This window comes from Primulina eburnea, chromosome 9 (genome assembly GCF_022965805.1).
Source record: "Primulina eburnea isolate SZY01 chromosome 9, ASM2296580v1, whole genome shotgun sequence".
Taxonomy (NCBI): Eukaryota; Viridiplantae; Streptophyta; class Magnoliopsida; order Lamiales; family Gesneriaceae; genus Primulina; species Primulina eburnea.
The window spans coordinates 23,134,447-23,206,535 of record NC_133109.1 but is presented as its reverse complement, the minus strand read 5'-3'; the positions used below and the strand labels follow the sequence as shown (position 1 = coordinate 23,206,535).

General features: G+C 38.3%; 2 protein-coding genes and 1 long non-coding RNA gene across 3 annotated transcripts in view; all 3 read right to left on the bottom strand.

Moving 5' to 3' along the window:
• Positions 1 to 12,896: 12,896 nt before the first annotated feature.
• On the bottom strand, positions 12,897 to 17,493 carry LOC140840810 (uncharacterized). Its single transcript, XM_073207975.1, has 6 exons — positions 17,207 to 17,493; positions 15,740 to 17,094; positions 15,044 to 15,294; positions 14,676 to 14,791; positions 14,018 to 14,474; positions 12,897 to 13,625 (listed from the first exon to the last, which is right to left on the bottom strand). The coding sequence occupies exons 1-6, from the start codon at positions 17,491 to 17,493 to the stop codon at positions 12,897 to 12,899; spliced, it is 3,195 nt and encodes a 1,064-aa protein (XP_073064076.1).
• A 52,642-nt stretch (positions 17,494 to 70,135) lies between these two features.
• Positions 70,136 to 70,889, bottom strand: LOC140840809 (uncharacterized). The gene is made up of 2 exons (XM_073207974.1): positions 70,563 to 70,889; positions 70,136 to 70,504 (listed from the first exon to the last, which is right to left on the bottom strand). Exons 1-2 carry the CDS (start codon positions 70,887 to 70,889, stop codon positions 70,136 to 70,138), a joined length of 696 nt encoding a protein of 231 aa, XP_073064075.1.
• Positions 70,890 to 71,556: 667 nt separating this feature from the next.
• LOC140840453 (uncharacterized) overlaps positions 71,557 to 72,089 on the bottom strand; it is a 2,941-nt gene continuing 2,408 nt past the window's right edge. The window contains exon 3 of the long non-coding RNA XR_012119993.1: positions 71,557 to 71,758. This is a non-coding gene — a long non-coding RNA (uncharacterized lncRNA). The remainder of the gene's footprint in view (positions 71,759 to 72,089) is intronic.

Genomic DNA, 72,089 nt, shown 5'->3' with positions numbered 1-72,089 from the left:
TCCCCACAACAGGTGGTATCAGAGCGATAGATCCTTGAGATTGAGATAGGAGCTAGTGAGCGGGGTAGAATGAGATTTCTTTCCTTGCTTTTCATTGCTAGCATGTTTACTGCCTTAATACATGTTACCTGACTTATCTGCTATTGATATGGTATTGTGTATTATTGGAATGGATCAGCTGTAAGATGATCCAGGGAGGCTTGAAACATGATTATTGTTGGAACTGCTAACCCTTTTAGTTATCAGATATGCCTCCGAGGAGAATGCCAGAACAGGGGAGTACCTCGAATCCTCCCATGGATGTGACACCTACAGCAATGGAGAAATTGCTGAAAAGGTTTCAGTCATTTCATCCACCGACTTTGAAAGGAACGGAGAACTCCGTGGAATGTGAAAGTTGGTTGGACGACATTGAATCACTGTTTGAATCTTTGGAGTATACTGAGGAAAAGAGGGTGAAACTGATAATACACCAGTTGCATGACGTTGCTAAACACTGGTGGATCACGACTAGAAGGGCATTGGAACAACGAGGTACGGCCATTACCTGGAATGTGTTTAAGACTGAATTTTATCTACGGTTCTTTCCAGTATCTTATAGGAAGGACAAGGGAGCCAAATTTGCAAACTTGAAACAAGGCCAGTTAAACATTGAGGACTATGTGGCTAAGTTTTCGACATTGCTCCGATTTGCTCCTCATGTGGCGGGGAGTGATGAGGCCGTTGCAGACCAGTTTATAAATGGCCTAAATCCTGAAATTTTCACTTTGGTGAACACCGGGAGGCCCAATAATTTCACCGATGCCCTGAACAGAGCCAAGGGAGCCGAGGCAGGCCTGATGAGGCAGAGAGAGGCTTCGTTTGTGATTCCAGTACCGGGACCACAACCACCTCCTAGATTTGAAGGTGGCAGCAGCAGCACCGGGAAGAAGGATTTCTTGAAGGCTAGAGGGAAGCAATTCAAGAAATCAGGGACTACCTCGTCCAGTTCGAGTGGCTCTAGACAGACCGGTCAGAGCCAGAGCTATGCAGGACCGTACTGTGGTACTTGTGGAGGGAGGCATTCCACAGATCCGTGCCGAGGAGTGAGTGGCAGCTGTCGTATTTGTGGACAGCAAGGACACTTTGCTCGAGTGTGTCCCCAGAGGAGTGCCCAGGGATCACAGGCAGCTGAGTCATCGGGATCAATAGCTCAGGTAGGTAGACGACCGTCTGCCGTGCATACTTTTCAGCCAGTACCGTCTACTCTGTCACAGCAGAGGCCAGGAGGGGTCCAGACCGCGAGCCAGCCTCCTAGACAGCAGGCCCGATTGTTTGCTTTGACTGAGGAGCAGGCACAGGATGCACCTGACGATGTAGTTGCAGATAACTGTTTTATTTCTGGTTATCCTGCATATGTATTGATTGATACTGGTGCATCGCATACTTTTATTTCTGAGAGGTTTGCATTGAGTCGTGCATTACCAATTGAGTCATTGTCTGCGGTAGTGTCTGTTTCTTCTCCGTTAGGAACAGGTTTGATATCAGTAAAATCTGTTAAATCGTGTATACTGCAGTACAATGGGCATACGATTGAATTAGACTGTATTGTGCTTGGTTTATCCGATTTTGATTGTATTGTCGGTATCGATATGTTGAACAAGTACCGAGTTACAGTTGATTGTTTCCACAAGATAGTTCGATTCAGACCTGAGTTGGCTGAGGTGTGGAAATTTTATGGTAGGGGTTCTCGTGCTAGAATTCCTTTGATATCTGCAATGAATATGACACGATTATTGCAGAAAGGAGCAGATGGATTCCTGGTATATTCAGTTGATTTACTGAAATCGAGCCCATCATTGGCGGATTTGCCAGTGGTGTGTGAATTTGCTGATGTCTTTCCAGATGAGATTCCTGGATTGCCTCCGATTCGAGAGATAGACTTCAGCATTGAGTTAATGCCAGGAACAGTTCCGATTTCGAGAGCTCCTTACAGGATGGCACCGATCGAGTTGAAAGAATTGAAAGAACAGTTGGAGGATTTACTGGCCAAGGGATATATCAGACCGAGTGTATCTCCTTGGGGTGCTCCAGTACTGTTCGTGAGAAAGAAGGATGGGTCGATGAGACTTTGTATCGACTATCGGCAACTGAACAAGGCAACGGTAAAGAATAAATATCCATTACCTCGTATTGATGATTTATTTGATCAGTTGCAGGGTTCATCGGTGTATTCCAAGATCGATTTGAGATCTGGATACCATCAATTGAGAGTCGGGGACTCTGATATCTCAAAGACAGCATTCAGAACCAGGTATGGACACTATGAATTTATTGTCATGCCATTTGGTTTGACGAATGCACCAGCGGTATTTATGAGATTGTGTGCTGTTCGAGCTGAACCAGAGCTGCTTTTGAAAATTAAAACAGCTCAGAAAGTTGATCAGAATGTACAGAATTCGATTGCGATGGTCAGAACTGGACATCAATCGGAATATCAGGTTCGTGACAATGTCTTGTATGTGAATAATCGTATTGTTGTGCCAAATGTTTCAGAATTGAGACAGCGAATACTGACAGAAGCGCACAACAGTCGTTTTAGCATTCATCCTGGTGGTAGGAAAATGTATAATGATTTAAAGACACAGTATTGGTGGAAACAAATGAAATTTGATGTGACTAAATTTGTAGCCAAGTGTCTGAATTGCCAACAGGTGAAAGCTGAGAGGAAGAAACCAGGAGGATTGTTACAGAGTTTGTCCATTCCTGAATGGAAATGAGATCACATTTCCATGGATTTCGTGACACGGCTACCGAGATCCTCCAGAGGTTGTGATGCGATTTGGGTTGTGATTGATCGATTGACCAAATCGGCATGTTTTATTCCATACAAAATGACCTATAGATATGACCAGATGGCTGATATCTATGTCCGAGAAGTGATTAGATTGCATGGAGTGCCGAAGTCGATTGTTTCAGACCGTGATCCTCGGTTCACTTCGCACTTCTGGCAAAGTCTGCAGCAAGCTCTTGGTACGAAATTACATTTGAGTACCGCATATCATCCACAGACTGACGGACAGTCAGAACGTACGATCCAGACATTGGAAGATATGCTGAGAGCAATAGTGCTGGATTTTAGCACTAATTGGCAAGATGCACTGCCACTTTGTGAATTTTCATACAACAACAGCTATCAGACGAGTATTGAGATGGCTCCATTCGAAGCGTTGTACGGAAAGAAATGTCGATCCCCTCTGTATTGGGATGATATCTCTGAAGTTCCTGAGATAGGACCTGATATGATCAGAGATATGACTGAGAAAGTGAAGCTAATTCAAAAGAAAATGAAGGCAGCTCAAGACAGACAAGCCAAATATGCCAACCTCAGACGAAGACCGTTGGTATTTGAGGCTGGAGACCGAGTATTCTTGAAAATTTCATCTTTCAGAGGAACTGTCAGATTTGGCAAGAAAGGGAAATTGTCTCCACGATATGTTGGTCCTTATGAGATTCTCGAAAAGATAGGAGATCGTGCCTATCGACTAGCATTACCGCCTTCATTATCTGGGATACATGATGTCTTTCATGTGTCGATGCTGCGGAAATATCTCCCTGATGATTCTCACGTGATTCAGCCAGACGAGACCGAGCTGGATGAGACATTGAGTTATGTCGAGAAACCGATCCGGATTATCGATCGTAAAGAAAAACAGCTCAGAACGAAAATGATTCCGTTGGTAAAAGTACAATGGACTCGTCATGGTGTTGAAGAAGCTACGTGGGAGACTGAGTCTGATATGAGACAAGAATTCCCAGCATTATTTCACTGATATAAATTTCGAATACATTTCTGTATATACTCCTTGTTGATATGATAGATTGCTTGTGATTTCGAGGACGAAATCGTATCTTAGGGGGGAGAAATGTAATGCCCGGAAATTTAATCCTAGTAATCGGTAATTATTGATTTATAATGTGATATGATTACGAAAGGATTAATCGGGACACGAAATAAAATTATATTTGAAGGGTGCAATTGTTGGACAGAAACATTGGCGCCCGAGCGGTAAGAAATGACCGCCCGAGCGCCAAAGTCCAATAGGAATACATCTTGGACAGAAGAAGTGGCGCCCGGGCGGTAGTTTTTGACCGCCCGAGCGCCAATGTATAAATCCGAAAGGAATCGGACAGAAACTGCCGCGCTCGAGCGGTAGTTTATTACCGCTCGAGCGCCAGCCGAGATTCAAGAAATGTGACACGTTGCTGAAACATGCAACGTAAGTATATATATACATATATACGTTTGTTCTTTGATAAGAAAACAAAGAAGGAATCGAGAAAAGGGTCAGGGGAAAAGAGTGAAAAATCCTTACGTCTTTTATGAGAAATCCGTCCATCTGAATTGTAATCCGACTTCGGTACCGAGTTCCTAGCGACGTAGGCTACAACTTGACGTAAGTTTTGCTACGTTTTGACATGCTTTGAAATTATGCTATTGTCAGAATTGAATGGAACTCATATATGTCGTTCTTGACATAGTAGACATCATAGAATCGAAGTCAGATTAAGAAACGGACTGATTATGGAATTGTTATGAATTTTCTGGGGTATATTGATTTATACCAGACAGATTTGAATCGTGAGTAGATTACGGACTGTATTGGATATGGGTTATGGATTGTAACTATTATCTGGTGTTATAGTATGAACGGGAATACTGAGATTGTACCGTTATACTGTTGATTTTGAATTAAATCCAGATTGATCAGATTGTTATTAATTGGAATGGTATATTGACATGAGATTATTGATATTGTCATTGCCAGACAGGCTGTGAGTTCAGGACTTCGACTGAGCCAGAAACCGACGAAAGAAAGGTATAAGTCAATGTGGTATTGGGAGATGGACTTGAGTCGGTTTAGACTTGGGTTTCCCTAAATCACATACTTTATTTTATTGCATGGATAATTGCATTACATTGATTAATGTACTTGTTCTCTTGAATTTAGATGACAGGTATTAGACGAGTTATCTTGTGACAGAAGTGCCGGATAGTGGTGGTATCGCTACGGCACATTGCACGATGTCTCAAGATAGGATATTAGCGATAGAGCTACAGTCCTTGACGGTTAGGTCAGGACACTGGATGTTTGGTTATATCGAGTAATGGAATCTATTACGGAATTCGATATAGGAACACCATATTTGGTTATATCGAGTAAAGGGTATTGGAATTCTTCTATTACGGAATTCGATATAGGAATACCAGGGCACTGGTTATATCGAGTAATAGAAATTATGGTTCCATCCTTTACGGAATTCGATATAGGAATACCACATCTGGAAACCGGGATCCCTAGACTAGGATTGAGTCTAGTCTGAATTATGAGTTATGTCGACAGATTGATATTGATTATGTTTCAGATTTTGATACATATATCTGTTACCTGATTACATGCTTTATATTGTTTTATATGATTGCATGTGTCATTGATTTATACTGGGATTATATTCTCACCGGTATATCCGGCTGTTGTCTTGTCTGTATGTGTACCTGACAACAGGTGGGACAGGATCAGGGTCCAGGAGATGAGGAGAGATCGTGATTAGAGTGGAGGCTCCGGACTTGGATTAGAGATAGGGTTGAACACTTGACATTAGTTGTTAAACCTTAGTTTATTTTGAATGCATGCAGTACAGGACTCGTATTGTATTTTATACGGATACGTATATGAGTTTGATTTCACTACGTTCCGCATTCTTAAAAAAAAAAATTTAGACCCTGTTTTTAATTGATTAATTAGTCCCAATTATGATTAAGAACTTGATTAGCGTCCGGGTCCCCACAACAGGTGGTATCAGAGCGATAGATCCTTGAGATTGAGATAGGAGCTAGTGAGCGGGGTAGAATGAGATTTTCTTTCCTTGCTTTTCATTGCTAGCATGTTTACTGCCTTAATACATGTTACCTGACTTATCTGCTATTGATATGGTATTGTGTATTATTGGAATGGATCAGCTGTAAGATGATCCAGGGAGGCTTGAAACATGATTATTGTTGGAACTGCTAACCCTTTTAGTTATAGATATGCCTCCGAGGAGAATGCCAGAACAGGGGAGTACCTCGAATCCTCCCATGGATGTGACACCTACAGCAATGGAGAAATTGCTGAAAAGGTTTCAGTCATTTCATCCACCGACTTTGAAAGGAACGGAGAACTCCGTGGAATGTGAAAGTTGGTTGGACGACATTGAATCACTGTTTGAATCTTTGGAGTATACTGAGGAAAAGAGGGTGAAACTGATAATACACCAGTTGCATGACGTTGCTAAACACTGGTGGATCACGACTAGAAGGGCATTGGAACAACGAGGTACGGCCATTACCTGGAATGTGTTTAAGACTGAATTTTATCTACGGTTCTTTCCAGTATCTTATAGGAAGGACAAGGGAGCCAAATTTGCAAACTTGAAACAAGGCCAGTTAAACATTGAGGACTATGTGGCTAAGTTTTCGACATTGCTCCGATTTGCTCCTCATGTGGCGGGGAGTGATGAGGCCGTTGCAGACCAGTTTATAAATGGCCTAAATCCTGAAATTTTCACTTTGGTGAACACCGGGAGGCCCAATAATTTCACCGATGCCCTGAACAGAGCCAAGGGAGCCGAGGCAGGCCTGATGAGGCAGAGAGAGGCTTCGTTTGTGATTCCAGTACCGGGACCACAACCACCTCCTAGATTTGAAGGTGGCAGCAGCAGCACCGGGAAGAAGGATTTCTTGAAGGCTAGAGGGAAGCAATTCAAGAAATCAGGGACTACCTCGTCCAGTTCGAGTGGCTCTAGACAGACCGGTCAGAGCCAGAGCTATGCAGGACCGTACTGTGGTACTTGTGGAGGGAGGCATTCCACAGATCCGTGCCGAGGAGTGAGTGGCAGCTGTCGTATTTGTGGACAGCAAGGACACTTTGCTCGAGTGTGTCCCCAGAGGAGTGCCCATGGATCACAGGCAGCTGAGTCATCGGGATCAATAGCTCAGGTAGGTAGACGACCGTCTGCCGTTTATACTTTTCAGCCAGTACCGTCTACTCTGTCACAGCAGAGGCCAGGAGGGGTCCAGACCGCGAGCCAGCCTCCTAGACAGCAGGCCCGATTGTTTGCTTTGACTGAGGAGCAGGCACAGGATGCACCTGACGATGTAGTTGCAGGTAACTGTTTTATTTCTGGTTATCCTTCATATGTATTGATTGATACTGGTGCATCGCATACTTTTATTTCTGAGAGGTTTGCATTGAGTCGTGCATTACCAATTGAGTCATTGTCTGCGGTAGTGTCTGTTTCTTCTCCGTTAGGAACAGGTTTGATATCAGTAAAATCTGTTAAATCGTGTATACTGCAGTACAATGGGCATACGATTGAATTAGACTGTATTGTGCTTGGTTTATCCGATTTTGATTGTATTGTCGGTATCGATATGTTGAACAAGTACCGAGTTACAGTTGATTGTTTCCACAAGATAGTTCGATTCAGACCTGAGTTGGCTGAGGTGTGGAAATTTTATGGTAGGGGTTCTCGTGCTAGAATTCCTTTGATATCTGCAATGAATATGACACGATTATTGCAGAAAGGAGCAGATGGATTCCTGGTATATTCAGTTGATTTACTGAAATCGAGCCCATCATTGGCGGATTTGCCAGTGGTGTGTGAATTTGCTGATGTCTTTCCAGATGAGATTCCTGGATTGCCTCCGATTCGAGAGATAGACTTCAGCATTGAGTTAATGCCAGGAACAGTTCCGATTTCGAGAGCTCCTTACAGGATGGCACCGATCGAGTTGAAAGAATTGAAAGAACAGTTGGAGGATTTACTGGCCAAGGGATATATCAGACCGAGTGTATCTCCTTGGGGTGCTCCAGTACTGTTCGTGAGAAAGAAGGATGGGTCGATGAGACTTTGTATCGACTATCGGCAACTGAACAAGGCAACGGTAAAGAATAAATATCCATTACCTCGTATTGATGATTTATTTGATCAGTTGCAGGGTTCATCGGTGTATTCCAAGATCGATTTGAGATCTGGATACCATCAATTGAGAGTCGGGGACTCTGATATCTCAAAGACAGCATTCAGAACCAGGTATGGACACTATGAATTTATTGTCATGCCATTTGGTTTGACGAATGCACCAGCGGTATTTATGAGATTGTGTGCTGTTCGAGCTGAACCAGAGCTGCTTTTGAAAATTAAAACAGCTCAGAAAGTTGATCAGAATGTACAGAATTCGATTGCGATGGTCAGAACTGGACATCAATCGGAATATCAGGTTCGTGACAATGTCTTGTATGTGAATAATCGTATTGTTGTGCCAAATGTTTCAGAATTGAGACAGCGAATACTGACAGAAGCGCACAACAGTCGTTTTAGCATTCATCCTGGTGGTAGGAAAATGTATAATGATTTAAAGACACAGTATTGGTGGAAACAAATGAAATCTGATGTGACTAAATTTGTAGCCAAGTGTCTGAATTGCCAACAGGTGAAAGCTGAGAGGAAGAAACCAGGAGGATTGTTACAGAGTTTGTCCATTCCTGAATGGAAATGAGATCACATTTCCATGGATTTCGTGACACGGCTACCGAGATCCTCCAGAGGTTGTGATGCGATTTGGGTTGTGATTGATCGATTGACCAAATCGGCATGTTTTATTCCATACAAAATGACCTATAGATATGACCAGATGGCTGATATCTATGTCCGAGAAGTGATTAGATTGCATGGAGTGCCGAAGTCGATTGTTTCAGACCGTGATCCTCGGTTCACTTCGCACTTCTGGCAAAGTCTGCAGCAAGCTCTTGGTACGAAATTACATTTGAGTACCGCATATCATCCACAGACTGACGGACAGTCAGAACGTACGATCCAGACATTGGAAGATATGCTGAGAGCAATAGTGCTGGATTTTAGCACTAATTGGCAAGATGCACTGCCACTTTGTGAATTTTCATACAACAACAGCTATCAGACGAGTATTGAGATGGCTCCATTCGAAGCGTTGTACGGAAAGAAATGTCGATCCCCTCTGTATTGGGATGATATCTCTGAAGTTCCTGAGATAGGACCTGATATGATCAGAGATATGACTGAGAAAGTGAAGCTAATTCAAAAGAAAATGAAGGCAGCTCAAGACAGACAAGCCAAATATGCCAACCTCAGACGAAGACCGTTGGTATTTGAGGCTGGAGACCGAGTATTCTTGAAAATTTCATCTTTCAGAGGAACTGTCAGATTTGGCAAGAAAGGGAAATTGTCTCCACGATATGTTGGTCCTTATGAGATTCTCGAAAAGATAGGAGATCGTGCCTATCGACTAGCATTACCGCCTTCATTATCTGGGATACATGATGTCTTTCATGTGTCGATGCTGCGGAAATATCTCCCTGATGATTCTCACGTGATTCAGCCAGACGAGACCGAGCTGGATGAGACATTGAGTTATGTCGAGAAACCGATCCGGATTATCGATCGTAAAGAAAAACAGCTCAGAACGAAAATGATTCCGTTGGTAAAAGTACAATGGACTCGTCATGGTGTTGAAGAAGCTACGTGGGAGACTGAGTCTGATATGAGACAAGAATTCCCAGCATTATTTCACTGATATAAATTTCGAATACATTTCTGTATATACTCCTTGTTGATATGATAGATTGCTTGTGATTTCGAGGACGAAATCGTATCTTAGGGGGGAGAAATGTAATGCCCGGAAATTTAATCCTAGTAATCGGTAATTATTGATTTATAATGTGATATGATTACGAAAGGATTAATCGGGACACGAAATAAAATTATATTTGAAGGGTGCAATTGTTGGACAGAAACATTGGCGCCCGAGCGGTAAGAAATGACCGCCCGAGCGCCAAAGTCCAATAGGAATACATCTTGGACAGAAGAAGTGGCGCCCGGGCGGTAGTTTTTGACCGCCCGAGCGCCAATGTATAAATCCGAAAGGAATCGGACAGAAACTGCCGCGCTCGAGCGGTAGTTTATTACCGCTCGAGCGCCAGCCGAGATTCAAGAAATGTGACACGTTGCTGAAACATGCAACGTAAGTATATATATACATATATACGTTTGTTCTTTGATAAGAAAACAAAGAAGGAATCGAGAAAAGGGTCAGGGGAAAAGAGTGAAAAATCCTTACGCCTTTTATGAGAAATCCGTCCATCTGAATTGTAATCCGACTTCGGTACCGAGTTCCTAGCGACGTAGGCTACAACTTGACGTAAGTTTTGCTACGTTTTGACATGCTTTGAAATTATGCTATTGTCAGAATTGAATGGAACTCATATATGTCGTTCTTGACATAGTAGACATCATAGAATCGAAGTCAGATTAAGAAACGGACTGATTATGGAATTGTTATGAATTTTCTGGGGTATATTGATTTATACCAGACAGATTTGAATCGTGAGTAGATTACGGACTGTATTGGATATGGGTTATGGATTGTAACTATTATCTGGTGTTATAGTATGAACGGGAATACTGAGATTGTACCGTTATACTGTTGATTTTGAATTAAATCCAGATTGATCAGATTGTTATTAATTGGAATGGTATATTGACATGAGATTATTGATATTGTCATTGCCAGACAGGCTGTGAGTTCAGGACTTCGACTGAGCCAGAAACCGACGAAAGAAAGGTATAAGTCAATGTGGTATTGGGAGATGGACTTGAGTCGGTTTAGACTTGGGTTTCCCTAAATCACATACTTTATTTTATTGCATGGATAATTGCATTACATTGATTAATGTACTTGTTCTCTTGAATTTAGATGACAGGTATTAGACGAGTTATCTTGTGACAGAAGTGCCGGATAGTGGTGGTATCGCTACGGCACATTGCACGATGTCTCAAGATAGGATATTAGCGATAGAGCTACAGTCCTTGACGGTTAGGTCAGGACACTGGATGTTTGGTTATATCGAGTAATGGAATCTATTACGGAATTCGATATAGGAACACCATATTTGGTTATATCGAGTAAAGGGTATTGGAATTCTTCTATTACGGAATTCGATATAGGAATACCAGGGCACTGGTTATATCGAGTAATAGAAATTATGGTTCCATCCTTTACGGAATTCGATATAGGAATACCACATCTGGAAACCGGGATCCCTAGACTAGGATTGAGTCTAGTCTGAATTATGAGTTATGTCGACAGATTGAAATTGATTATGTTTCAGATTTTGATACATATATCTGTTACCTGATTACATGCTTTATATTGTTTTATATGATTGCATGTTTCATTGATTTATACTGGGATTATATTCTCACCGGTATATCCGGCTGTTGTCTTGTCTGTATGTGTACCTGACAACAGGTGGGACAGGATCAGGGTCCAGGAGATGAGGAGAGATCGTGATTAGAGTGGAGGCTCCGGACTTGGATTAGAGATAGGGTTGAACACTTGACATTAGTTGTTAAACCTTAGTTTATTTTGAATGCATGCAGTACAGGACTCGTATTGTATTTTATACGGATATGTATATGAGTTTGATTTCACTACGTTCCGCATTTTAAAAAAAAAAATTTAGACCCTGTTTTTAATTGATTAATTAGTCCCAATTATAATTAAGAACTTGATTAGCGTCCGGGTCCCCACACATATAATTTTCAATTTAAAATAAAAATGATACTTGTACCTCGTATGTTACCGACCGTAACATACCTTTCGAATATTACCAAAAAGAGATCGAAATATGTAGTTGAGAAGCCTTGAACCTCTGAAGTATATTATCTCAAGAACTCGGATTACTTAAGAAAACATAGCAGTTTCTGTTCAAAATTCATAATTAATTCAATACTACTTCAAATCAAGATCCGCGAATTGGATATGCAAGAAACCTCAAAGCCCAACAGGTCTTCTTCACAAACTTTTGTCAAATAAAGTAATTTACTCAGTCGTTCATAATCTGAAACATACTCGAAATTCAGCATCAGTACAAATCTGGCATAGTTTAGTATTTCGAGCATAACTCCCTCAATGGAATCAAGCCCATTTGATATCATTTCGAAGACAAGAAAATGTTCTATAACTTTCATTTGAACACCAAATTCAGAATCCCAACCGATTAATACCAGAATTCGAATAAACAGAAGACATGGACACACATCTGCACTAACTCGTATTTCCAAACCATTTTTAGTAAAAATCACATATCTCTCTCATTTATTCATGGAATTGAGTGATTCAAGAACCAGATTGAAGCTAAATAGATTGTCTACAAGTTTGATGAAGACCATAACTCCAAAATCCAACTAGAACCATCCCATATACCCGAAATACAGTAGACATAAAAACTGATCATGCACAGAAACAAGAAACCATGCTCATATCCATTTTAAATTCAAATTAACTCAAATACAACATCTTCAACATCTTAATATCTCAAATATCAACTCAAATATCAATTCTAAACTTCAACCCATTTCTAAACTTTAACAAAAATCGGAAAAACTTACATCCTTGTGAAGCCCGTGATGAGAGGATCACAAATCTACCTTCATTTCATAATTTTCTTGAACAAAACTCCCATAGATTGAAGAAAGAAATGTAAAATGGAAGGAAAGAGGGTTTCGGTGGGGAGAAGGACGAGAAATGATTGGAAGAGGTGAAAGTTGACTTAAATATTGATTTTTCGCGTCTGTAGCGCCGCAGCACCATTTTTTAGTGCCTCAGCGCCAAATTTGCGCAACTCTAGCGCCTAGGCACCACTATTCTAGCGCCGCAACGATTGAATATTGCTGATGAACAGTAACTTTTTTTACAAAAAAAATAAATTCGGGAATTATAATTTCTCCCCTCTAAAATAGATTTCGTCATCGAAATCAAATCATCAATTTCAAGTCTACGATATAATGATCAATACTGAAAGTAAGATCGAAAATAGAAACATACTACATTTGAATAACTCTGGATATTTCTGTCTCATTTTGTCTTTTAATTCCCAAGTTGCCTCCTCGACACCATGTCTGTTCCATTGTACTTTAATCAACGGTATCAATTTATTTCTGAGTTGCTTATCTTTTCTGTCTAGAATCTGAATCGGTCTCTCAATATAGCTCAAAGTTTGATCTAACTCAACCTCGTCAGGTGGAAGTACATGAGAAGGATCTGGATGATATTTCCTCAACATAGACACATGAAAAACATCATGAACACCTGATAATGCAGGAGGAAGAGCTAATCTATAAGCCAAATCACCAACACTTTCCAAAATCTCATACGGACCTATGAATCTTGATGATAATTTACTCTTCTTTCCAAATCTAACTGTACCACGGAAAGGAGATATTTTCAGAAAAACTCTGTCACCTTTATCAAAAATCAATGGTCGTCTCCTGATGTTTGCATACTTAGCCTGCCTATCCTGAGCAGCTCGCATACGACTCTGAATCAATTTCACCTTCTCTTTCATATCTCTTATCATATCAGGTCCTACAATTGATGCTTCAGATAAAACGTCCCAATATAGAGGAGATCGACACTTCCTGCCGTATAGTGCTTCAAATGGTGACATTCCAATGCTCACTTGATAACTGTTGTTATAAGAAAACTCGACAAGTGGTAACGAATCCTACCAACCAATACCAAAATCCATCACTACAGCTCTCAACATATCCTCTAATGTCTGAATAGTGCGTTCTGACTGTCCGTCTGTCTGAGGATGATATGCTGTACTCAAATGCAAACGAGTACCAAGGGCCTCTTGTAAACTCTGCCAAACATGAGAAGAAAATCTAGGGTCACGATATGATACAATGGATTTAGGCATACCATGCAATCTCAAAACTTCTCTAATGTACAATCTGGCCATCTGATTATGCCTATATGTCATCTGATAAGGAATGAGACACGAAGACTTGGTTAATCTATCAACGATAACCCAAATTGCATCAAAACCCCTCGACGACCTCGGAAATTTCGTGACAAAATCCATGGTGAATGGTTCCACTTCCATTCTGAAACCTTAAGGCTATGCAAAAGACCCCCTGGTCGCTTCCTTTCTGCTTTCACTGGTTGAAAATTCAAACAACGAGATACAAATTCTGCTGTGTTAGATTTCATTCTTTTCCACCAAAATTGTTTCTTCAAATCATTGTACATCTTTTTACTTCCAGGGTGTACACTGAATTTACTACAATGAGCATCCCGCAAAATCTGTACCCTCAACTTTGAAATATTAGGAACTACAATACGATCATTCACAAACAAAATACCCTCATTATTGACATGATATTGTGATTGATGTTTTGATTTGACGAGTTCAACTGATTTCTGAATGCTTTGATCTAACCTTTGGGCCTCTTTAATTTTTACAAGAAAATATGGCTCTGCTTGAATCATAAATACTTTTACAGGTGGAGTATCTACCACAAAATCCAAACCAGAGAAACAACATTCTTCTACTAAATCAGATACACTTCTAGTAATCAAGGACATATTGCATACTTTTCTGCTCAATGCATCGGTTGCTGCATTAGACTTGTCTGGATAATATTTTATTTCGCAATCATAGTCTTTCAACAAGTCTAACCAACGTGTTTGTCTCATGTTCAGCTCTGCATGTGAAAAGAGATATTTCAAACTCCTATGATCAGTGAATATTTCAAATGTCTCCCCATACAAGTAGTGACGCCAAATCTTTAAGGCAAAAACCACTGCTAGTTCCATTTCATGCACTGGGTATTTAGACTCATGAGGCTTCAACTGTCTTGAAGCATAGGCAACCACACGGCCATTCTGCATTAATACACAACCCAGTTCTTGATGTGAAGCATCAGTGTGCAGTGTAAATCATCCTACACCTGATGGAATAGTAAGAACTGGAGAACTAGTCAATCTCCGCTTAAGTTCAACAAAACTAACATTACATGCTTGCGACCAAATAAATGGTGCATTCTTTTTTGTCATCTGGGTAATTGGCCTCGCAATCTGTGAGAATCCTTCAATAAATCTGCGATAATATCCTGCCAAACCCATAAAACTACGTACCTCAGGAGCTGATGTCGGTCTAGAACAATTGATGACTGCCTCAAATTTACTCGGATCAACTGATATACCAGCACTTGAAATCACATGTCTAAGGAAAACCACTCTATCCAACCAAAATTCGCATTTGGATAATTTAGCATACAACTTTTTAGTTCTCAAAATTTGCAAAACAGCTCTTAAGTGCTCGGCATGCTCAAATTCAGATTTTGAATAAATAAGAATATCATCAATGAAGATCACAACAAATTTATCTATATACCGTTGAAACACACGGTTCATCAAATCCATAAACATCGCAGGTGCATTGGTCAACCCAAAAGGCATAACCAAAAATTCAAAATGCCCATACCTGGTATGAAAAGCAGTCTTAGGCACATCTGCCTCTCTAACTCTTAACTGATGATATCCGGATCTTAAATCAATCATAGAATATACTGAAGAACCCTGCAACTGGTCAAAGAGATCATCAATCCTTGGCAAAGGATACTTATTCTTTACTGTGGCTTTATTCAACTGTCTATAATCGACACAAAGTCTCATAAACCCGTTTTTCTTCTTCACAAATAAAACCAGAGCACCGAAAGGTGAAACACTTGGTCTTATATCCTTTAGCCAATAGATCCTCAAGTTGTTCCTTTAGTTCCTTCAGCTCAATTGGTGCCATCCTATAAGGAGCTCTAGAAATAGGCTGTGTACCTGGCATCAACTCAATGTTGAAATCAATCTCTCGAACTGGAGGAAATCCTGGAATTTCATCTGGAAATACATCTAAAAATTCACTAAAAATTGGAATATCTGCCAATTTAGGTACTGACCTTGAAATATTAATTGCATAAACCAAGAAACATTCTGCTCCTTTCTGCAACAAACGAGTCATCGACAAAACATATATCAAAGGAATCTTAGCTCGAGAACCCTTACCATAGAACGTCAAGTGATCTGTCATATCAGGCCTAAATTTAACAATCTTCTGAAAACAGTCTACATCAACCTTGTATCTTGTCAACATGTCAATACCAACTATGCAGTCAAAATCAGACATCTCCAACACAATGCAATCAAGCTCAATGACATTATCTTCATAACGAAATTCATAACCACTTATCATTTCAGATGACCTCATCACTTTTCCCAGTGGAGTAGAAATAGATATTGTAGTTGATAACAGCATAGAATGCAATGAATGCAATGTGACAAAGTGCTCAGCTATGAAACTATGTGATGCACCAGTATCCATCAAAACATAATCAGGATAACCTGAGAGAAAACAATTACCTGCAATTACATTATCTGGAGCATTATGTGCCTCATCCTCATTGACTGAAAAAACCCGGGCCTGCTGTCTACGTGGTTGTCCTCCCCTGTGGATACCACTCTGCTTGTTCTGATCTGATCGGTTTGACTGTTGATAGGAATGAACTGTAGGGGTCTGGTGGTTCTGGTGAGGTGTCTGTCTCGATGATCCCCCACTCTGAGATATATCACTGCCACGATGAGGACACACTCGAGCATAGTGTCCCACCTGGTTACACAAATGGCAAGCTCCAAAAACTCCTCTACACTGATCGGTATAATGTCTACCACCGCACTGACCACAAGTCGGGCATAAATAACCAGTGCTCTGAACTGAACCAGACTGTCTTGATCCACTAGAACTCAAAAAATTACTGCCATGCCTCTTAAATTGTTTGCCTCTAGCCTTGAGCTGCTCTCTTATGTTGCCACTGTTACCGCCAGTATTACCCTGTCTGAACTGCTGTTGGAACTGTGGCTGTTGGGGTCTTTGCGAATATTGAGAACCTCTCTGCCTAATGATTCCAGTTTCAGCTCTCTTGGCTCGATCAAGAGCCTCAGCAAAAGTGTTAGGCCTTCCAGTATTAACCACGGTAAATATATCAGGATTAAGACCATTTATGAAATGATCGGCCTTAGCTTCTTCATCGGATGCTACATGAGGAGAAAATATCAGTAAATTCAAGAACTTAACAACATAGTCCTCAATATTCAGATTTCCCTGCTTTAAATTTGCAAACTCGGCTCCCCTATCTTTCCTGTAAGAGGTAGGAAAGAAACGCTAATAAAATTCAGATTTAAAAATATCTCAGTTAACAATCGTACCTCGACCCTCTAAAGCTTTCTTAGTCATGATCCACCATGATCCACCAACTCTTAGCAACATCCAATAACTGGTGAACAACTAATTTGATTCTACGATCATCTAGATACTCAAGAGATTCAAATAATTGATCCATATTCTCCAACCAGTTTTCACACTCTAACGCATTCTCAGTACCCTTCAACATCGGTGGGTGCAAAGACTGAAATCTGGCTAACAGTATCTCCATCGGAGTCGGAGTTATATCCATCTGAGTATGAGTAGCACTGCCCTGATCTTGTGCCACTGGTACGTTCTGTCTATGTCTACCACGACCTTTACCACGAGTAGCCATGTATGATATACAATAGATCAAACATAGATAAAATAACAATATCATAATAATCTCAATCTTGTATCAATCATCTCTGGCTCTCGAGACTCAATAATCTCAAAATCTCGAATAAATCTCAAAAATCTTGAATAAATCTCAATAATATAATATCTCAATATAATCATGTATTTCACATTATGGCATAGTGAAAATGCTAGCACATATATCACATGATCAAGCAATTCGAACTGACTCGATCTACTCGGTTCCCAAATATCTTATGCTCTGATACCACCTAATGTGAGGCCCCGGGTCCGACATCTAATATTAATAATGATAAATGTAACAAAAATGATTGAGTAAAATACATAATATGTGGTTCACAAATCCACATAAATATCGTCAAAATAATTTAAATGTCACAAATGTTTGAAATATAAATTTTAACATGCCAAAATAAAGTAGTGAACTAAAGTAATCCCAACATAATAAAATAGCTCTTAAGACCCGAGAATCCCACTCTAACTCGTATCTCCTTGCCTGGAGCTAGACTCTGGCATCCCAAGCCTGGCCTCACCTACCGTCAAGCACATGAAAACAATAGGTAGCCGACGTGCCGGTGAGTATAAACCTAGTATGATACAATCAATAACCTATGAGAATTTAAAATGACAAATAATTCATATGAAATTCATAAAGATGCAATATAATGCAATGCATGATCAGAAGCTGTGGGCTATCAATAAATCTCAAGATCAAGTGAATCATCTGGTCTTGGGGTACCCAAGGGAAGAGAATCCCCCAACAACATCAACCGACTCATCCGCTCGGGGTGGGTTGCTGTGTTCTACAATCCCAAGACTATGGTGCACCTATAGAGAGTGTTCAGGCCATAGCAGCGACCTCCGCATATACTATGCCAACTCAACTATAGCCCCATACGTCCAACAAATCAATAAATCAAGGCGACCTCCGCCATATCAAATCTGAATCGACAAGTGGCTCAATATGCAATGTAATGATGCAAATCAGTATCATCATCTCAAGACAACAATCATCACCAAATCACAAGTTATTAATCGAGCCATAGAATTTTCAATTTAAAATAAAAATGATACTTTTACCTCGTATGTTAACGACCGTAACATACCTTTAGAATATTACCAAAAAGAGATCGAAATGTGTAGTTGAGAAGCCTTGAACCTCTGAAGTATATTATCTATAGAATTCGGATTATTTATCAAAACAAAGCAGTTTCTGTTCAAAATTCATAATTAGTACAATACTACTTCAAATCAAAATCCGCGAATTGGATATGCAAGAAAACGCAAAGCCCAACATGTCTTCTTCACAAACTTTTGTAAAATAAAGTAATTTACTCAGTCGTTCATAATCTGAAACATACAATAAAATTTTCGAAATTATTCATCTGTACAAATCTGACATAGTTTAGTATTTCGAGCATAACTCCTCAATAATCAATGGAATCAAGCCCATTTGGTATCAGTTCGAAGACAAGACAATGTTCTATTACTTTCATTTGAACAACAAATTCAGAATCCCAACCGATTAATACCAGAATTTGAATAGACAAAAGACATGGACACAAATCTGCACTAACTCGGATTTCCAGACCATTTTTAGTAAGAATCACATATCTCTCTCATTTCTTCATGGAATTTAGTGATTCAAGAACAAAATCGAAGATAACTAAATTGTCTACAAGTTTGATGAAGACCATAACTCCAAAATCCAACTAGAGCCGTCCCATATACCCAAAATACAGTAGGCATAAAAATTGATCATGCACAGAAACAAGAAACCATGCTCATATCCATTTTAAATTCAAACCAACTCAAATACAACATATTCAACATCTTAATATCTCAAATATCAACTCAAATATCAATTCTAAACTCAACCCATTTCCAAACTTAAACAAAAATCGGAAAAACTTACATCCTTGTGAAGCTCGTGATGAGAGGATCACAAATCTACCTTCATTTCATAATTTTCTTCAACAAATCTCCCATAGATTGAAGAAAGAAATTTAGAAAATGGAAGGAAAGAGGGTTTCGGTGGAAGAGAAGGACGAGAAATGATTGGAAGAGGTGAAAGTTGATTTAAAAATTGATTTTTCACTTCTGTAGCGCCGCAGCACCATTTTTTAGCGCCTCAGCGCCAAATTTGCGCCTAGGCGCCACTATTCTAGGGCCGCAACGCTTGAATAGTGCCGATGAACAGTAATTTTTTTTTCAAAATTCGGGCATTACATCTGGAACTTCTTCGGGATTTGTACAAGCTTTTAGCACCGAAATGTGAAAAATAGGGTGGATTTTCACTGTAGGTGGTAGCTCCAATTTGTATGCAACCACACCCACTCGTTTAATTATTTTGAATGGACCGTAATACCTCTTGCTCAACTTGGTGTAACAATGGCCGGCCAAGGAAGTTTGTTTGTGTGGCTGTAACCGAATATAGCAGTACTAACCCACCTCGAACACTTTTTTTGAACGCTTCTTATCAGCCTGAAATTTCAACCGTTGTTGTGCTTGCAGCATATGGGCACGTAAAGAATACAACAACTCACCCCGATCTCATAACAAGGTATCCACCGCATCAACAGATGAGGAGTTTGTAATATAAGAAGGACTAGATGGAGGAGGCTTCCCAAACACCGCCTCAAAAGGTGTCATTTTTATAGAAGAATGAGACATGGTGTTGTAATACAACTCTCCCCAAGACAGAAAACAAACCCAGCGAGATGGTTGATCCATCACCAAGTCATGCAAATACTGCTCTAAGCATTTGTTTAGTGCCTCCGTTTGTCCATCGGTTTGCGGATGGTAGGCACTAGACATTGCCAATGATGTGTCCACAGAATTTAAACAACTCTGACCAGAATTTTCTCAAGAAAATAGGGTCGCGGTCCGACACAATAGATTTGGGAAAGGATTGGAGCTTAACCACCATAACCACAAATAAATTTGCTACCATGGTTGCAGTAAACCTCGACTTTAGCGCCCCAAAATGGGAGAATTTTGACAGCCTATCAACCACCACCAAAATCACTGAAAATCATTTCGAAGGAGAACGACCAGTGATGAAATCTATTGATATATCCTCCCACACCCCAGCTGGAACTTATAAGGGCTGCAACAACCGTTGTAATTTCTATGTACTATATTTTGTTTGTTGGCAAATAGCACAGTTAGCCACATAAACCTGAATATCCTTCTTCATATTTTCCTAATAAAAACATGGAATGATTTAAGCTAAGGTCTTGTGCATCCCTCCGTGCCCTGCAACGGGAGTGTTATGAAACTCGAATAGGATTTGGGGAATAATTTGGGAGTTAGGGTCAACACAAATGCAATGGTGTCGATAAGCGAAACCATCCTTAAGATGGAAGATCGGTCTCAGTGCAGCAGACTGCTTGTTGATAAGATTTTTGTAGAAAGGGCTGAACTCCACATAATCTTTATGTTGTGTCAGGAATTGGAATGAAGGAATCGAGATGGCCAGTAGCTGACTTGAGATGCCACAACCATAATCTAAAAGCTCAAATTGGCAGGATAAAGAATCTGCTACAGTGTGGGGACCCGAACCTAATTCATCTTCTTAAATTGTTTTTGGGATTAAATGGATCAATTATATAATATGGGTCTAATTTTTTTTTAAAAATACATAAGTGCACAACATATGATAAATAATCTTATTTCATTTACAAGATTAAAAGCAATATCTACATCAAGATCCAGTACAAATCTTGTACAAAATACCATCATATCAAACTAGGGTTCAACAACTATACATCAAGCGTTGAAAGCTAAATCTACTTCTAAGTCCGGATCTCCACTCTAATCTTGATCTCTCATCATCTTTTTGACCATGTTCCTGTCCCACCTGTTGTCATACACACATACAAACACAACAACAACCGGATAACTCCGGTGAGAATATAATTCGCAGTATAAACAACGTATACATGTATTTCATATCAACATATAAAAAAAACATATAACAGTTATCAATAACATGCATCAAATATGAAAACATGAAACGATATAAAACTGTAAATCAAACTCTTTGATTCTTAAATATCTGACTCGAATCTTCTATAGTCTAGGGATCTCGGTTCACGGACGCTGGCACATTATATCGAATATCTGCAATAGGAGTCGATCTACTCCTAAGCACATAAATATAAATCAAACATTCAGTGTCTTGGCACCTCTGCCAAAGACTCGTTCTCGATATCTATCTCCTATTCTCTGCTTTTCTATAAATCAATAAAATAAGCATACACATTCAATCAATGCAAAGGTATTAAAACAAGACAAATAAGTATGTGGTTTCGGGAAACTTTTTTCTCGATCTGACGAAGTCGAAGTCTTGAATTCGAAGCTGTCAATACACAATATGGCAATGACATGCGAAATATAAAATATCACCATTCCATTCAAACAAGACATCTCAATCTTATCATCCCTCATCTGTTCTTCAATAAATCCATGAAAAGTTTCAGTTGTTCCAAAGTTTTCAAAATGCTCCCGATACATATTCATTAGGCATTTCAAATCCGAGTTTTCTTTGCTTAATTTTTTTATTTCTTCCTCCATTGTTTTGATGATTATAGTTTGTTTATTTCTTGATGTCCCACTAGACTCCGTCATCCTGAAAGGAAAACATTTCAATTACGTATGACATTATAATAAACCTTAGGCTCCTGTCTCTAGGCTCTAAGAAACCTGCTCTGATACCACCTCTGTGGTGCCCGGTTTAGGAATTCATAATTATTCCCTTACTAGGTGCCACATTTACCTTCAAGCTTTCTTGATTGAACTGCTATCTTTATTTATTTTTTTTATTTTTTACTATTATTGTAGTGCCCAAATTCAGTACACGTATAACCCATGCATTTATTTAATTATTAAAGCATTTATTTTATTTTAAAACGAGTCTTAGTAGTGCATGATTTATTTAAATGTATTATTTTAAATTAATTATGTTTATACGATGCACGTTAAAATGTTTTTCTAGTTTCATGTTTCAGGCGATTATTCGAGGCGGGATCGAAGAAAAGACCGGGATGATTCTTGGCAATTTAAAATGCGATATTTTTATTTTAAAAGTTAGGAAGGGGCATTTTAAATAATTTATTTAGTTTAGCATTTTAAAGCCTTATTTAGGTGTTTAGTTATTTAAGAATTCAAAACTTTTAAAATTAGCAATTTTGTGTGCATTATTTTAATTGAGGGATTTTATTAAAGTTTAAAGAGTGTTAGTATTTTAAATAGTTTTATTTATTATTTAATTAAGCAATTTTTCCTAATTTACTAATCACACACACACACACACACTTTTACACATTAATAAACGCCTAAACACACACACATTAAGATTTCCACTTCTTTTATTTTTTTAAAAAGAGCAAAACCTAGGGTCTTCTTCCCAAGTGTGCAGCCGCCCCTCCCTTTCGGTTCCAGCAAGATTTTGTTGGATTTTCTTCAAATAAAATCGTGCCACACTCGTCTCGGATCGACCCTCACTCCGTCTCCACTTCGGTAATCGCCGTTACGGTATTTCAAATTATCCAAGGACACGTATATTATGTTATTTCTGCATGGATCTTCGTCATATTATGTGTCGTGTTATTTTTATACGTAAAATTTTATGTATGATGTTCGTCGCTTGAGCAGAAAACGATTTGGATCAGTTTTGAAGTAAGTGTTAGATCTCAAATCCCCTTTTTTCTGTTCTTTGGAAAACTGCGATTTTTCTGTCGGGATTCTGGGAAAACTTTTAATACAAAAATTGTAGAACTTTTTGATACCCTCGATTTGATATAAAATTCGAAATATTTGGATAACAATTGGGTGAGTTATGATGTTTTTCGTGGGACTGCTCAAACTTCATTTTTCAGAAAATTATGTGTTGATGCGTTTTTGAGATTTTATTGTTGCAGGCTTCGTTGGGAATCGACGGGTGATCGTTGCTACGTCTAGATATGTTATGGGAGGTATATAGGTGTTAATTGGTGGTTCGTTTGGGTCGGGATTGTCTTGGTATGTAGTAGAAGTCGTAGGAAGCGAAACGATGCCGAATTACGGGTTATTGTTGAATTGAAGTTACTTGTCGATGTTTGGTAACATTCGAGGTGTTTGTATGAGTTTGAATCAATGTAATAATATCCTAGGATGAGTCTTGAGGTGTTGGTTCATGGTCCTTAGGCTTGGATTGAAAGGGTGAATGAATAAGTTAGTGAATTTTCGTGAGTTTGCAAGTCCAGTGCCTACCCGGACCCCTACACGGAGTCCGTGTCCGTTTTCCTTCAAAATACGAAATTCCAGAGCCTACCCGGACCCGTACACGGGGTCCGTGTACCCCTTTTAAAAAAAAAAATTTTTTTTTAGGATTTGCTTCGTGGTTTTATATCATGGTTTAGCACCATGGTTAAAATTTATTTATGTAAAAATATAGGATTTGTTTTGTGGTTTTATGTCATGGTTTAGTACGATGATTAAACGAAGTCAAGTCCGGAGCGAACTAGAATGTCATAAGCTACTTATTCACTTTGGTTGTGAGCTCGAGTACCTACATCTAAGACACTGCAAGTTAAGTATTTAAATTCATGTTAGTATGTGCAGCAACGGCCCCAATCGAAGTCCAACGAATCCCTCAACGCCAAGTAAGTATGTTGACGTGCAAGAAAATATTTTAAGTTTTTGAGGTATGCTATATGTCTTGTGACCAAATTATGTTTAGGATTGGAAAGCGTTAAATTATGAACGGGGACCAATCCGCCCGTTAAATTATGAACGGGTTTAGATCGTGATTGGAAAGCGTTAAATTATGAACGTAGACCAATCATCCCGTTAAATTATGAACTGGGATCTCATGTATGTGGCAGTGGATACGTCCCTGTCATCCCAGTACTGTGGTTTAGTCTGATCAGGCGAATTATGTTATGAGTCACTTGCTTTGAAACATCCTCTACGCAAAATGATGAAGTTATGTATGTTCATGTATACAAGCACGTTTAAGAAAACTATATGTTGATGGCACGTCTAAGTATGTATGTACGTATGTTCAGTTTTATTATGCAAGTTCAAGTTTTCTGTATGTATGTCCTATTTTAAAGTTGCATGTGATTTTATTATGTACTACTCGTTACTTCCAGTTTATACGTGTTGAGTCTTTAGACTCACTAGACTTGATCGATGCAGGTGAGGATGTCTATGAGGAGACAGGAGGTAGAGACCAAGGAGCAGGCTTGGACTGACCGAGAGGCTAGACCCGAGGACCGCCCACGTTATTTTAATATTTTTATGCAAGTTTAAAATACTCTGATTTTATGTTTTGGTAAGGGATGTTTGGAACAAGCATTTTGTTAGCAAAATTTTATTGGTGATGGATGATTTCAAAGATATTTTTATGAACGATGAGTTGACGAACTTATAGATGTTTTTATTTAAGAAAATTTTAAATTTTTCTACAAATTTTAAATAGCAAAAGTACGGTTCGTTACAATTATTATTATTAAAAAGATATTGTAGATAAAATGTAAATATTTTCTACTGTTATTAAAAGATTATATACAAATATTTACATTCTTATTTCAAATATGTACAATTATTTTATAGCAGAAGTTTAACATTTATTTATAAACAGATTATCCCAACTTTCAAATGCTCTTATTTCAACTTCAGTTATTTTCCTTCTGTTCCAATTCTGGGGTTCCTGTGTCTGGAAATTACAATAGACGAAAAGAAACAGATGGTTAATGTAGAACCCATAAATCAGTCTACGTATAAGCCATGCATAATTCTAGATTTTTAAATTTAATTGACTTCATTGCATGATTATTTTAAATGCATTTCTTTGAAGTTAATTATTTTATTATTTCAGTTCAGTAGTTGATTTTTAGCATTTCAGTTATTTCAGTGAGGCCGGACCGGAGTTGGAGTTTGAGATAGAATTTAAGATTCGAGAAATATATCCAGGATTTTATTTAGCTAGCAAGTAAGTTCATTTAAGTTAGTAAGAAGGTGTGAGGATTTAATTTAATTGCTTGAGGTGATTAAGAAATGAGCCCATTTAAGTTGCATAATTAAGGGGTTTGCTCACTAAATTAATTAAAGGATTAGTGAGGCTTTTAGGAGTTATTAATTATCAACTATATAACAATATTTCCCCTCATTTTATTAGCATAATTTCGCCCCCCCCCCCTCCCCCCCCCAAAGTTGATAGCCTATCATTGCCAACTCACCTTTGACCATTTCTTTGTATGTAAATTATAGGATAATTCAAGGATTTTTGAGAGCACAATTTAATTAATTAATGGGCATATCCTAGACTAGAAACCAAGCTAATAATCGGCCACCATCACCTAGCAAGCACCAACAAATCATTTGATATCAAACAACCATTCAAAATTCAAATTAGAAAAGACTTGGTCTTGATATCCTTCCTTATATCTTGCACCTACCCTCCTCACTCCCATAACCATTTCTCCCCCTCTCCTTTTTCGAAATTCAGACTCATATTCAGTAGAAAATCGTGAATTATAGCTAGGGAGAAAGGCAAGAAAAAAATCGAGAGCAAGAAACAAGAGAAACGCTCCACTCCTCCGCGCCGTCTCGTCTCTTCTTTTCGTTTCTATTTCAAACAAATCCAAGGCATGTATATACTTTTTCTAAACCTCAATCAAGTCATATTAGCAAGTATTTTTCAGTACATGATCAAATTTCATCATGCTAAAAACCGAATTTTTAGTAGACACGAAACAAAAATTCTGCACAGATTTTTCTATCGACTTCCATGCTTCACGATTGGTATGTTTTGTTTCGATTTCAGGGATGGATCGTTCCAGGGGCTCAAAGCTGATTATGGACATGTACTAAGACATGTTAGGACCATGTTAGAACGTTTGTTTCAGTCCCATGCTTGCTGGAAAAACCGAATTGACAGCAAGTCCCATAGGTGCAGAAAATGGTGTTCGAAATTTCAGTTTCCTGTCATGAGGGTTTGATCTGATCTTGGCTGCCCTAAGGGCTCTTAGCCATGGTTGGATCACTCCCCTAGCAAGTCTAAGACGTGACTAAGTCGCCCTTTTGGTGGCTTGGTCCATGGATCATCGGTTTTTATACAAAACGTTAGAACAGCCCCCTCTCCCCCTTCGGATTTCTCATTGTACAGCACATGCATTTCGAATTGTGTGGTTTGATGTGGATCTTGGTTGGCCTATGGCCCTTAGCCATGGTTCATATCATGCCCCTAGATGTCTAGATCGTGCCATGGTCAATCAAATGGCCACTGGAACGACACGAGACATCCATCGAAGTAACACACTACACACGCATACAAAAGCATTCTCGGTTGGAGTTTCGGTTTTGTTTCTGGTATGGTTCGAATTGTGGCTGGCCAAAAGCCCTTAGCCATGGTGCAAATCATTCCTTAGGACGTTGGTACGGGTCTTTGGTCGGTGGTTCACGCCCCAATGGCCGATAGACTCGAAACCAACACAAGACGAACAAGTGCGCAGCTGCTGTATTTTTGACAGAAAGTATGCTGCTGTTCAAAGGCGTCGTTTGAGTTCTTGGTTGGCTTTTAGCCCATGGCCTTGGACTGGACAGTGCCTCATTGAGTTAGGAAGGTCATGTTTTTGACCGTTTGTCATTCGGATCAGTTTTGAGGTCGTACGAGAATTTACGGTGCGATGTGCCAAATTGACTCTCGAAAGAGCGTTTCATGTTTTGGCCTCCATTCACCTAGATTTCGACCCTCATCATTTTTGGAGCATAAATTCATAATTTTAAGTGTATTTTAATCATGACGTCACGTTGGTTCAGTTTTGGTTCGGGTTGGTTCAAAGTCATGATTAAAATACGAGGTCGTTAGACGTAATTGTCGCATTTTCAGAATTTAATTGCATAAGTTTGCCCAAGAAAATCCATTGCATATTTTCATGGCACAGTTAGGTTGCAGCGAGCCTAAGGGACGATCCAATCCAATCCAGTTGGTAAAATTACAGGATTTTTCATTATGCCAGTTAAATTATATTACGTGCATGAAAACAGAAAATGATTATTTTTGAGATTTATGTGATATGGCTTGTGGTTCATTCACTATGTGGGAGTGTTATTTTATACGGTCGCCAGTGACCGATCAGTTCAGTATCGTACCACCCGATCGCCAGTGACCGGCCAGCTCAGTTCAGTTTCAGCCTCCCCGGTAGCCAGTTACCGATCAGTTTCAGCTTAGTGCAGTGGCCACAGGCGTAGACCATAATCTCAACAAAAATTTTACCAGTTATTTCAGTACAGGGCTCCAAGGAGCAAATATTTTTACTGTGATTTTTAGTTCAGTTATGCACGTATTATAATTGCTCAGTACAGATTACTTTCAGCATGCCTCATGACATGATATTTTATCCCATGCATATTTTACTTCAAGATTTTACTCGTTACCTGCGATATATGCATGCTGAGTCTTTAGGCTCACTAGACTTGATTGTTGTAGGTACCGATGAGGTCAGGGCCGAGGGCGGGGATCAGTGAGCCAGCTCGGGTCGGCAGTAGTGGCACCCGAGGACCTCAGTTCAGCATTTATTATTTTCTTCCGCTGCCATCTTGGATATCAAACTTTGTTTTATCGGTTTAATTATGAATGAGGCATTTTAATTATTTAAAAAGAAAATTTTTAATTTTCCCCAAATTTTCAAGCAAGGAGTTTTAGGGTCTTTACAGTTAAGTCTTTGAGAACTTAGTGAGTTTAAATCAGTATATAGCTTTTAAATAAATTAAAATAGCGCTTCATTATAATTATGCGTGAAGTAATAGGCATAAGAATTTAGATGTTATGAATGCTATGCAATGGAATAATAGATAAATGAAAATTTCATAAATTAACTGTAGAACCCGTTAAATCAGACTACGTATAAGCCATGCATAATTACTATTTCTTAAATTAAAATGATCTGTTTATGCACGAGGATTTAAATTCTTTTCTTTAAGTTTGTTGAGTTATTTTACGCAGTAGTTTAGCTTTATCTTTTCAGTTAAATAAGTGAGGCCGGACTGGAGTTGGAATATTGAGATAAAATTTAATAATAAGAAAATATTCATAGAATTTATTTAAGATAAATAATATATTATTATGAAAAAGAATGTTTAAGGATTTATTAGAGATAAGTAGTAAATAAATTCTTTTATGTCCAATAATTAATTAAAAGCCTAAATTAAAATGTATGACCAATTGAGATAAGTTAATCTAGGCTTATTTTATTTAAAAAATTGTAACTTAACATGCTAGTAATTTAATTTAAAGAATTAGCCATGCATGCAAGATAATTACCATCCTAAATTAAATTTACTATTTCACTAAAATACATAATTAGTGTTTAAAACTTTAAAGAATTAAAATTAATAATTTAAGCAATATTTTACCCCATTTTATCTAGCAAATTTCGGCCACCACACTTTGAGGATTTGATTAATTTTAGTAACTCTCTATTGATATCTTTCCTTAATCCTTTCATGGCATAGTTAATTCCCTCATTTTAAATCCTCAATAATTATTAATTAAGCAATATTCCTACCCATATTTCATAGAAAAAATCGGCCATGCACCTCCTAAATATCCCTCAAATCCCTTGATATCATATCATTTCCTATCTAACAAACTCAAAGGATAGAAAGATTTTATCTTGCCTTTCAAATCTCCCATCTATTTTGCAACTTCATCATTCATCTCCTAGCCATTTCCCTCTCATCATTCTCGAAATATCAGAGCATATTTAGTAGAAAAATCGTGAGAAGCTCAAGCAAGATAATAAGAGGGAAACTAGTAGAAAAGAAAAGGAACTCCGTCTCCGCCGCGCCGTGTTCGTCGTAATCCTTTGTTTTTTTTCGAAACAAATTCAAGGAATGTTTATGTTATCTTTTGCTCTTCAATCAAGTCATATACGTATTTTAAACCCTGATATGTTCATGAATCTTGAAGCAAAAACCAAAATTATGTCACACAATTTTCAAAAAACCATGCACAGAATTTTCAGCTCTCCCTTGTGCCTTCACGGTTTGGCTTGTTTTGTTGATTTGAATGTTGGCTCGGTTCCTAGGCTCCCAAGGCTGCTTATGTTCATTTCCTAGGGTATCTTAGGGTCAAGTTTGATCAAGGGTTCAAGCCCCAAAACCGTAAGTTAGGTGCTCGACTCGGTAAGTGAGAAACAAGTGTCTTATTCGAGGTTCATTTGCTGTCATTGGCTTGCGTAGGATAGTGTTCGAGTCATGCTGGCCTATGGCCGGTAGCCATGGCTAGGAACCTCTCCTAGAAAGCATAGGACGTGGTAAAGTCGGCCTTAAGTGGCTTGAGCCATGTCCCAAGTCGTTCGGACAGAAACAAGGCAAGCGCCCCCTTCGAACCCTTTTCTTTTCCTGCATGTGTAGTTTCGGTTTTGAGGTTGGTGTGGATCTTGGTTGGCTTTTTAGCCCTTAGCCATGGTTCACGCAATATCCCATGATGTCTAGATCATGTCATGGTCAGTCACATGGCCACTGGAATGATACATGACAGCAAAACAATCGCAACACCACACGCGTGCAGTATGCGTTCTCGGGTGAAGCGTTGGATTGTCGTAGGTGGTTGCTTAGATAGTAGTTGGCCTAGGGCCCTTAGCCATGGTTCACACCACACCTTAGGATGTTGGGGAGAGGCTCTGGTTGGTGGTTCAAGCCCCAATGGCCATTAGCCTTGTAATCAAAGCGAAGCAAGCACAGTTGTTGCCGCTGGAGAAACTTTGTCTTCGGTTCAGAGGTCATGTTTGAGTTATTGGTTGGCTTTTAGCCTATGGCCTTAGAATGGACAGTACCTATTGAGTTATGAAGGTCATGGTTTTGGCCGTTTGTGATTTGGTTAAGTTTGGAGGTCGTACGAGAATTTACGGTGCAATGTGCCAAAGTGATAATCGAAAGAGCGTTTCATGTTTTTGGCCTCCATTCACCAAATTTTGAGTATTACAATTCTTAGGAGCATTATTTCATCGTGTTAGGTGTATTTTGACCATGACTAAACGATGGTTTGATGTCGGTTTGAGTTGGTACGGAGGCATGGTTAGAATTTAAGTTGTTGGTCAAGTCGGCCCCGTTTTTGGGTTCAATTACGAAGCTATTCTCAAGTTCAACATTATTTGCATGTCCCTCATGTTAGAATTAGGTCCAAGTGAGCCCGGGAACGATCCAACCCAATTTGTAAAATAAAACAGGATTTTTAATTATATTACATGCATAATATAAAATGTTTATTTTTGATATGTATGTAATATGTCATGTGGCCACCTCATGCTTATGGGATTCAGCTTATGGATTATTGCTTCACCTGGTGACCTACGACCGGTTATGTTTTTGTATGGGTACGGATATCCAGTCCAAGGGCTGTGATGATCTCTACCACCCAGTATACTGTGGTTTAGTCTTATCAGACGATTCATGTTATGTTATGGGCCACTTGCGTAGAACATTATCTCAACAAAAAATTATGATATGCTATTTTATGACAGGGCTATATCGAGCAAACATTTTATGTACGATTATCATTTATGCACGTATTTATAATTATCCATGACACGATTTTCACGTTACGCTTTACGATACGATATTTTTACGTTACGCCGAATTTATGATATATTTACTTGTTATCCATGATATATGCATGCTGAGTCTTTAGACTCACTAGACTTGATTGTTGTAGGTATTGATGGGGTCGAGGCCGAGGGCAGGGACCAGTGAGCTAGCTTGGGTCGGCAGTAGTAGGAACCCGAGGACCTCATGTTTATCATTTACTATTTTTGTTCAAAATCAGTTTTTACTTTGAAGAATTATTTTAAGTGGTGGTTTTGAAAACATTATTTACTTCCGCTGCTACTTTATACATTAAAGCTTTTATTAGTTTATTTATAAATGAGGCATGTTATTTATTTAAAGAGAAAAATTTTAAATTATTCTGTAAATTTTCAAATACGAAATACGGGCCTCTACATTAACATTGGTGGCTCTAATTGAGCACTTTTGACGAGCCGGGTGAACATTCTCCGGACCGAAGTATACGGTGCGTGTTGTTCAGATGAACCATATACCCGGGACTTTTGACCCGTTGTTCATCGGACTAATTTTCCGGCCCGAAGCCACGTTGTCCAGTGGACTCAATTTTCGGACCGAAATCCGTTGTCCATGACTCCATTCATTAATGGTATATCAATCCATTCATAAATATGCAATAAAATATATCAGTAATTGAAATGAATTGTAGATGATATTTGAACATTAAATAACAGCTATTGAAATTTCTAGGCCAAATGGCAAAGGCTTTAATAGAAGAATAAATAGTAATTTTCTCACCTGATAACTTACAATTTAGGCTTGATTAGTAATCCGAGTTGCTGGAGCAAATCCTAAAATATATTATGAATGATATTTATATGTTAGAGTTTTAAGTAAATAGCTGATCATTTCCAGATTATTTTTTGTTCAAAATTTAACCCGGTTGATTTTACTTAAGTTCGAAAAATTCATATTAATTAGAAGATATCTCTAAACATTACGAAAGTTGGCCAAAAAGTCGGAAACATCACCAGGAAAGTTCAGCCACCGGAAATTTGACGATACGGCGGCGCGTGTGGTTCATGCGCCCACGGTTCCGACACGTGGCTAGCCTTCCGGTGGCCACGCACGGCCGGGTTTTTTTCCAGCATATGTAACTTTGTAAGATCTTTAATTCTTATGTTGAAAGTTTTTTTCCAATTCCTAACCGATCAATACCAGATTTAAATATCGTCGTATGGATAACTAAGGTACTCCGGTATTCCGAAAATGTTAGTTCCGGCAATATTTTGGGACGACGGACGGCATGTACCTTATCTACGCAACAAGAGGTACAACTTTTGTGTTCAAGGCAACCTCTAGTTTGATGTGTAGCTATAAGAAAGATGAGCATATATTATCTTGCTTGAAACGGGATTCCTTTGCCGTTTCTCGGAATATCTTTGTTTGATTTTCTTGTTTTTGATCGATCCTCTTACGACACCTCCAGCGCTATATTTTTTTACGATATGAGGTGAATAATTAGTGATTTATTGGAATTTTTTCGGAAAGATATGGATTTTCTTCTATTTTCTCTTTTCTTTTCCTTTCACTTTCCTTCTTCTTCTTCTTCTTTCGTTACCTTTTATCTCTCGGATTTCTTCTGTTGGTTTGGAGTGAAAATGAAAATGAAAAGATATGGAATTTTTTCGGAAAGATATGGATTTTCTTCTATTTTCTCTTCTCTTTTCCTTTCACTTTCCTTCTTCTTCTTCTTTCGTTACCTTTTATCTCTCGGATTTCTTCTTTCGATACGAGAATCCAATCTTATCCTTAAATTTTACTATTATTATTTTTTTATTCATTATTTATTTATTTATTCATTATATGCAAAAATATTATGTTTATCAAAACTTATTATTATTATATTCTTGTATCTATGTATTGAACCTAATTATAATTTATCTTATATTGAATTTAATAATTATTGCACTTAATTACTTAACATATATGTTTAGCTTAATTATAATATTTTATTATATTTTGGGTATTTGGTTTTGGAATGAGAATCTCATAGTGTTTGATGAATTTTTAAGTGTATTGTGATGTATTTTAATGTATTTTTAGATACTTTGGATAAATAAAATTTGTACCGAAAAATAATGTGAAAAATTCAAAAATGAAAATAAAAAAAATTTATACTAACAAAAATGCATTTATTCATTTTTGTTTTTAGGGTGTCACATTAGTAATCAAATCTGACAAATCTGTCTCAGTCCTCCTTTGATCATCTTACCTCTGATCAAGAATCGGTTCTGATTCATCTCAATAGTACACGTTTCTAATCAAATCAGAAATCAGGTAAACATCTATTGTATAAAGCATTACAACATGCTGTGATGCTAGCATGATAAAAGCAAGGAAGAAAACTCAATCTACCCCGCTCACGCACTTCTATCTCAATCTAAGGAACCTACTGCTCTGATATCACCTGCTGTGGGACCCGAACCTAATTCATCTTCTTAAATCATTTTTGGGATTAAATGGATCAATTGCATAATATGGGTCTAATTTTTTTTTTTTAAATACATAAGTGTGCAACATATGATAATTAATCTTATTTCAATTACAAGATTAAAAGCAATATCTACATCAAGATCCATAGTACAAGTCTTGTACAAAATACCATCATATCAAACTAGGGTTCAACAACTATACATCAAGTATTGAAAGCCAAATCTACTTCTATGTCCAGATCTCCACTCTAATCTTGATCTCTCATCCACTTTTTGACCCTGATCTTGTCCCACATGCTGTCATGCACACATACAAACACAACAATAGCCAGATAACTCCGGTGAGAATATAATTCTCAGTATAAACAACGTATACATGCATTTTATATCAACATATACAAAAGCATATAATAGATATCAATAACATGAATCAAATCTGAAAACATGAAACAATATAAAACTGTAAATCAAACTATTTGATTCTTAAATCTCTGACTCGAATCTTCTCTGGTCTAGGGATCCTGGTTCCTAGACGTTGGCACATTATATCAAATCTATGCAATAGGAGTCAATCTACTCCTAAGCACATCAATATAAACCAAACATCCAGTGTCTTGGCACCTCTGCCAAGGACTCGTTCTCGATATCTATCTTCTATTATCTGCTTTTCTATAAATCAATAGAATAAGCATACACATTCAATAAATTCAAAGGTATTAAAACAATACAAATAAGTATGTGGTTTTGAGAAACTCAAGTCGGTTTAACCTTGATTTATACATTTATTTTCTCGATCTGACGAAGTCGAAGTTTTGAATTCGAAGTTTTCAATACGCAATCTGGCAGCGACATTCGAAATATACAATATCACCATTCCATTGAAACAAGATATCTCAATCTTATCAAATTATGACGGCATAACGGTATAACCTCGAAATACCAAAAATACAATATCAATAAACATCAATCTCAATAACTCATAATCAATCAACAACACAATCTGATACCAAATCTGTATATATTTTCAATCAAATCAAATCTGAAAAATCATAACAATTTCGTAGGATATTTGTTCTTCGATCTGGTTTCGATTATACGATTATCACAATCTCAGGAACACATAATAACAATCATATCATGATTCTTTCAATATCATATTTTCGGATAATATCAAAAAGTAGTAAAACTTATTCCCTTTTGGAGTTCTTGTCGATAGAAGCACGGTACTAAATTCGGATTGAAATTCTGACGGGCGGATCTTGCGCAAATCAAATTCTACTATCAAGAACTTGAGAATTTCTCATGGAGGTTTCGATATTCTCCTGCTGCAACTCTAAAGAAATGAAGGATTGTTGTACATGTTATAATGCATGGCTAGACAAGTGTCACAATTCCATACAGCAGTGCTCGCGCATATGCGCTCCCTGTTTTCGCGCATATGCACGAGACCTACTATCTCGACATAATTCGAATCCATCTGCTCGCGCATATGCACGCCCTGTCTCGCGCATATGTGCGAGGTCTTCTGCCATATTCGCGCATATGCGCGCCTATTGTAAAATAACGGCCCCAATTCCTACCCCTGAGGCATCGGTTCGGGTTAGAAATGGTAACGAAAAATAGGGCAAGGCCGGAACAGGTGTATGGCTAAGAAAATGTTTAAGGTTATCAAAGGAAGATTGGGCTGTAGATGACCAAAAAAACTATCTTTTTTTATTAGTTCTGTGAAGGCATGCGCAATGGAGGTTTAACCCCGCACAAACTTTCGATAGAACCAGGATAAGCCCAAAAAACCCCGTAAGGCTTTCAAATTTTTAGGGATGGGCCATGAACGAATGGCTTCGATTTTGACAGGATCGGGTTGAATTCCTTGCGCAGAGCCCAGGTAATCAATGGAAGATTGTGCAAAAGAACACTTGGAATTTTTTGCAAAAAAAGAGTTTTCTCGAAGGCACTGTAGATTGCAAATGTGAAACATGCTCTTCCTGTGAGCGGCTATAAACCAAGATGTCATCAAAGAACACGATGACAAACTCAAACGGAAATGGTTTAAAGATAAGGTTCATGGAAGCTTGGAACGTGGCAGGTGCATTGGTAAGACCAAAAGGCATGACTAGAAATTCATAGTGACCCTCGTGAGTACGGAATGCAGTTTTAGGAATATCCTTAGAATTCACACGAATTTGATGGTACCCCGCTCTCAACTTTATTTTAGAAAAGATGGTGGCACCATGCAATTCATCCAGAAGTTCATCAATAGTGGGTATAGGAAACTTATCTTTAAGAGTAACATGGTTGAGAGCCCGGTAATCAACACAAAAATGCCAAGTACCATCTTTTTTCTTGACGAGCAAAACATGGGACGAAAAAGGACTTTGGCTATGGCGAATGATTCCACTGTTAAGAATTTCAGTTACCAGCCTTTCAATTTCAGATTTCTAGAAATGAGCATAACGGTAAGGCTTAACATTTATTGGTTTGGTGTTGGGCAGAAAGTGGATGGAATGGTTTATGGAGCGATGAGGTGGGAGGACTTTTGGTTCCATGAACACATCCTGATACAAGTCAAGGAGTGCTGCCAAAGACCCTGAATTTGGATGCACTTTGTATTTATTTGGAAAATAACCAATCAATGACAACAGCTAGAAACATCCAGTGAGGCCCTCTGTATGCGACAGCCGCCGCATTTGGTGTGAATTGAGCTCTTCCACTTGTACCCACGGTTGCCCATGTAGTTTCACTGACTTCCCATTTTATATAAATTCCATATAAAGTTGGGAATAATCCATAGCGAATTTTCCCAATCCTTGGAGCCATTGCACTCCCAAAACAATTTTAGCTCCTTGCACTTGGATAATGTAGAAATCAATCACAAAAGATTCGGTGTCCAATTCTATTGTCACCTTCGAACAATACCCTTGGCACATCATAGATTGACCATTGCCTATCATAACCGAGAAATGCGGAGAAAGAACTATTGCAAGCTTCAAAATCTAGCAAGGCGCTCTTGGATAAAATTATGAGTGCTTCCCCCATCAATCAGAGTTTGCACATGCACCTTTATTATTAGAGCCTTCGATCGTAATGTGCGAGGACAAGGGTGTCCTACCAATGCATGCAAACTAATTTCTGGACAGTCTTGTATGCCGCAACTCTCTGGAGGTACCAATGAACATTCATATCCCACTAACTTCCTCCGCTACTTCAACCTCTGGGACAATGGATAAGAAAAATTGTCCCTTACATTTATGACACGAAATTTTTTTTTTGTCACATTTATAGCATAAGCCTTTCTCTCATCGTACAAACATTTCTGCTGGAGTGAGGCGCTTCATAGGATAAGATTTCTTGGGCCTCGGTGGAGTAGGAAGTAAAAGGGGTCGACTCGGAGTGACCGGTGCAAATGATTGTTTAGAAGCTGCTGAGTTGTCGCTCCAGTGAACTGGCAAGCCACCACTATCTGAAATTTATCCTCATACAACTTTTACAAACTCATGGCATGAATTAGTGATCATGGCCGATAAAATTGTGTTCAAATTGATGTTAATACACAGCCAAGGACCCGGATTGCGTGAGCTTGCTCAATTTTCCAAAATGATCTTCATAATCCGATGGGCCAAACCCTTTTATAATAGCATTCAAAAACTCAGTCCAACCAGCAATCAGTTCATTACAATTCATCCAATCGAACCAATCCAAAGCATCCCCATCTAAATGAAAGGATGCAACAATTAAACGTTATTGAACTACCACTGGATGCGAGCTACCCACGCCGAAGGATGATCCCACGAAAATCTCGAAAAATCAATTCGCATTTTATTCGCCCCTGCTGGAAGCTCGGAACTCTGGAACCTACTCATATTTTTCTCCGATTGTGGCGGTGGTGGCGAACTCGGTCCAACTGAGGGGTTGTTGCACCTCAACTGCTGCTCCACCTTCAATCGAGGGTTTTTAGGCCAACCGCAAGCTCACTGAGTGAAGTATTGATGGTATCAATGCTCGTGTGCTGCATTTAAATTAAAACTGACTGAGATTACTAGAGATTAATGAGTTTGGAAAGAATTTCCTCTAATCGAGCAAATCTTGTTCCTTCCGCCATCGCTTTACTGATGTACCACTTCAATTGCTACGTCAACTCCTCAATTGAGTGACAACGAGAGCACCAATGTTAAAGCACCGCTTCGGAGATCAGATCCACCTGCAAGTTAGCATCAAAGAAGGGAAATCCGAGAGAGAAGTTAAGAACGACAGGGAAGAGAGAATTAAATTTAGGGGCCTACCCCTTTCTTTTATTTTCCTTTCTTTATATGTAAACAAGTCCCTTTCATTTTGACTTACAATAGTCAAGCTTTTAACCAGTTTTGCCTCCTAAACTTTATTTCACGCTTCGTACACTACTCTCACAATTGATATACACTTCTCCCACAATTGATATACAATTACTCTGATATAAAGTGTACTAATCTCCTCGGTGCACTTCTCATGCATTGCTGCCTCTGCTCTCATTCCTCAAGCATCCCTGGACTCGTAACAGCCAGAAATTTCTAGATTTAGCCGTTCATCAAATCACCCGAATTTCAATCATCAAGTGCTGTATATGGTCATTCTCGTATGACAACATAATCCACATGCATATTCAGGGAGTATTTGTTGGTATATCGTTTTCTCATACCAAAGACTCAGCAAAAGTTTAATTTTTTTATTTTGATGTTATAAACGTCTTTGGTGTCATATGATGCAATTAGAATACATAGAATGTTCAGATGCTTACCTTTGCATTTTAAACACTTGAACCAAACTAGTTGGAGATTAACAAATATAGTACTTTTTGTATATCCTTTTGAACGATCAACTGTATTTACACCGTTCTTCATTCTTCGAATTAGGTTCACGATTGGAAGACTATGTTCTTTGTATAGATCGCATTAAAAATCTATACAAACTTTGCGTTGAGATTGTGCAACCGGAAGAAGACGATATCCAGCAGCAGCGGTGGGTGGCGATGTTGTGGAGATGTGGTGATCGGCCGTGGCTATTCTGTTAATTACCTGTGTGTAGGAGAGAGTACAAGAGAATCCTGGTAGTTTTCTTGTGTATCAAGTTATGTCTGTATCAATTATTAATATTACACATTTATTATTCTTAATAATAAAATCATCATGATATCAAGACTTTTCATCATGTATTTTTCCCATTTCAAATTCTCGTGTATATTTTCATCTTTTGAAAATAAATAATATAATTAAATATTTATCAACTTCTGATAAAACATAATTAAATATAATTAAATAACTAGTAATTAATTAATTAATTTTAGATCCCTCTAGAATAGTTCTTGTGAATATTACATATAGTCAAAACTACTCCAATTTTATTTAATCAGCTTATTCTAAATTTAATAATTAAATAATTTTGAACCTATTAACCTTTGATCGATGATCAGATAGCGTCAATGTGACGATGATACAAATTTCGTTCATAAAATGAAAATGAAAATTTCGAAGATGAAAATTTTCGACTGTTCATTTTTAGCAGACACCTATTTTGCGAACCCCTTTACTAAATTAGACAGTTGTACCCTCCTCACATAATTATCAGTAAAGCTAAATTTTACAACTTCTAAATATAAAATCCACTTATAAACTTCTTTATAAGTAACGTATTTGATCTCCATCAAACTTAAACTTTAAAATCAACTCCTTGAATTCAAATATCTCAACGGGAACACATATAATTTAATACTTGTATAACCCTCAATGGTTCAAAAATACAGCTAGCAGTGGATTCACAACTCATGTGATTCGAAAAAACATTTGTTTACCATATGTGCTTACCTTATGTTTACCCAAGTATGTGAATCAATCCACTGATCACAAGAATGTCAGAACTCAAGTCTTATCACTCCTATCGGATTATGATAAAAGGGTCTAAAAACACCACACTATGATCCTCTATGTATCACTGGTAGTGCCTACAATAACCAATATGTTATGATTACATATATTACGTTTGTTTCATCTTATATATCTCGATCGAACATGCAATAATTGGTATATTGAGGGTTGCATATGAATTCAATAACAATATGATGTATCTTTGTGTAATAATAGTAGCATCAGATGTGCAACTAGAGAACCACCTTCTCTAAAGTACATTTTAAGTCCCCAAAACCCAGTACACATAAATCACATGTATAATTTAATTAGTTAATTAATTTAAATGATTTAAATGGATTGAATGATGAATTCAACAAGTTCAATTTAGTTTAAATATTTATTTTTTTATTTTCTTAGGATTTAATTGTATTTCTCGAGTTTAAAATTTTCAGGCGAATATTTGATGCTTGGCTGGGTATAAGAAACTTGTAAGGTCTAGAAAATTCGAAAGACGTAACCCGACTGCATGTAATCTAGTGTTTTATTTAAAATATGTGTTTATATATTTTTATGTATTTTATTTCATGAGCATTGCATGGATACGTGTTATTTCATGATTATTTTTAAGTTTCATGCATTTGGGTTTTAAGTTGCATTTCGCGCTCGAACGAGTAACAGAGACCGGTGATAATTTGGAAAAATATTTTTATTGAATAATTAATTTTATTAATTAATATGAAGTTTTTTAAGGGATAATTTCTAAAATTGAGCCTTGGTGGATATTTTTACTCACCGAGTAGTATTTTTAACTGGTACGCAAATTTTATCGAATTTGGGGACTTATTGAGGGTTCAGACAATATTTTCCAAATCATACCAAAAAAAGATATTTTTCGGGATTCTTTTTTGGCTCGATGGGTTTATTTTTAAGTTTAATGGGCTCAAAACTCTTTATATCACTTAATTTTCATATTAGGGCCCATTAGTGCTTCATTAAGCTATTTAAAAAAAACCCCATTAAGCAACCCTAAACCTAATTCCCTCATAGCAGCCACCCACTCCACCTTTCAGCAGCCTCTCCACGTGAATTTCAGCAGCAAGCTTCGGCCATTGATAGCTTCTTCAAGAAGGCCTCTCCGCCTCTTTGTTTCACGCCTCACGCGCATATTTTCAAGCTTTTGATCATTTAATTGATAAGGCACGCCATGTATCTTATTTCCTCATAATTAATGCCATTTTTATGCTAGTGTGTGCGTTTTGTATGAACATTTAATTGATTTATCATGTACTATCGTTTGTGCAAAGTTTATCATGAAATACTCATTCTTTTGAATCTTAACTCATGTTTTCCATGTATATGTGCAAGGACTGCTGGTTTTTGTTGCTAGGGGGCCGATCATGTCAAGGATTAAAGGAATTAAAGGCTGGTATCATGGCTTAGTCGAGTTGAAGCGTTACTTGGTGAGAATGCTTTCGATTAAAGCTGGATTCGAGTGGATTGAGAGTTATAGCGAGTGCAGCCGTGCATGGCTCGATTCCAGCCAAGAGGCCGACCCTCTTGGGTTCGTGACAAGGCTGGGAGAGGTCCTTAAGTGGTTCGACGGGCGTGGGGCTAGCTTTTTCTCGGATGAGTTGGAGGCAGAGTGTTGTGGGTTGTTGCTCACGTCCGAAATCTTGGGGGGCTAAGGGCGTGATTTGGCTTGTCCTGGAGTGAATCCTTGGGCTGGTCATGGTCCTAGGTTGGTCTAGTTCAATATTGGTCCAAGCCGGTAGAGCCTAGGGTCGAGAATAGGTAAGTTTAGGGTATTAGGGGTTTGAAGGTTTGTTGGTGCAATAAAATTTCAGCAGCCTTTTGCAATGAATTTGTGGGTCATATGCGGCCTGAAAAGAGAGGTTTAGGGGTGGTAGTGTAGGTTAAGGTCACGGTTTAAGTTGAGAAAAATTTGGTTAAGTTTCGGATTAGTTCGGGTTAAAACCGAGACCCTGATCCAAGTTTTAAAATGAATCATGTAAGTTTTGAATCGGGCTTGAGTTTACGTTTAAGAAATACTTTTAAATATCTTTTGAGGTGTTTGGTAAGCTTTGGATCGAAATTTTGAGGTCCAGGGGTAAAATTGTCATTTTGGGTTTCTTGGGCAAAATGGTCATTCTGCATCCAGATCGAGTTTTTTTGTTCTGGAATCGCCCTAAGCACAAATTTATCATGTTTTTAAATGTTTATGTATCACGTATATGACCTTTATACGAAAATACGAAAAATACGTTGCGTGCTTTATTTTAAAGAAAATCTATGTATATGCATGATTTTTATAAGTGATGAATCTCATAACATATTTTGAAGGATGTGAGTTGGTTGTGACTAATACGATGACATGTTAATACGATGATATGTAAGGCCAATGCTCAGTGGATGGGTAATACAGTCGCTGATGTCCCTGCCGCCAGGTACCGCGGTTACACATAGATGGATCCATCACCTAATATAATGATACAAATTAAAATTAAGAAAACGAACATGTATATGTTGATATATGTGATGAATATGATAATTCTTTGGCAGGTTACGATTATGCATATGACTTTTTACGATCATGAATTGTATTTTGCTTACAATATTTTTACTGTTGCATGATATGTGTATGTATTTGCTATCACGATATAGGTGTGTTGAGTCTTTAGACTCACTAGGTGTGAATGATGCAGGTGAGCATATCGATGAGGAGGCTGGAGGTGCCGAATTCTAAGTGGACATGGCTGTATGTACGCACACGACCCGAGGACCATATTTTTCCGCACATCACGGTTTATGAGTTTTGAGTAGACATGAGCAGTTTATATGTTTGTTACAATATGTTGGTGTTTTCCCGGATTTTTACTTGGTTTTATTCTACGCACATTATTGATGGCCGAGTTGACAATGTTTTTGAATTGCGGTATCTTATTTGTCATTGAATTAAGATTATTTTTTTAAAGGTTGTATTTTTCAGTAGTCTTGCATGCATGCCTAGAAGGTGTGTTACGATCGGTTAGGGGGTAAATTGTTGAGATACAACAGCTCGATTTTTGAAATATCAAACACTGATTAATTAAATAGAGTTTGATTTTCAAACCAAGCGGAAGACACACGAAATAATCCATCGTGGAAATGGATTAAAATTTTTATAAAGCATTTAAAATATATGCAAGTTGAATGAGTAAAAAATATTTTGTTTGAAGCATTTTATAAAACACTTGGTATGCAATAATTTTGTATTTGAAGAACACATAAAATGCTTCAACAATGCATCCTTAAAACAATGGAAATGATAAGTCAATGTAATAAACAAATAAATACAAATTTGTTTATAAATGTTCGGAGACTTCAAATGCTCCTACGTCACCCCTTCTTCCACCTCGAGAATGATTCACTAGAAGACTTTGATTTATACAACTCTTTGTACAAATCCACTCCGGAAGGGCAACACCCAAATAGAACTCCTAGCACTCAAGATTGCACACAATACCTCACAATCAGCGTATTATTTAATGTCTCATATGCAAAGACTAAAAAAACATTGTTTTACGTTTTTGTGTGAAGGCTTACTCAGCTAATATTTGAAGTTCAACTATCTTATATATGTGCGAGTGATTATGTGTGAGGAATTTATCCTTTACAGTGTACATCTCAAATGTATCCTCTCACAAGGGCTTGTGCTCTCAACTAGATGATTTCTTCATGCTAACACTACCCATGCTTTGATTCCTCTTCAAAAGCTCTTGTCTGATCTTCAAGATGTTGTATTTATAATCCCCAACAATGATATATACGTTAGACACAAGAATATGACCGTTGGGAAAAGTTTTTGTACAGTTTCTGAAATTGCAACAGTCAAATTCGCCTTGCTGGACATTTTCCCGAGTGGTCAGCTCTGGTCAACTGGTTCAGTTCAGCTGGTCTGGTTTAGTTCAACTAGTTTGGTTCAATTCAGCTGGTTCGGTTCAGTTTCAGCTGGTCTGGTTCAGTTCAACTGGTTTGGTTCAGTTCAGCTGGTTCAGTTCATTTTCAGTTTTTCAGCTACTGGTTCAGTTCAGTTTTAGCTGGTCAGCAGCTGGTTCAGTTCACTTCAGTTGGTCAGCTGCTGGTTCAGTTCAGTTTCAGCTAGTGTGCTGAAATCGACGTAGCGGATTTCGGTTTGTGCAGAACCAACATTTTTATTGTCATTTATCAACATCTTAAACTTCGGTTCAGACTTTGAATTCTGAAGATAATTTTTAGATCATCGTCCTATATTTCCAATGTATAATGAATCGCTTCATTCCAATAACCGAGCTGAGAGATATGACCAACAAATATTGCAACTGCCCTATACCCAACTGATTGTTGTTTTCGTGCAATCATCTCGGTAATTCAGTGATCCATTAGACCTTGATAACATCCGATTTTGCCCAACGAACATGCAATACGACTTGTTCCAAATTGAGTTTTCTGATCATTGTAATTGGCGGATTGTCAATTGAATTATTCAATTGAGAGATAGAATCGAAATACCAAAGCTTGCCAGAAATTAAATTTGTGCAGAAGTCAGTTTTAGTTTGCTTCTTATTTTAATAACTTCACACTTGAGTAAATATGTTAGAAACATAATAACAAGTTTTGTTAACATCAAAATCAAAATTGCGAACATAAAATGATCCAACAATCTCCTCCTTTTTTATGATCACAAACCTTTGATAAACAATCGATTCAACTAATATATTTCTCCCCCTTTTTGTGTGAAATAAAAAAAAATCATATTTTCAAAACATTTTAAGCACAAAATTTTCTCTCCCTCAATATTAAAATATAATCTCTCCATCAAAAGTATAATGAGTTCTCCTCCTACATTTTTGAAATTTTGAAATTTATAAAAAAGAGGGATAATTAACCAATTTTCCCATCCTACATGTTAATATTTTATTAAATTATTTTATGACTTAATTATTTTTTTTAGTTATTAGATTAATTAATTTGCAAAGTTTTTTTTTTAAAAAAATAATAAAACCACACAACTTACACACACCTCCAGTAACATCGACATCACTCTCACCTGCATCAATCACACCTAGTGAAGTCTATTGACTCAGAAAACTATAACCATGATAACAAGTAATACATATACATCCACATGCATAATTGAAAATACTTTTACTTAAAATAACTTTTCATGGACATGCATAAATGTAAAAATTTTTCCTTTCATCATATCACATTTTCTATCATATATATGTATACATTTTTCTTTTATTGAATTCGGATCGTTAATTGTGACTTTCGTATAAGTTGAGGGTCGATGGATCCATCTACGTATAACCACAGTACTGGGCGACGGGAACATCAGCGACACTCTCACCCGTCAACTGAGCCTTGGCCTTACATATTATCGTAAAATCATAATCATCGTATCATCATTTTAGTCACAATCACTTCACCTCCTTCAACTTTTCATATTTTCATCACTTATAAAAATGCATGCATATATAAATCATTGTTATCTTAAATCAAGAATGCAACATGTCTTTTAATATTAGTGTGTCATCATATAATTTCATAAAAATTTAAATAAACATAGTAACATTATTTATAGCATTCAGGGCACAACCAGGACGTCTAACATTTTCAGGTGTAAAATGACCGTTTTACCCTTGGACTTAGAATTTCTCGATTTTGATTTTTTCTTACTTTTATTGACTCTAGACCATTCCAAATAATTATTAAGCTTAAATTTAATTTCTAATATTTTTATTTAGCTTAAATTTGAGGCTTTCGATTTAATTTTCTATTTACTAATTCATAAAGCGTTTAATTCCCGGATTAGTTCAAACTTTAAAATTTCTTCTTCCCAAACTTTAAACATAGGCTTTTTTCTGCCTAAACCACCCTCGTGAACCATGAATCAACCATTGTTCGACCATTTTCTTTTCCACAGCCCTAGTTCGAACCTAAGCTAGTTTCCTTCGAGCCATTCTCATTTTTCTCGAACCAAACCCGAGCCACCTCGAACCATCCCCTGACCAGACAACCTACGGATCCTACTGACCAGCCCTGACCAATTTAACCAGACCCTAGCCCAGGCCACATGTTCTAGCATGAGCCGCGGTCGAGACTTGTAACTAGGATCCCAACCCGACGAGGACTCCACCGGAGCCTGAGCTCGAAACCCTCATAACCCTCACTCGACCATCCTTAGACCTAGCTTGGACCCCCTGGCAGAGCTGTGACCTCCTCCGCACATCATCTTGAAAAGGTATCGGTTACGGTGGTCGGATGTGCAATGAAATTTCAAAAATAGTTTTACCATAAGAAAACCGATCACGTCACTATATTGTGTATCAAATAACAAAACTAACAAATTTAATACATAGTATGTTTAGAAATTGTACCTATCAATCACAAGGATTAATGTTTTTGTCTCCAACTAAGTTGTAAACAAATTAGCTCTTGAGGGTAGACAATCTACAAGCTTCCAAGAGCACTCCTTGCTCAAATGTATCCTTTCATTCAAATTAGGTCCGCCACCAACAAGGAAGATCCACTCTATACTTGCACTAGAAAGGTAGAGTATTTTTCATTGATAAGTGTATGCTTTTTGAATCAAAATGAAGAAGCAAAATGTGTAAATTTTTTAGGAAAAATTTCGGCCATGGGGTGCTAGGAAGAGAGAAGGAAGACCTTTCTTGGTGCTTGAAAAAGTTAAAAAGTTCATGTAAATGCCATGCCTTGTTTATTGAAAAAGTTGCCTCCCAACTCTTCACCTCCCTTGCATGCATTTTATTTGGGCTTGTAACAATTACAAAGTCCAAGGACTTTTATTTAAATATCTCAAACACATTTGAGACCAATTAAAATTTGCTTGAATTTACAAGCCCACTAATTGAATAATTATTTTCAATTGGGCTCTACAAGACCCATGTTATTTAGTTAATTCAACACTTGAATTAATTTAATTATTTGAACTTTACTAAGTCCACTAGTGTTTAATTAATTCAACACTTGAATTAATTTAATTTAGTCCATATTAATGTTTATGAAAATCACAATTTTCAAATACATTATTTATTTGAGCCAACTTTTAATTTAGGAACACTTCCACAAATTAAAAGTAACATTACCCATATAGAAGTCATATTTCTAACTTTCCTTTTGCTTAAAACTCTATTATAAGCCGTTCAACACATTGAACTAATTTCCTTCTCACTAGGATGTAGAAAGTTAGCACTTGTGTGACCCTCAATGGTTCAATGATACATCTAGCAGTGAGTTCACATCTCTATGTGATTAAGGACTAAACATGTCCTTATATGAGCATACCCCAATTGCACCATTCTTATTTATCAACTCTTTGATAATAAGAACGTCAGAACTCAAGTCTGCAAGTACCCAACCAATCATGTTAAACACCTAACAACATCGCTTACATGATTCCCTAGGTATATGGTTAGCTTACAGTACGGTCCCTTCATCTCATATATCACGAACGATTCGAAAACTATTAGTATATCAAGAGCTGTCAAAGAATCGATACTATGTGTCATGTTTTAGTTGCATCGATGGTGTAGTCTAAGAAACCCTTTTCTTAATTACCATCAACACTCTGATCAGAGATTTCATTAAACGTCCACTACTAGTTTTGCTTTAAAAGTACTAGAATTTTTTACCCCCCAATTAATTCGGCCGAAATACTCATATTTATTTATAAAATAATTTGTACCATTTTAAAAAATAAAACCACCAACCGTATTTAAAATCCAAAGGAAACAGTTTAAATTATAAAGTACCAATCATTTTCATATCCTAACTTAGAAAAATTGCTAAAACTAACAACCTCTCAAAAACCACTCAAAATCATAATCAAAGTCATAAAAATATCTTTAACATAATCCCAAAAGTCATAATTCATAATCATGAGTCTAGTGCAGAAAACTAGCGCTGGTCCTCGGGTTATGTGCACTTTCAGTCCTGTCAGATCAACCATCAATACCTCCATTATCATGTTCACCTACATCAATCACACCTAGTGAGTCTAAAGACTCGGCAAACCGTATTCTTGATAACAAGTAATACATATACAGATCACATGCAACAGTGCAAATACTTGTACGTAAAATAACAATTTCATAATGATCCATAAACATAAACATAACCATTTTCATATCTACATATTCACATATTCATCATATTCATATACGTATTCCATTTTCCTTTCGTTGAATTCAGATCATTAATTGTGACTTTCGTATTCGTATTGGGGCGATGAATCCATCTACATGTAACCATAGTACTGGGCAGTGAGGACATCAGCGACATCCTCACCCGTCTACTGAGCCTTGGCCTATGTACTAAAATATCTTCGTATGATTGTATCATCATATTAGTCATAATTACTTCACTTCCTTCAACATTTTTTATTTTCACCACTTATAAAATTAAACATGCATATAACGTTTTTCTTTTAAACCAAGCATGCAACATGTCTTTTAACGTTATTGTTCATCATAAAATTCCATAAACATGCAAAATAATAATATTAACATGTAAAACAACATTCATGACACTGCCGTGAAGTTTACTAATTTTTGGGTGTGAAATTACCGTTTTACCTCTAGACATAAAATTTCACGTTTTTGACATTTTCTTAATTTCGTTGATCTAGATCATCCCAAATAATTATTTAAGCTTATATTAGTTTTCTCATATTTTTATTTAGCATAAATCTCTGGTTTTTATTTATTATTTAATTATAACTTATTAATGTGTTAATCCCGAATTAAATCAAACTTTTTAATATCAAAATCTCAAACTTAACACTTAGCTATTTTATATTTAATTAGCCCTCGTGAACCATGACTCGACCCACGTCGAGTCATGTTTCAAACTTTAAACCATTAAGAATGTTAGAGTAGGTGTCCGTCGAGCCAAGTATTGGCCGAGGGTTCATGTTGAAACTCTATGTATAAAAAATCTTTATTTTAATAATATTTGAAATTATTGTTTTGACACATCTTTATTTGTATGCCATGTTAGTTGCATAGATAAATTTCTTGAATATACAAATAATAGAAAGAATATGAGATGCTCATATGATGAGTATCATGAAACTCATATTTGGAATACTGTATATTCTAAACAGTTCCTAGTCGATTCAGCCGCCGCTAAGAAGGATATAGGCCGCTCGGGTTTGAGACTAGTATCTGCGATGTGAGTATCATGTTTCATTGGTAGGAGACATTGTGATGTCCGAGCATGCAGATAGGTGCTCCTTGTAGAGTGTACTGAACAACCCTCCATAAAGAACTTTCCAAGTGGTTCTCACTTATCGAGTGGAAACGTCATGGTTTATGGTTGTACACCATTACTCCTTATGACCCGGGACAACATTGGTACTCTATATGCTAGTGTACTTTGACTTGTTTACCGACTCTCATGGGGTCATCGGGTGGCAAAGTTGAGTGTTTTGTCGAAACATATAGGAGTCGATGTATTGTAGTCGAGGATTCACCGCTTATCGTCGGGTATTGATATCCTATGTGTATGTTGTTTGAAATCTCATATCAGAGTCTTGGTGGTAATTATGGAAGGGGTTTGATAGATTACACCATCGATACAATTACAACATGACACATAATATCGATTCTTTGACAGCTCTCGATATACCAATAGTTGTCGAATCGGTCGGGATATATGAGATGAAGGGACCGTACTGTACGCTATCCATAATAGTATAGTTCTTGCAGGCACTATCATTTTATACCTAGGGAATCATGTAAGCGATGCTGCTAGGCGTTTAACATGATTGGTTGGGTACTATCAGACTTGAGTTCTGACGTTCTTATTATCAAGTAGTTGATAAGTAAGAATGGAGCAATTGAGGTATGCTCATTTAAGGACATGTTTAGTCCGAATCACATGGAGATGTGAACCCATGTTTAGTTGTATCATTGAACCATTGAGTGTCACACAAGTGCTAACTTTTTAGATCCCGTTGAGAATTAAAATTAGTTCAATGTGTTGAACGGCTTATAAAGGAGTTTATAAGCATAAGAAAAATTAGAAGTATGACTTCTATAAGGGGAATGTGACTTTTAATTTGTGTAAGTGTTCCTAAATTAAAAGTTGACCAAATAAATAATGTATGTGAAAATTGTGATTTTCATAAAAATTATTATGGACTAAATTAATTCCAGTGTTGAATTAATTAAACACTAGTGGGCCTAGTAGAGTCCAAATAATTAAATTAATTTAAGTGTTAAATTAATTAAATAATATTGGGTCTTGTAGAACCCAATAAGAAATAATTATTCAACTAGTGGGCTTGATTAAATTCAAGTAAAGTTTGAATGGTCTCAAATGTGAATGAGATATTTAAATAAAAGTCCATAATCTTTGTAAATGTTACGAGTTCAAATAAGATTCACGGGGAGGTGAAGAGTTGGGAGACAACTTTTTCAATAAACAAGGCATGGCATGCACATGCTCAATTTAACTTTTTCAAGGACCAAGAAAAGTACTCTTTCCAACCACGTGTGATGGCCGAAATTTTACACATTATTCTCCTTCACTTTGCTTCTTCAGTTGTTGAGGAATGCCTGCACTTCTCAAAAGAAAAATCCTCAAATTTTTCTATTGCAAAGTTAGAGGGAATCTTCCTAGTTGGTGGTAGACCTAATTTGAAGAAAGGAGTCCAAGAGCAAGGGAAGCTTGTAGAAGGTCAACCATTCAAGAGCTAAGTTGTTTACAACTTAGTTGGAGACATCATCAATCCTTGTGATTGATAGGTACATTTCTTAAACATACTATGAATGTCATTTTGTATTTTATGTTATCTGCTACACATCATAGTGAGGTGCTCGATTTTTGCTTGTAAAATTTAATTTTTGAAACTTCCGTTGCACATCCGGGCACGTAACCGATCCCCTTTCAAAGAAACCCTAAGTCTCGAACCAATCCCTAAAACCCTTGAGCCAACTTACGTTTTCACCAAACCACCCTGAGCCATATACAAACCAGACCCCTATGGATCCTACTAGACCCTTAGAACCCCTAGGACTGGAAACCAAGCTCAAGCCACATCCACGCAACCAGGAGACAACAACGACCGAGAACTCCACAAGCAATATGACTCTACGTTTTGATGCTAGGACCCTAACCAACCGAGCCAGCCCCTGACCCAGACCCTTGTGCACCCTATTAGGACCCTAAGAACCTAAGCTAGACAAGCCCTAATCCCCCTGGCCGAGCCACACTCCACTTGCACGGTAGCTGCACCTGGGCGACTCTCCTCGGGTTGTAGGACTCCTTCCCGGCCACTTGTCTCAAGTCCTAGCATGGCTAGGACTCCTTCCCTGACTCAGACCATGACCCAACCCGAGCCATGCAAGGCCTATCCCCTTAAACCAGAACCTTGCCAACAAAAACATGCGGTTGGTTCCAGCTTCTATAAATTCTCGTGTGCAGCTTGTCTCATGTAATCTAAGACCTTTAAACTCGTGTAAAAACAAGCCTTAAACCTTCCCTAATCATGGCAGCTCCTTCTTTCACATATACATCAAGTTTTTGGATCAAAACATGCTTCAAAAATTCATGTGTTGTGCAAAAACAAAAACAAATAAAAAGTGTCACTTGTTTTTCATACAATTCATAATAAATACATATTATGGTGTGATGATGAGTAAAGGAAAGAATATGACGTGTCTTTGCGAGTATAACGCACGAATTATCTTTGACGAATCGAAGAACGACCTTGGCTTGAAATTACTTGAAAAAAACCGAAGCTTTCTCCTTGAAATATTGTGTGTGTGCCGTGTCTTGATGAGGGGAAAGAGTTTGAGAGGATTTTGGGAGTGAGGCGTGTGTTTTGTGTTTCATTGTAGGGTGATTTGCACTTTAAATACTAATAAAAATGCTAATGGTAGCTTAGGCCTATTAACAAGATTAGTTAGACCCAATAAGACCATTAGTGCTTTTTAAAAATTATTTAGTTTAATAAATTTTGTGAAATTATTAGTCGGGTTGTCAAAACAGTCGTATTTTTGTTGAAAATCGAATAACGATAAAAAATTACGTCCCGATGTATAAAAACACTCTAAAACTCCTCATTTTCAAAAATGAGAAAAAAGCATCCACCTTATTTTAAATAATTAAAAACTATTATTTAATAAAAACATTTTATATTTTTCAACCTTCGGTCTCCGTTTCTCGATCACAACTCGAATAATCTTTAAAATACAGTTTTTTGCATTCATGTAGAAAAGTAAATTTTAAATGTGTAAATATGAACACTATATTTAATTCATGCAATTAAAATCATTTAATTAAAATACATAAGAAATTTAATAACTTGGATACATGTGATTCACGTGGACCTTAAAATTTTCGAGACGTTACAATCTACCCCCTTAAATTGAATTTTTTCCTAGAAATTTGCTTTATCCTCGATAATCCAAAGTTTAGACTCTTAATTCTAGTACCCCAATAATCCACGCTTCCGCTGCGGCACTCTGATAAAAATAAATTTTAGAATTTCCTTATGTCTTCTCAATTCTAATTAAAGTCGCCTTCTAAATCCTTGTTTGTGAATCGCAACTTAAAACGACCCATGATGACTTAGTTCTATGTTACTATAACCTCGAATTTCGACCTTTCTTACAATTCATAGTATTATAAATGGAGGTCCATGTTGGTTACATCGTATTCTCGCACCCAAAACGCAGCGGAAGTTTAAAAATTTTGTTCTTGGGCGTCGTGTGTTTAAAACATTCATAGGGCGTTTAGAATTATACCTTTGCGTTCTAAACGCTGGACTCCAAACTATTCCGGTTTGAGGCGGATATAGCCCTTCTTGTAAATCCCTACGAACGGATCTTCAACTTTAATCGCCTAATTAGGTCCACGATCGAAGACTGTTTTCCTCGCTTGGATTGCACTAGAAATCACAAACGATTTGTGCGTTGAGACTGCAACCTCCGAATTTCCAAAATCCGGAGACGAAGCGGCGCGGCGATGGAACAAGGGAAGTGGCCGAAAATTTCTTCACCCAATTTCAAGAGATGGCCGAGAGTTCCCTTGATTCAAATCATGGGTTTTTGGCTACTAAATTCTTAATCAATCATTAAGAAATAATATTGATTCTTAATCAAATATCAAGCAAATCAAATTTGCTTTTCTTGCCAAAATCTCTTTCTTTTTCCTTATGGGGTGGCCGTAGGTTTCAAGGGAGAAAGGAAGGAGTTTTCTTGTGTTTTTTGGTAAAATTATCATTCTTCAACAATGAACCCTAATGTTGCATTTATAGAGTGAGATTCCTAATCTAATTAGGAGTATCTCTCTCACAAGGACTCTAATGATTTCATCATATTTAAACTCCCATATATTTAATATATAATGTATTTATTAACCTTTAATAATACATTATATAATAATATCATATACACATATTTTATACCACCATATAAAATATATACATGTATATGTATATTAAATCAAATAACTATTATTTAATTTATAAACTAACTCATTAGTTTATTTATTTCTAGACTCTTCTAGAATATTTATGGGAATTTGTGCAAGTTAGTAGTCACAACTACTAGCACAATCATTTAATTAGTAAATTCCAAATTCACTAAAAAATTGATTCCGAACTCATTATAATCCCGATCGACGATCCAGTAGCGCCGATGTACCAAGGATACAAATCTTGTTCATATAATGAAAATCGAAAATTTCGAAGATCAAAATTTTCATTTCCAAATTTAGAACTTATCATGTATGGCAGTTGCCAGTTTTAGTAAACTCCTTCACAAAACAGGCAGTTCCACTCTCCTTTCTTATTTAGCAATAATGCTAACTGCCACTTCTTCCATCCTATGGAATCAGCTCATAAACTCCTTTATAAGCTTCTTGTTTGATCTCCATCAAACTATAGTCGCCAAATTCCAACTCCTTGAAATTTGACTATCTCAACGGGAACAGAGAATCCGATACTTGTGTGACCCTCAATGGTTCAGGGATACAGCTAGCTGTGGGTTCACATCTCCATGTGATTCAGAATAACATTTATTTTTATTCGGGTTTACCCTAGTTAACCCCATTCTTTTCATCAACTCCTTGATCAAGAATGTCAGAACTCATTTCTGATTGCACCCATCGGATCATGGTAAGAGCGTCTAGTAGCATCGCCCCATGATCCCCTAGGTGTCACTGATAGTGCCTGCAAGAACATTTAGTCATGGTTAACGTACAGTACGGTCCCTTCAACACATATATCCCGATCGAATCTGCAACCATTGGTATATCGAGAGTTGCATATGAATTCGATAATGATGTGATTTATCTTTGAGTATTAATAGTGGCATGGTATGTGCAACTAGGAAAACACCTTTCCCTAAAGCACATTTCTCGCTCTGGCCAGAGACTCCTTGAACTATTAACTCATCAGATCATATAGGATATCTTCTCCCGTAGGCGAACGGTGCATCCCCGACTACAATGTATTTGCTCCTACGTATTTCGAAACTACACCCAACCTCGCCACCTGATGACCCTCAATGGAGTCGGTAAACGGATCAAAGTGCATGCTAGTACGTATAGCCCCTACATTGTCCCGGGTCAAAGGACTAATGGTGTACAACCATAACTGCGGACCATTCCACTCGATAAGTGGGAACCTCTTGGATAGTCCGAGGGAGGGTTGTTCAGTGCATCATCATATGATCACCCATCTGTATGAATGGACATCTCCATGCCCTTGCCAATGAAACACGGTGTTTACATCACAAATGCTAGTCTCGAGCTCGAGCGACCTTTATCCTTGTTTTAGGCGGCTGAATCGACTAGGAACATATTTAGAATATACGGTACGCTTCCTAATGAGTTTCATGATCTTACGTGGAGTCGCAGACCTCATGGTACCTATTGTATATTCAAGGACTTTATCTATGCAGCTTGCATGGGTATACAGATAAAGAATAATGTCATAATCGAATAAAATCGTAAAATATTATTAAAATAAAGATTGTTTTTCCATTAGAGTCAATAAAGTCCGAGCCACAAGTTGGCTTGCCGGGCACCTACTCTAACAATCTCCCACTTGCCCTATAGCCAACTACCATAGATCTTAGACTCATTGCTTCGCGATGCTACTCAAACAATGGTCCTGGCAGGGGCTTCGTTAGTGGATCAGGAACGTTATCTGCGGAGGATACTCTCTCTACCGATATGTCTCCTCTTCCCACAATCTCCCGAATTATGTGGAACTTCCTCAGTATATGTTTGGATCACTGATGAGACCTCGGTTCCTTCGCTTGCGCTACGGCACCGGTGTTGTCACAGTAGACCGGGACTGGATCAACTGTTTGAGGAATGACACCCAACTCTTGGATGAAATTCCTCATCCAAACACCCTCATTTGCTACATCCGATGCAGCTATGTATTCGTCCTCAGTGGTTGAATCCGCTGTGGTGTCTCGCTTGGAACTCTTCCGAGAGACAGCATCACCATTGAGCTTGAACACAAATCCAGAGGTCAATTTCGAATCATCCACATCTGATTGGAAGCTAGAATCAATGTAGCCTTCCAATTTTAGTTCTCCACTCCCGTATACAAAGAACAAATTCTTAGTTCTTCTCAAGTACTTAAGAATGTCCTTTACTACTTTCCAATGCAGTAGATCGGGATTCGACTTATATCGGCTTGCAACACTCAGTGAATATGCAATATTAGGTCGAGCAGATATCATACCAATACTTAATACTGCCTATGGCAGACGCATATGGAATGCGGCTCATGGTTTCTATCTCTTCATCAGTCTTAGAGCACATAGACTTGGATAGATTCACACCATGAGACATTGGGAGATATCCTCTCATAGACTCCTCCATAGAGAATCTCCCCAGTATGGTATCGATATATGTGGATTGGGTGAGCCCTAGCATCCTTTTGATCTATCCCTATAGATCTGTATTCCTAATACATATGATGCTTCACCCATATTCTTCATGGAGAACTTACCAACTAACCATACTTCAGTTGAATGCAACATCCCTACATCATTCCCAATGATTAGTATGTTATCAACATAAAGCACTAGGAATGTCACTGCACTCCCACTAACCTTCTTTTATACACAAGGTTCCTCAGGATTTTTGGAAAAATCAAACTCTTTGATAGTGTTGTCAAATCTGAGGTTCCAGCTCTTTGATGCCTGTTTGAGTCCATAAATGGATCTCTGAAGTTTGCATACATTATGTTCACTTCCTTCTGATGTGAATTCTTCAGGTTGAGAAATGTAAATCTCTTCCTTAATATCCCCATTAAGGAACGCTGTTTTCACATTCATCTGTAATATTTCATAGTCATACTATGCTGTTATGGCTAGCAGTATCCTAAAGGACTTGAACATCGCGATTGGAGAAAAGGTTTCCTCATAGTCAACACATTGTCTTTGAGTATATCCTTTTGCTACCAATCTAGCTTTGAAGGTCACCACCTTCTCATCCGTTCCAAGTTTCCTGTTGTAAATCCATTTGCATCCTATGGAAACAATTCCCTCAGGTGGATCTACTAAGGACCATACTTGGTTCGAATACATGGAGTCCATCTCGGACTGCATGGCTTCAAGCCATCTAGATGAATAGGCATCAAACAATGCTTCCTTGAAATTTCTTGGATCACATCCAAGAATGGGCTCACCTTGGCCCTCTTCAAGAAGCAGGCTCAACCTTTTAGGCGGCCTTGAGATCCTTTCCGATCTTCTAAGAGCTTTATGTTTCTTTTATTGGCTGTTGGGGTGTGGGTTATGCTATTTGTGTCACGGGTGGTTCTCGAATCTGATCGAGTTCTATCATCATGCCTTTTCTATCTAATAGAAACTCCTTCTCTAAGAAGGTGGCATTCCTTGAAACAAACCACTTTGTTTCACTTGGATAAATAGAAGTAATATCCAACAGAGTTCTTTGGATATTCCACAAAGTAGCACAGATTGGCTCTACTATCCAATTTGTCTCTCACTTCCTGCTTCACGTAAGCCGGGCATCCCCATATTATTAAGAAAGAATGTTTCCCATCCATATCTCATATGGAGTTTTATTCACTGCCTTTGTATGGACTTGATTCAACAACCTTGACGCTGTTTCAAGCGCATATCCCTTAAGGGATGGCGGCAACTCAGTGAATCACATCATAGATCAGACCATGTCCATCAATGTCCGATTACGACGTTTTGACACACCACTCAACTGGGGTGTGGCAGGCGGAGTTCACTGTGAGATAATCCTATTCTCGTTAAGGTAGTCTTGAAACTCAGTACTCAAGTATTCTCCACCTCGATCTAATCGTAGTGTTTTAAAACTCTTTCCTAATTGTTTCTCTACTTTTGATATGTATTCTTTGAACTTTTCAAAGGCTTCAGACTTGTATTTCATCAAATACACATACCCAAACCTCGAATGGTCATCGGTAAAGGTAACGAAGTAAGAATGGCCAAATCTTGTGCTAACTTAGCGGGCCACACACATCTGTATGGATCAAATCCAATAGATCATGTGCACGTTCCACTTTCCCTAGGAAATGGGCCTTGGTCATTTTTCCTTTCAGACAGGACTCACGTGTCTCTTAGAGAGTTTATGTCTGACGAGTCAAACATGTCCTCTCCCACTAGCTTGTGGATCCTTCTTTGGGAAATATGTCCTAGCCTAACGTGTCACAAATGTGCTTGGTTTAGACTATCTTGTTTTCTTTTGTTTATCGTTGTTGAAAATCGTGTTTACTTGGACTTTCACTTATCATTGCCAAAACATTTCTGGCCTAGATAATTTCTTATGTCTTTGCTTCAAGCAGTGAAATATACATGTTCTAAATTATCAGGCCATGTCAAATTCCAGGCCCACCACCTTCTCAATAGGCACAATCATACTTACACCATGCTCATGGGCAAGAGCCCCATCTTGCATACGTGTGGTCATGAGCTCCTTGAAAGTAGTGTGCATCATTATGCGAGTTTCATGCATCATGCAACTCTTGCATGTGTTATTCGAATGTCAGCAGCATTCAATATTTCCTCAAACTGTCTCTACAGTTCATTTGACATAGAAACGAGCATATTACACTTTAGCTTGCATACTATGGTCCTACCATCTTGCATGCTTTGTCAGTTCAGCAGGACTTACACTAGTGTGTATGCTATTCTCTCCGAATTTAGAACAATTTTCCCAGCCAATCTTGAAAATTAGTGTTCGGTTAGCTTGATTTAATAACAGACTTGAATTACGTGACGAAATCATTAATATACTGATATGGAAACAGAATAAACGTTGTCGACTATTTTAAAATATTTTGTAAGACGTAAAATATGGAATTTTGTTTTTACGAATTGCCTCTCACTATTTTGACATTTTCACCACCCTCTGATAAAAAACCGGGAAATCCAATTTCCTTAGTGAGTACGCAAGGCCCAATTGCAAAATTATGATCCCGAATAATATCAGCCAATCATAACTTCCAAAAGGTAGAGCCCAATTGCAACTCCTTGCAACCCTTACGTAATTTTGCCTCACGTTTGAGGAGGGTCCAATAATATGATCCCCTTTCTCTTCACGTGTCAAGCCCGGCCCATCAATGTTGAACCTTAATGGACGGTCGCCATGAGATCCCCCAATAATATGAGCCGAAGTCACGGGAGTTCCACGTAGTTCACATCAAATATGTCAGTGGAAGTCACAGCTTTCCGGCGTGCAGGCCTCCCCAATAATATGAGCCAGACACTGACCGCGGGTAGCGTTCATCATCCAACCACCGTTGATGGAAGGCAAGGAATTATTAAACTTTCCTTTAATTATCCTTTTAATGGGCTTGATTTAAATTTTGGATCTCATCCAAAATGAGGGATTTTAATTTTAAAAATTTGTCTCATCATTAATTCTAAAACTCTGCCATGATTGTTTGTATGATTGCCGGATTCATGCAACTCTTGTCATTATATTAATAATAACTCACATACTGATTATTTATAATATATCACATACATCACAAATAATAATAATAAAGGATGATCGATAACCGAGAGCTAATTGATCCGTACGAGCCACATACGGATCCATGTCCATAGCCTAGGGAAATGCAGGATGCAAATGCAACTATTACATAAGCCTCCAAAATTTACATGTCTTCGATCTTCAAAACTCTTTTCGAGGATCTCGGGCCCACCGTCTTCAAATCTTGATCTCCCACTAATTCTAATATTTACATTAAATATCCATGGCACATTGGGATACAATTTAGGGGGTGGGAACGGACCATAAACCAGGTCCACTTTTAATTATCAAATAATAAAAAATTACAACATGTAAAAACCTAACATACACCTAGCAAATTGGTCATGGCTCTCGATCATCCTTTTAACATATAATATCATATATTATATAAATCCGATAATATCACATATTATCAATAAATCGTGTATCTCGTAAATTATCACTAACCGTCATAATTATCAAATTAAATAAACAATTTTATTTAATTTCAAATAATTAAATTTCTTGTAAAATCATATTTCAATTATTTATTTCGTAAGAAATCGATTTTATAAAAATGATTGTAGAGGTAAAATCGCCCGTATTTTCATAAAATATCAAATTAACCCAAAATTTTAAAAATCAGAAAATCGCCCCGGACCCGAAACTGGGCTTCCCGTGGTACTGTTCACGCTGCCCGTGAACAGTAATTTTCGGGCACTGTTCACGCTGCCCGCGTGCACTGTTCACGCTGCCCGCGGGCACTGTTCACCGTGAACAGTAATTTTTCAATTTTTTTTTTTCAAAAATAATTTTTAGGGGCGTTTTTCAAAAAAATTTCTTGCGCGGTTAGAAATAAAAAACTCAACAAAATTTAATTAAAACACACGATAGAGAATAACCTGGCTCTGATACCACTGTTGGTTACATCGTATTCTCGCACCCAAGACGCAGCGGAAGTTTAAAAATTTTGTTCTTGGGCGTCGTGTGTTTAAAACATTCATAGGGCGTTTAGAATTATACCTTTGCGTTCTAAACGCTGGACTCCAAACTATTCCGGTTTGAGGCGGATATAGCCCTTCTTGTAAATCCCTACGAACGGATCTTCAACTTTAATCGCCTAATTAGGTCCACGATCGAAGACTGTTTTCCTCGCTTGGATTGCACTAGAAATCACAAACGATTTGTGCGTTGAGACTGCAACCTCCGAATTTCCAAAATCCGGAGACGAAGCGGCGCGGCGATGGAACAAGGGAAGTGGCCGAAAATTTCTTCACCCAATTTCAAGAGATGGCCGAGAGTTCCCTTGATTCAAATCATGGGTTTTTGGCTACTAAATTCTTAATCAATCATTAAGAAATAATATTGATTCTTAATCAAATATCAAGCAAATCAAATTTGCTTTTCTTGCCAAAATCTCTTTCTTTTTCCTTATGGGGTGGCCGTAGGTTTCAAGGGAGAAAGGAAGGAGTTTTCTTGTGTTTTTTGGTAAAATTATCATTCTTCAACAATGAACCCTAATGTTGCATTTATAGAGTGAGATTCCTAATCTAATTAGGAGTATCTCTCTCACAAGGACTCTAATGATTTCATCATATTTAAACTCCCATATATTTAATATATAATGTATTTATTAACCTTTAATAATACATTATATAATAATATCATATACACATATTTTATACCACCATATAAAATATATACATGTATATGTATATTAAATCAAATAACTATTATTTAATTTATAAACTAACTCATTAGTTTATTTATTTCTAGACTCTTCTAGAATATTTATGGGAATTTGTGCAAGTTAGTAGTCACAACTACTAGCACAATCATTTAATTAGTAAATTCCAAATTCACTAAAAAATTGATTCCGAACTCATTATAATCCCGATCGACGATCCAGTAGCGCCGATGTACCAAGGATACAAATCTTGTTCATATAATGAAAATCGAAAATTTCGAAGATCAAAATTTTCATTTCCAAATTTAGAACTTATCATGTATGGCAGTTGCCAGTTTTAGTAAACTCCTTCACAAAACAGGCAGTTCCACTCTCCTTTCTTATTTAGCAATAATGCTAACTGCCACTTCTTCCATCCTATGGAATCAGCTCATAAACTCCTTTATAAGCTTCTTGTTTGATCTCCATCAAACTATAGTCGCCAAATTCCAACTCCTTGAAATTTGACTATCTCAACGGGAACAGAGAATCCGATACTTGTGTGACCCTCAATGGTTCAGGGATACAGCTAGCTGTGGGTTCACATCTCCATGTGATTCAGAATAACATTTATTCTTATTCGGGTTTACCCTAGTTAACCCCATTCTTTTCATCAACTCCTTGATCAAGAATGTCAGAACTCATTTCTGATTGCACCCATCGGATCATGGTAAGAGCGTCTAGTAGCATCGCCCCATGATCCCCTAGGTGTCACTGATAGTGCCTGCAAGAACCTTTAGTCATGGTTAACGTACAGTACGGTCCCTTCAACACATATATCCCGATCGAATCTTCAACCATTGGTATATCGAGAGTTGCATATGAATTCGATAATGATGTGATTTATCTTTGATTATTAATAGTGGCATGGTATGTGCAACTAGGAAAACACCTTTCCCTAAAGCACATTTCTCGCTCTGGCCAGAGACTCCTTGCACTATTAACTCATCAGATCACATAGGATATCTTCTCCCGTAGGCGAACGGTGAATCCCCGACTACAATGTATTTGCTCCTACGTATTTCGAAACTACACCCAATCTCGCCACCTGATGACCCTCAATGGAGTCGGTAAACGGATCAAAGTGCATGCTAGTACGTATAGCCCCTACATTGTCCCGGGTCAAAGGACTAATGGTGTACAACCATAACTGCGGACCATTCCACTCGATAAGTGGGAACCACTTGGATAGTCCGAGGGAGGGTTGTTCAGTGCATCATCATATGATCTCCCATCTGTATGAATGGACATCTCCATGCCCTTGCCAATGAAACACGGTGTTTACATCACAGATGCTAGTCTCGAGCTCGAGCGACCTTTATCCTTGTTTTAGGCGGCTGAATCGACTAGGAACATGTTTAGAATATACGGTACGCTTCCTAATGAGTTTCATGATCTTACGTGGAGTCTCAGACCTCATGGTACCTATTGTATATTTAAGGACTTTATCTATGCAGCTTGCATGGGTATACAGATAAAGTATAATGCCATAATCGAATAAAATCGTAAAATATTATTAAAATAAAGATTGTTTTTCCATTAGAGTCAATAAAGTCCGAGCCACAAGTTGGCTTGCCGGGCACCTACTCTAACAGTCCAAACTTATCGTATCTTATTTTTCTTATATTATACCCAAGGTGTTCATCAACTTATTATATTTCGAGGTTCTAAATATCTCTTCAAGTTTAAATCATCGAAAATCCCTATCTTTAACCCATTCAATTCTCATTTATTGCTAAACTAGTCCCCAAATTCCTCAAAATTTGCAAGATAAATTCCTAATTTCCTCAAAAATTATCCAAGTTGTTCCTTAAATTCAGAATTCTATCATTACCCATAAGTTCTTGGCATTCCTATTTCCATTCTATAGGTTTCCCATGACAAAATTTTCAATAATTTTAAGCTTATTAACCGAAAATCAATTCCCATAATTGATATTACCTTTCCATCGAAACCTAACATCCCAAATTACACATTTTCTTACTTCTAATGATTATCAAAGTCTTCGAATCATTAATCCTTATGTGTAATTCCCAAAAATTAACTCAACTAGTACCCACCAAACCATCAGTATTTTTTAGAAAATCTACATATCTCATAAAGCATTCATAATCTTCACGAATAACTTATGACCCAAGAAGTACAAAATCAATACTAAAACCCAAAAATCAATATAGCCAAATCATTTTCAACCTTTCCTAAGGTCCGTTAACCAAATTCTTAAACATGTCCAGTTCCACCACAAAGTCAGCATGCATGGAAATCATATAAAACCTCCATTTTCATTTCGTTGAATTCAGATCGTTAATTGTGACTTTCATTTTTGCATTGGCGCGACGGATCCATCTACATGTAACCACAATACTGGACGACGGGGATATCAATAAAGTCCGTAAAATATTTGGAGTAGAAAACCTCCGTAAAGCGGATCCATGACAATGTAGCCAAGTTCAAGGCTACTGAAGCTCCTTCCCACCATAAACGGGCATCACCACTGAACAGATAAGTGGCGCATCGAACTCTGTCGGCATCTCCAAGCTCCATGAACTCGAAGATAACCTCGAGGGATTTGTTCCATCCCTCGGAAATCATGGGATCAGACGTCCCTGAAAACTCCTTTGGCCGCATCTTCATAAACCTTTCGTAGACAGCCTCGGGCCCTGTCGGCCTGGCTGCGGCAGTGGGAACGACATCGTTCTCCGCAAACCGTGCGAAGAACCTGTTCATCCCAGCCAGCATCTGGGCATTCGTATCTGGCGGCGGTGGAGGTGGAGGAAGAGGTGCCTGCCTCTCCTGTCTCTGATCAAACTCGTTCTCATGATGGTACACACGGCCCCCTCTCGGGCGTCCTACTTGACGTCTAGGAGCCATACTGTTCCAAACATAACCCATATGTAACTAACATGCATAATTCCATAATTTATTTTAAATGAACACTGAAATACTGAAAAGATCTGAACATAAACTGTTTCATGGGAGCATGCTGTCAAAATAATTCAGGCTTTAAGTAAAATGCTGAAACGTAAACTTACAGACCGAAGGCGTGACTTCGTGAGCTTCTCGAGGTCAGTAGTAGTGTAACCCTTTACAAGAAGATAGGCTCTGATACAAACTGTAAAGGCCCGTAAATTCGTGTTCGTAAATTTGCGGAAAAATTAAAAATTTTCTTTTTAAATAATTAAATGTCTTATACATAAGATAAACTGATAAATAAAGTTTAATATTCAAAATAACAGCGGAAGAATTCCATGTTTGCAAAGTATCAATTTAAAATAATTAATCAACAGATAAAAACTGAGTTCGGAAAATAACAAATGCTAAATATGAGGTCCTCGGGTTCCACTACTGCCGACCCAAGCTAGCTCACTGGTCCCCACCCTCGGCCCCGACATCATCAGTACCTACAACAATCAAGTCTAGTGAGTCTAAAGACTTAGCATGCATATATCGTAAATAACAAGTAAATACATAAAAATCGCCTGCATGTGAAAATATCATGTCATGAAGTTTAACGTAAAATATCATTCCATGAGTAATTATAATACGTGCATAACTGAAATGAAAATATCGTAAGTGATAATGTTTGCTCCTTGAAGCCCTGTAATGAAATAACTTGTAATAATTTTCTGGTGAGATTATGGTCTACGCAAGTGGCCCCTGAACTGACCGGTAACTGGCGACCGGGTGGTACAAAACTGAACTGACCGGTAACTGGCGACCGGGTGAAGTAATAATCCCATGATAGTAAAGTGACCACAAGCAATATCGCATAAATCTCAAAATGAATATTTTGCACGTAATATAATTAAATAACATCATTAAATATCCTGTAATAATTTTACTGATCGGGTTGGATCGCTCCCAGGCTCGCTGCGACTTAAATCTAACATGAAAATTATGCAATTGATTTAACTTGACCAAACTTTGTAATTGAATCCAAAAATTTAGACAATTACGCCTATCGACTTCGTATTTAATCGTAACTCCGTACCAACCCGAACCGACACCGAACCATCATTTAGTCATGATTAAAATACGCCTAAAATGATGAAATAATGCTCCTAAATTTACAGTACTCTAAATTTAGTGAATGGAGGCCAAAAACATGAAACGTTCTTTCGAGAGTCATTTTGGCACATTGCACCGTAAATTCTCGTACGACCTCTAAAATGATCCGAATCACGAACGGCCAAAAACATGACCTTCCCAACTCATTGAGGTACTGTCCAGTCCAAGGCCATAGGCTAAAAGCCAACCAAGGTCCCGGAATTCACCTCTGCACCGCAGCACACTTGCTGTCAAAAATTAAAGCAGCAGCGCTTTGTTTTCCTTGCGTCGTTTGCGAGGCTAATGGCCATTGGGGCTTGAACCATCGACCAAAACCTCTTACCAACATCCTAAGGAATGGTTTGAACCATGGCTAAGGGGCCTAGGCCAGCCACAATCCGAACCACACCAGAAACACGACCTCACTCCAAGCCGAGAACGTAATCTGCGCGCTTGGGGGGTTTTGCTTCGTTTGCTGTCATGGATTTTTCCAGTGGTCATTTGGTTGACCATGGCACGATCCATACATCAAGGGTCATGGTATGAACCATGGCTAAGGGCCAGAGACCAACCAAGATTCACACCACCCCACAAAACCAAAACTTCACATGCAGAGAAATGAAAGGGCCGAGAGGCTGTTTTTGTTCTTTGATTTGAAAACCGATGCAACCATGGACCAAGCCTTGAAAGGCCGACTTGGTCACGTCTTAGACATAATAAGGAGATGTTCTAACCTATGGCTATGGCCCTCGGGGCAGCCAATATTAGATTCATCTCCCTTGACAGCAAAAATATAAAATCGAGACACAATATGACATAAAGGGAGAGTTGCTGTCATTTTTAAATTTCCAGCATGTATGGGGCTTGACCGAACGGACCAATACGATCCTAACATGTCCTAGTACATGTCTAGATGCAGCCTTGGGAGCCTGGAAGTCGAGCCATACCCTGAACCTTCAAAACAGCAGAAAACGTGAAGCACAAATAGGAGTCAAAATCTGTGCAGAATTTTTTTTTCTATGCAGGTTGCTGTATATTTCGGTTTTTGCTCCTTAAATCAGGAACATGTGATGTTTTAAAATATTTATAAGACTTGATTGAAGAGAAAAGAATGATATAAACATGCCTGTAAATTGATTAAGGAAGAACACAAACTAAACGACGGCACGGCACGGCGGAGTCGGATTTTTCTTTTCTTATTGTCTTGATGGAAGCTCTCGATTTATGCTGCTGCTCACACACTATTTTACTGCTATTTTACTGATATTTTCGAATGAGGGAAAAGTATGGAGTGCTAAGGAATGAAGGCGAAAAATACAAGGAAAAATGGAAGTCAAGTCATGCATGCATTTAGCTAGGTACAAAGAATGTGTTTATTGTCAATCCCATGGTCCCCTCCAATATGCTGCACGTGAATTGTGCTGAGTTTTCTTCTGCATTTCGGTGGAATGGTGATGGAGAGAAGACTAGGAAAATGAATGAGAAGTTGCAAGGAAAATGAAGGAGTTATGCAATGATTTAGGATGAAAGTTCAAAGTCAAGGAATTGATTAGCATGTCAAATTATTCCTTCCTTGGCTGCTGTATAAAAAAGGTGAATTGATAGGCTAGATTAATGTTTTGATTAGGTGGAATACAAGTGCATAAATGATTAATTTTTGATAAGTAAGAATTGAGGGAATTATTATACTAAGGAGAGCTAATGAGGTTTGACTAGGATGGGGTTTACCAAATTTAATTAAATTGGTTGAGGGGCCGAAAATAGCTATGAAATTGGTAAGGAAATTTGTTGATTTGTGTTTTTAAATTCTTAAGGTTTTAAAAACTAATAAATATATATTTTAGTGAATTATTAATTTAATTTAGGATAATCATTTTACATGGCATGGCTAATAACTTACTAACATGCTAGGTTGAAATTTTCTTAAATAAAATAGGCCTAGATTAATTTATCCCATTTGATTACACATTTTAATTTAGTTATTTTTTTAATTAATTATTGAACATAAAAGAATTAATTAGCAACTTAAGTCAAATTAATTAATTAAAATCCTAAAACATTCTTTATCATTAAAATAAGTTATTTCTTGGCTTAAATTAAATTTAAGAATATTTTCTTATTATTAATCTTATCTCTAATCTCCAACTCCGGTCCGGCCTCACGTATTTAACTGAAAAGATAGCACTTAAACTACTGAATAAAATACTTAAGTTTAAATAAAAGAATTTAAATACTCCTGCACTGAAAAATCTTTTTAATTTAAATACTAAGAATTATGCATGGTTTATACGTAGTCCAATTTACGAGTTCTACAACTCTCCCCCCCTTAAAAGAAATTTCGTCCTCGAAATTAAAACTCACACGACTCCTCATCTCAGGCTCAGACTCCCATGTAGCTTCCTCTTCTGAATAGTTGAGCCATTTGACTTTGACTCGCCTAACCAACTTGTTCCGAAGTTTCTTCTCCTGTCTGTCTAAGATCTGCACTGGTCTCTCCTCATAAGACAGGTTCGGAGTAAGTTGCAACGGTTCTAAATTCAGCACATGCGAAGGATTCGCCATGTCCTTTCTTAGCATGGAGACGTGGAACACATTGTGTACTCCGGCCAGATTCGGCGGAAGAGCAACACGATAGGCTAGCGTCCCAACTCTGTCAAGTATCTCAAACGGTCCAATAAATCTCGGACTAAGCTTTCCTTTCTTCCCGAACCGCATAACACCTTTCATAGGTGCTATCTTCACGAAGACGTGGTCGCCGACAGCGAACTCTAGATCTCTCCTTCTCTGATCTGCATAGCTTTTCTGTCGACTCTGAGCAGTCCTCATCCTATCACGGATCTTGACTACTACTTCGGCGGCCTGCTGAATAATTTCTGGACCCAATTCTGCTCTCTCTCCTACTTCATCCCAATGAACAGGAGACCTACACTTACGACCATACAGTGCTTCATACGGAGCCATACCTATAGACGACTGGAAACTGTTGTTATAGGTGAACTCTACCAATGGTAAGTTCGACTCCCAACTCCCAGAGAAATCAATCACACAAGCACGGAGAAGATCCTCTAAAATCTGAATAACCCGCTCTGACTGACCATCTGTCTGTGGGTGGAAAGTTGTGCTAAACAGCAACTTCGTACCCATGGTCGAATGCAAACTCTTCCAAAAAGAGGAAGTAAATCTAGGATCTCTGTCAGATACGATCGAAACTGGAATACCATGAAGGCGGACTATCTCCCGGATATATAACTTTGCATACTGAACCATGGTGAAAGTCGTCTTAATAGGCAAGAAGTGCGCTGATTTGGTAAGACGATCTACAATCACCCAGACGGCATTGGATCCTCTGACTGAATTCGGTAATCCGGTCACAAAGTCCATGGTAACATTATCCAACTTCCACTCGGGGATAGGAAGAGGCTTGAGCAAACCTGCGGGTCTCTGATGCTCTGCTTTCACTAACTGACAAGTTCGACACTCAGATACAAAACGCCTGATGTCCTTCTTCATTCCTGGCCACCAGTACAACAACTGCAGATATTTGTACATCTTCGTACTCCCTGGATGAATAGAGTACGGCGACATATGGGCCTCTGATAAGATGTCTGCTCAGATAGAATCACTGCTAGGAACCCATATCCTGTCTCGGTATCTCACAATACCGTCGCTGACTGTATACAAGACACTGCCCTTGGCTTCATCTCTCTTCTTCCACTGTGCCAATTGCTCATCTGCTGACTGATCACTGCGAATACGGTCAAGAAGAGAGGACTGAATGGTCAAGGTAGATAGACGAGGAACTCTACCTTGAGGATATGACTCTAGATCAAACCTCTGCATCTCATGCTGAAGAGGTCTCTGAATCGTCAACTGAGCCATCACTGCGACTTTTCTGCTCAATACATCTGCAACTACATTAGCTTTACCCGGGTGGTAGCTAATGTCACAGTCATAATCCTTCACAAGCTCCAACCAACGCCTCTGACACATGTTCAGCTCCTTCTGCGTAAAGAAATACTTGAGGCTCTTGTGGTCGGTAAAGATCTGGCACTTCTCTCCATACAAATAGTGCCTCCAAATCTTCAAGGCAAAAACTACTGCTGCCAATTCTAGATCATGGGTTGGGTAATTCTTCTCGTGGATTTTCAGCTGACGAGAAGCATAAGCTATCACCTTCCCATGCTGCATCAAAACTGCACCTAAACCGAGCTTCGAGGCATCGGTATAAAGGACAAACTCGCCGGGCCCTGACGGCATGGCCAAAACTGGTGTTGAGATAAGAGCTTGCTTCAAAGTATCGAAGCTCTTCTGGCACTCATCACTCCACACATATTTAGCATTTTTCTTTGTCAATGATGTGAGAGGAACGGCAATGGAGGAGAATCCCTGAATGAATTTCCTGTAATATCCTGCTAGCCCAAGAAAACTGCGAATCTCGGATGCATTCTGCGGCACAACCCAATCTCTGACTGCTGCAACTTTTGCTGGGTCTACCTCAATACCACTGCTAGAAACAATGTGGCCTAAGAACGCCACCTTCTCTAACCAGAATTCGCACTTACTGAACTTTGCGAATAATTTGTTCTTTTGCAAGGTCTGCAAAACTGTGATCAGATGTCTGCTGTGATCTTCTTGACTCGTGGAGTAGACGAGAATGTCATCTATGAACACTATCACAAACTGATCAAGGTACAGCTGAAATACGCGATTCATGAGATCCATGAAGATTGCTGGCGCATTCGTCAGACCGAACGGCATCACAAGGATCTCGTAGTGACCATAACGAGTCCTGAAAGCTGTCTTTGAAACATCGGCGTCTTTCACCCTCAATTGATGATAACCTGAACGCAGATCAATCTTGGAGAAAATCGAAGCTCCCTGCAACTGGTCAAACAGATCCTCAATTCTCGGAAGTGGGTATTTGTTCTTCACTGTAACCCTGTTCAACTCCCGGTAATCAATACAAAGTCTCATCGTGCCATCTTTCTTCTTAACAAACAGAACTGGCGCACCCCAAGGTGAGAAACTCGGGCGAATGAACTCCTTATCAAGTCGCTCCTGAATCTGTTTCTTAAGCTCTGCCATCTCTGTCGGCGCTAATCGGTACGGTGCTTTTGAGATCGGAGCCGTACCTGGCATAAGCTCAATAGAAAACTCCACCTCTCGCTCGGGTGGCATACCAGAGACGTCTTCGGGAAAAACGTCTAAGAAATCTCTGACAATCGGAACATCAGCGACTGACTGGCTGGGTGCCTCGGGGACAGATATAAAGGTTGCTAAAAATGCCCGACACCCTCTATGCATGAGCTTCCTAGCCTGAACATAAGGTATAATGCGTGGTAAGGAAAGTACCTGTCTGGCTCAAATAAGAACTGCTCCATCCCAGGCGGTCAGACAAGAACAGATCTCCGCTGGAAGTCTATCAAAACTCTGTTCGTTAATAGCCAGTCCATTCCTAGGATGATGTCAAACTCTGGCATCGGCAACACGATAAGATCCGCATAAACAAGATTTCCATGCATCTCAAGGTCTATGTCTCGGATCACATTGGTAGCTGCCATCTCCTCGCCCGAAGGCAATACTACTGAATAGGCTATGTCTAGCCCAATGGTTTTGATCTTGAGAAAATTAGCGAAGGTCTCCGAAATAAAGGAATGAGTAGCCCCTGAATCTATCAGGGATTTCGTAACTGACCTCGCTATAAAAATTCTCCCTGAAAGTTGGAGTGTCAAGTTGAACCCAATAATTACTAGAACTTTCTTATAGACAAGCAGAGGCCAAAGTTATTCTAACATAAATTCCCAAAATAATACTGAGTAGAGCATGCAATCCTATCTCAATTTCTAAGTTCAAAATCTTAATCCCGATTCCCGAAAACATTGAAATTCAAATATTAATTTAAAGCTTAAAGGTACCTGTCAAAAGCATGGTCTCCTGGTTCGTCTCTGCTGCATGGAGAGCAAACACCCTGCCTTGGGTAGGCAGGTTTCTCTGAGGGCACTGTGTCAGCACGTGGTCTGGGCTACCACACTTGTAACACTTCCCTGAGCCATACATACATACTCCAGCATGGCGGCGTGTGCACTTGGGACAGACTGGGTACTCAAAGGTCTTAGGGACTGCGCGTCCCCGCTGCTGCTGCTGACCGCGATTTCCGGGTAGGCCGTGGAAAGATCTCTTATTCTGCTGCTGCTGAGGAGGAGGAGGATGGTGCGGTGCTTGGAATGGTCGCTTCCCTTGACGGTCTCTCTCAATGTCAAGCTGATCCTGCTCTACCAGTTAGAGCTCTGGAGATAACAACATTATATGTAGTAGGGCCACCTACCCTAACATCTCGCCGCAAGATCGGTCGCAGGCCATTCAGAAAGTGCCTCAGCTTGGCACCTACATCATTCGCAATAAGGGGTACAAAATGGCAGCCCCTCTCAAACTTCCGGATGAACTCTGTAACAGTCGAATCTCCCTGCCTCAGGGTCATGAACTCGATAGTCAACTTGGAGCGCACCTCTTCCGTAAAATATTTGGAGTAGAAAACCTCCGTAAAGCGGATCCATGACAATGTAGCCAAGTTCAAGGCTACTGAAGCTCCTTCCCACCATAAGCGGGCATCACCACCTGAACAGATAAGTGGCGCATCGAACTCTGTCGGCATCTCCAAGCTCCATGAACTCGAAGATAACCTCGAGGGATTTGATCCATCCCTTGGAAATCATGGGATCAGACGTCCCTGAAAACTCCTTTGGTCGCATCTTCATAACCTTTCGTAGACAGCCTCGGGCCCTGTCGGCCTAGCTGCGGCAGTGGGAACGACATCGTTCTCCGCAAACCGTGCAAAGAACCTATTCATCCCAGCCAGCATCTGGGCATTCATATCCGGCGGCGGTGGAGGTGGAGGAAGAGGTGCCTGCCTCTCCTCTCTCTGATCAAACTCGTTCTCATGATGGTACACACGGCCCCCTCTCGGGCGTCCTACTTGACGTCTAGGAGCCATACTGTTCCAAACATAACCCATATGTAACTAACATGCATAATTCCATAATTTATTTTAAATGAACACTGAAATACTGAAAAGATCTGAACATAAACTGTTTCATGGGAGCATGCTGTCAAAATAATTCAGGCTTTAAGTAAAATGCTGAAACGTAAACTTACAGACCGAAGGCGTGAATTCGTGAGCTTCTCGAGGTCAGTAGTAGTGTAACCCTTTACAAGAACATATGCTCTGATACCAACTGTAAAGGCCCGTAAATTCGTGTTCGTAAATTTGTGGAAAAATTAAATATTTTCTTTTTAAATAATTAAATGTCTTATTCATAAGATAAACTGATAAATAAAGTTTAATATTCAAAATAACAGCGGAAGAATTCCATGTTTGCAAAGTATCAATTTAAAATAATTAATCAACAGATAAAAACTGAGTTCGGAAAATAACAAATGCTAAATATGAGGTCCTCGGGTTCCACTACTGCCGACCCAAGCTAGCTCACTGGTCCCCACCCTCGGCCCCGACATCATCAGTACCTACAACAATCAAGTCTAGTGAGTCTAAAGACTTAGCATGCATATATCGTAAATAACAAGTAAATACATAAAAATCGCCTGCATGTGAAAATATCATGTCATGAAGTTTAACGTAAAATATCATTCCATGAGTAATTATAATACGTGCATAACTGAAATGAAAATATCGTAAGTGATAATGTTTGCTCCTTGAAGCCCTGTAATGAAATAACTTGTAATAATTTTCTGGTGAGATTATGGTCTACGCAAGTGGCCCCTGAACTGACCGGTAACTGGCGACCGGGTGGTACAAAACTGAACTGACCGGTAACTGGCATCCGGGTGAAGTAAT

Excerpts from the sequence above, each read along its gene's own strand:
- LOC140840809 (XM_073207974.1), bottom strand. The coding sequence starts at position 70,889 with ATGCCGACAGAGTTCGATGCGCCACTTATCTGTTCAGGTGGTGATGCC. Across the intron at positions 70,505-70,562 it reads TCTTGCGGCGAGATGTTAGG|GATCAGCTTGACATTGAGAG; the intron begins GTAGGTGGCCCT and ends CTGGTAGAGCAG.
- LOC140840810 (XM_073207975.1), bottom strand. The coding sequence starts at position 17,493 with ATGGCTACTCGTGGTAAAGGTCGTGGTAGACATAGACAGAACGTACCA. Across the intron at positions 15,295-15,739 it reads CAACATTGAGTTGATGCCAG|ATAAATTTGTTGTGATCTTC; the intron begins GTACACAGCCTA and ends AACGGTATATAG. Across the intron at positions 14,792-15,043 it reads GACCGACATCAGCTCCTGAG|AATGGCCGTGTGGTTGCCTA; the intron begins GTACGTAGTTTT and ends GTATTAATGCAG.